This window comes from Sinohyriopsis cumingii, chromosome 8, assembly GCF_028554795.1.
Source record: "Sinohyriopsis cumingii isolate HCF-2022 chromosome 8, ASM2855479v2, whole genome shotgun sequence".
NCBI classification, from domain to species: domain Eukaryota; kingdom Metazoa; phylum Mollusca; class Bivalvia; order Unionida; family Unionidae; genus Sinohyriopsis; species Sinohyriopsis cumingii.
The window spans coordinates 84,486,433-84,558,521 of NC_142968.1; the positions used below are offsets into that span (position 1 = coordinate 84,486,433).

Here is a 72,089-nt window from a genome sequence, read left to right on the forward strand (position 1 = left end):
ATCGCAAAACGGCAATGGTAGATTCACGTAGCAAGGATATGCAGATCGGTAAAGTCGCACCCGATATTCAGTAAAAAGAACAAAACGTTCTATTTTGCATTTTCACACATGTCTATTGGCACAGATCGATTTAGTATGATTAGAAACATATCAATTAAAATCAAATTTGTCATCTGATATCAAATGTGTCAAAACCGTTGTTTTTGCGATTGTTATGACTTATTCGCCCATATGAAAAACTTTCGTATAGGTCGGATCTAGGCGCACGGACAGACAAATAAAGACGTGCTTATTAAGATATATACACACATTTTATAATATTGTATAGTTTTAATTCTATACTTCAGATCTCTAATATTAGCATCGAAGTATGTGCTACAATCACAAAACGGGAAGGGTGTATTAAAGTAGCAAGCATATGAAGATCGGTAAAGTCGCACCCGATATTCCGTAAAAAGTGGAACTTTTTTATTTTGTATTTTCACACACGTCTATTGGCACAAATCGATTTAGGCAGATGAGAACCTATATATTAATATGAAATTTGTCAAAAGCTGTGTTTGTTTACTATTGGTATAAATTATTCACCTATATGGAAACCGTTCGGATAGGAAGGCATCGGGTGCACAAACAGACATATGAAACCGTACTTAATAAGATACATACACATATTATTTAATGTTGTACATCTTAAATTATATGCTTCAAATCTATAGTATTAGCATCCAAGTATGTGCTACTATCGCAAAACGGGAAGGGTAGATGCACATATCAAGGATATGAAGATCGGTAAAGTCGCAAGCAATAATGAGTCATAAATACCAACTTTTTTGTTATTAATTTTCTCGACTTTTTTTGGCACAGATCGATTTAAACTGATGAGAAACCTATACATTGATATTATATATGTCGAAATATATGGTTGTTTAAGATTGGTACAACTAATTTACCTATATGGAAAATCTTTGTGTTGGAAGGTATTTGGCGCACGGAAAGACAAATGAAGACGTACTTAATAATATATGTAAACATGTTATATGCTGTTGTTTAGCTTTAATTTTATGCTTGAAATCAGTAGTATTAGCATCGAAGTATGTTGTAACCCCCCTCCCCTTAGTACGCTACTGCAAGCAGACTTTGTTAAATGCTAAGAGACACTAATTGCTCGAAAATTATAATTTAAAAAATATTTATGTATTTATGGACTCGTATATTATAACCTTATAATGCGCCTTCATTTTCCATCAGGTAGGTCTCCAGGTCGAGTTGTCATGAAAAACAGGAACCAGTATCGTACATTCTTTACTAAGCGACTTCTCCGATGGTGCAATGTGTCTATAGAGCGTCCGCTTCGGATGCGAGGGGTCGCGTATTCAAACCCCGGCCGAATCATACTAAAGACATAAAAATGGTACTAGCAGCTGCCTCTTTTGGTGCCGATCATTAAGAGGTTAGTGTTCGGATTAGTCGGCCTGGTGTCAGGATAGTGTGACTGGGTGGGACAAGTTTGTCTTATGTCCGCTAAAATGCAAAAGCCTACTGAACCAAGTCGAACAGGTTACGTATTATACAACTTATTTTCGAGGTTTCAGCGCCCCCCCCCCCCCTTAAATGCGTACATATATTATCAGTATACCTCCATGCTCAAGCCTATGCATTTGGGTTACCCCCACCCCACCCTTCTATGCGTACATACTAAATGGACGGCCCCTAACCATTCATGAGATGGTATTGATTCAAATTTACGAGTGCGATTGTGATGTACGCATTTCCCTACACAAACACGGGATGGTATTATTCAACCGTACATGTCCACAAAACTATATATATTTATAGATATATGTATACAACCATGGTACATCAATTAGGTATCTAATTACATAATGACAGTGTAGTGGTTAGCAAATTTGAGAAATATACTTTTTTATTCAGACACCATGCCAAAAGGAAAGAACTAACTTACAGTTTACGCTGAACTAAATTAAATTTACTATTTTTGTTTCCAGCATGGTCGGAATATGTTTACATGTTTCATATTAGGAAACAATTTGCATTATGGCTAAGTATATCTAAGAAGGAAATAAGATGTTCTTACAAACTCTTATTTTGTTGGTGTATTGGTTACCTCTCAACATATGAACCATTCTTTGCCATCTCACGATTATAATCCGTATGTACTTAAGCGTTGTCTCATTTGTAGTGTTAATTTTTAAATGTATACTTTGCTTGTAAAATGATCCCACTTTATATAAATGTACAAACACCGCAATCGTGATGTGCTTACAGGAATACATTCTTCTGAGTTCTACTGAAGTCAGTTATTCAGTATAATTTGTAAAACGATATGGACTGATTGATAAAAGTGACTGTTTTCTTTACTTTGGTTTGTCGCAATATTTTTCTAACACAGTACTAATATACACTGGTCACACATGACGCCCCAAAGAAGCAGTTGTAGTTAATTCTTTTTTACCTGTAGTAATGGGATTTTTACAATATATGGCTGTGGCAGATGTACGTCGATTATCAGACAATGGTCGGCTTTTGCACTATTCGCTTATTTCCCTACTTCGAGTGCGGACTGATTGACCGTTAAGCAAAATCTCAATTAATCTCTGCGATTTATGTGCAACGTACGATATTGTCCCCAGTGTTTATTTAATTCCATCATCGTTTAACAAAACTTCTTTTCTTATCCTCTCTAAATCAACTTTTGTTGACCAAAGACAATACATTTTATAAGCAAGGCAGAACGCAAAATCACATTACCCATCCACGAGTACAATGAAAATATGTAAACAAAAATAGTTAATAAAATTCCAAGGTATGTATAATATTGTAATATATTTTGGAGTATGCGCATTTGTTTACCGCTCTCCATTTTAAGGATTCCTTATATACTTGCTTGAATATGGGAAGTCGGTGCTGGGATTATAGTCTTTAGACCAAAATAATTAGCCAATTACTAGGGGCAAACGTTACGGAGTGAAGTGTAAGTGAGTTTCAAGATGACATGGTTTACTTTTGGTGAATTCAGGTAAGAGCCGCATGAGTATCCCTGTCACTCAATAGTCCCTATTCAAATCTAATTGCGTGAATTGATCGTGTGACTCCAGGTGCAGTATTTATGACTGGAGATTGGTAAATTATACAATGGAATCAACAGAAAAGGACTGTTCCGCCGTCGGCGGGCGCCATTTATTGTTGCTGTGGTGGTAAATATGTTACAAAGTTACAGGCGAAATGAAGCTAAAAATCATGATTTAAAAGGCCTAAGGTGGCGTAGTAAAAACGGTTCCCTGTATTAGGTTGTTGAGTTGTGTAGTTTCACGGCGTGAAATACTGGCGGTAAGTTACGGAAAGTTAACGAAGAGAAGCTTTGCAGTTGTGACATTGACATACAATTGGGAAGTTGGGATTTGTGGTCATGTATTAATTAGAGTAACATTACTGATAGATTGGACGCGTTGGACTTTCCAGTTTGCAGAAGTAGTTGTACAGGATTCCTTTGAATCGGGGAAACCTATGACTCGTAGCGGGATTCGCGCAAGGGCTTGACATCGCTCGGTCAAGAAACCCATTTGGTTGATACAATATTTCTTGCGTGAGCATAATGCAAATGTGTATATTGGCTTGCACTGTTTGCAGCTATGATGTACGATGTTAAGATCTCAGTCGGTCAGGATATTCTTTAACAACGGTATCTTTTTCCTAACACGTCTTTCAATACGGTACCATTTACCCCTTGCAATAAAGTATATCAGTTGGAGGTTGAGGATGAACTAATCGATATTGAATTTCTCTAAGTACTGTTTGGTCAATGTTCGGATCTCATTATCTTGTTATTGCAAAAAATATATATTGGTTATAATCAATTACACCTTTAGTTTTATGATTATTTAGACATTCTATATAAATCCAGCATGGTATCAGTTAATATTTCGACGATATTGTTATATGTGACCAGTACATTTGAACATGTATGATTATAAACAGTAAAATTAGGCATTTAAACTGTAGGAAAAAAAATTCTACTGAAAAATGTTTCATCAGCATAAAAAACTAAGGCTTGTCAAATCCGAGACTAGCAATATTTTATAGTACCTATATTTGCTCTTTTCAGGCCAAGTTCTCACGTAATGGCTTGTTTTAGTAGATTGCTTGTTTTTGTGTGGGGTTTTTTTTTGGTGCTCCCACACAAAATGCGCATGCGCGGAATTTATTTTCCGTTGCCATGACGTATAAAAGTTACCGGCCATGCACCAACATTTTTCTTTATACATCAGATTTGCATAACATGATTAAAAGTAGTTATACTTTAACAAAAAGAACCAAAAAAAACCTATAAAGTGTACAGAAAAAATAATTTAATTTCTCGAAATAAAAGTATACATCACTGTTACTTAGATACGATTTTCCACCTATAGAGGACGCCAGCAGGAAATGACGTACATTTATCCCCACAAGACGAAGTACTGGGGGGGGGGGGGGGGGCCGGCACCAGACAGACCCCCCACCCCACTTTTCCAAAACATTATAGTGTTTTATGTGTATTTATCCACCCCACCCCCCCATGTGTTGTATGTTTTATATTATGCAAAAGAATTTAGGTCAAAAAAATTTAATTCTCCTTTTTAACGGGGTATTTCTTTTAAAACCTAGTTTTATCTATAGGGTTGTTTTTCCGAATAGGTTTCTATCTTTCCATCACCTGACTTGAAATCCCTTCGCTATACTCTTGGTTGACCTTGGCTAGAGGTTGCCTATATCCCGTGTGTGCTATATATATATATGCTATAGTTTGTGTATGCTATATTTTGCTTCCATGTTGGGATAGCCTTTATTTTTTCCCAAATCTCCCCAGTAATCTTAGGACCTTATAATCGGATCAAGAAAAGGTTTATTTTTATTTATTTAATATATTTTTGAATTTTGGCTAAGTAACGGTGTATTATAATTTAATTAAGAAAAAAAAAACTTAATGTGTTCTGTGTGCAAATATATTGTGTCATTATTCACATATTGGATTTGTAAATTGAAATCCGCTGTACTCGAGTTGGAGTCCATACACTTTTTTATTTGCTTGTATTTCTCCCACCTAGAGTTAGGCCGTCTCAAATTATTTATTGGATTTCTGCCAAAATCTCTAAAAATGGTTGTTCTTCCCACACACACACACACACACACACATACACACACACAGTGGGAATTTACCGTGCAGTGCGAGAGCTGCACATTTTGAGCAAATAGAATTAGAAGAGAGACTTATTAGATCCTTTGTTTTCGTGTATGTATGTAAAGTTTCCTATATGAGGTGTTTTTCCCGACTCTTTCATAGCCCCATGACGTCATTATCTCGTTCTTTTCCCATATAGTTTCTCTGTCCCGATAATTAGGATTTGTGATAGTTTACGTAATATAATTAAAGTCTATTTAATTGTTTAATTTTAATTGTAATGGATAATAAAAAGAAACTGAAGCTGTTTAGGAAAATTTATAAGAATCTAAAAGGGTGGCGGCTACAGCAGATTCCAATCCGGGGTGGGGGTATGAGGGCAAGGGTTCACTTTGTGATGGTCCCCTTTAAGGGGAGATTATCCATTACCCCATCTCCCTCCCCTTCTTTTCACCCTTTGCAGCCCCGTCCCTCCCATTCACAAATCTTCCTAGAAGTTCTTTTTTCTAATTAATTTGAAAGGATTACAAAAAAATTTGCCTATTCATTTTTTTTATGTTTATGACTTGGTCACACGCCATCATGGTTTTAGTTATGTTATCTGTTATTTTTCCTATTAAAGTTTTGTTAAAGTTGCCGTCTTGATATAAAACTTGGTTTCTTCTGTATTTTTATTTCTTGGATATCTCCATAATTAATTGTATCCTGTCTTGTTTCCTAAACTCGCACTGTGCCATCGCATGATATTTTGTGAAGTTCGCACATTTGCACATGAGATAATTTACATGTATGCATATGTCGTGTAGATATCTGAATATCAAGCTTTGTATTTTTGGAGAGCCGATGTTGGTCCAGTACCTCTAAGGTCTGTCCCAATTAACCGAGATATTTCCTCCTCTACTTTATTTTTAATTTTAGAGGTTAAATTTTCCCTTATCCAATTATATGTTTCCTTAGTTTCAATTCCCCAAAGTTCCTCATTTTCCCTATATTTACATAAAAGTTCCTTTATACTTCTAAAGGTCCTTGTTGTTTCTAGTCTTTTTACCAGTTTATTATTTTTGTAGATGTCACTTATGTTTTTCATGCTAAAACCAAACCAGTAAATGTATAAAGCTTCCTAAGGGGTTTTGGGTTGGATATTTACTTCTTTTACATTATAAATTAAATACTAGAGAGGAGGCCTAACTCGAATCGGGAGAAACACAAATAAATAAAGAAAGAAAGTGCGGACCCTGACTCGAATACAGCCTACCTCATTTTGAAAATAGACTTTAATGTGAGAAACACCACACCATAGTCAATCACATAAAACAAAAGGTTTTATTTTAATTTCAAATGGTAGTATACCGTTCATCTCGCCGGAATTCTAAATTGCAAATTAATTCAAAAGCAACTAAATTTATACCAGGACAAACAAATAAATTTGAAAAGTCCATAGAAAAATATATATTAAGACAACAGAGACAAATTTGACATAGTATTGCTGTCCCTACACACAGACTATATAGCATACACACACCATAGCATTGATACACATAGCATACACGGAACATAGAAAATTCTTGACAAAGATCACTAAAAATCAAGGATATGAAATCTGAAAATGGGAATAAGACCCATGTTTCAGACTACTACCCTTTAGAAAACACTAGGACTAATTATAAACTAAAAGTTTGATCAAAATTCCTTTTTTAAACTTTAAACAAGCACACACATCTTGGGGTATACAAGAATACATGAAAACACTTTATTTTTTGTGTGGTGGGGGTCATCTGTCTGGTGCCCCCCCCCCCCATGATACTTTCGTAACTCATACCTGCGAAAGATTATCATTTGCACTCACATTGTATGTTCTTTAAAATAATGATTTTTTTTTTTATTTGCGAGATATCGTCGTATAGTTAACCTGGATACAATATAATCTTGGTCCGTTTGCACCTTGAAACTTATCATGCGTGAATGGCAGGCGCCTTCAAGCAATCTGGTGATATTTTCGTCTCTTTTGCGATATTTTTTTTATCTGACATTAGCGATACACACACAGTAAGGATGCATACGCATGCCGGCATCCGCTACATTTACGGAGTTCGTTGATATATTTTGTTCTGTAAATTTCGCATGATGAAAAAAGAAGGAATACATTATAACAATGCAAGGTTAGTTTCTTTTATTTTATTTTCAATCAAGTGTTTGTTTATTGTACCGTGCCGGGGCGGGGTGGGATGGGGGGCACAAATTCAACACAAAATTAGTTCCTTTCTTATCTGCATGGAATAATGGAGCAAATATGATTGACGATATTGACTGGTAATAACAAGCTTTCAATTTACGCGCGCACACACGAAGACAACTTGAAAAATAGAAACAAACAATAAAATTAACTGGTAACTTCGCACTTGCTCAAGGCTTTGTAGTTACAGTGGGGGGGTCTGTGCTATTATCTGGTTAGGCATGACTATTTCGCAGAAATACAAACAAATCTTTTGAGATGAGCATAAAATACAATTATTTCTTTTCCTCCATACATTTACGATGCTCTCAAAGGACCCACATATTTAGGTAAAAGTATGACCGTTACCAGGCGTTACCGAGTTGAAAATATGCCGAGTAAACTTACGAATTACGCCACGTACAATGTATAAACAACACTTGGCAACTTTTAATGATAAAAGATGGTGTTTTTATTTATTTACTTATTTATTTAGTTATCAGAACTCTTTCAGAATAACAATGTAACTGCCGATTATACAGCTCGCCTCTAAGAAGATTTTCGTAGTTTCCAACTGCCATGCATAAAATAAGTTTATGCCAAAGTGATCGTGACCTACAAAATGTTGGCCATTGTCACAGGGCATAAAATTCATAAAACAATAAAGAACATTCCTTTTTGTTCTACCAAAGCACCGGAACCATAATGAGTTGATAAAACACAAGGATATTTGTTGTTATTTTGCAAACCATTGCTAATAAAATCAGCTTCAGAAACTATTATTATTGTCCGCCCTAGAGGAAAGATTTTACAAGGTGGAAATCACTGACTGTCAGTATCCCTGGAATGACAACCAGTATGACAACTATAACTAGTTTGTGCATCAGTAAATAATCTTGAGTAGCCACTGCACCTGAAATGCGTGCAGTCCATTCATCGAATACCTCCTATTCATTCATTGTATAATACACATTTTACTTACTAAGAATACCCTATCACAGTATAAATGTTTAGTCATAAATCGGGAAAGTTTACAACTGTATATGCATATTTATTTCTATTTTAACCGTACTGTCATAAAGGTACTTCTGTGGAGGCTAGTGTGTATATGTCATGATGAAAGCTTATGTCATTAATAGTTTTCTTTCTTTGCTCTTTACAAAAAATCAAAATAATAAGACTTTCGTTATCTTTTGTCAGATTTCATATTTTCTTGAGAATTTTTTAAAAATGTATCTGGAAAGTAAACATAAAAAATACGATAATTTAAAAAATGAAATTTGGGTCTCCATCTAAAGAATTTATATATTCTTAGTTACTACTCAGTAATTTTTAATTATTCATAAATGATTGTAAGATAAATTAGTTTTACAGTGTAAAAGTGCGAGTTTGCTCCATTTACAGAAGGGTTTACTTGCTATTCTCTTTGTATAATTCTCCCAGCTTTAAACTACAGATACAGAACATTACATAAGACAGCGAATTTCAGTCTTAACCTAAAGCTCGAGGCTGGAGAAGAGGTCACTAAATTACCGTTTCCATAGTTACACACTGGTCAGATAGAGCAGTCTCCCGCAGGTATCATTCCCTATAGATGAATTAGAGGCCAAGTAAACTGCCTTCATTTCATGAGCTATACTAGTGTAGTATAGATGAAATAAGTTTTAAATTGCAAAAGTTGTCTCTTTTGTAACCAAAGTGCAAATCAATAAAGAAATATAATGACATGTAAAATTATATGAACAGCAATGAAGGATCTTTTCACGAGAGTCGCAAAAGATTGAAACTATTTAACGAATTTCATAAATTTCATTTTAAATAAACTTAAATGTAAGATTATGTTATGTGTATCACATGACAGAAATGATATTCAATAAAAAGCATAAAAATAGGTTACATAATTGACTTTAAATTACATTCGTCATTACACCTTCAATTCATATGTCGTCATGCCGGCATTTGCTGAGTTACTGGGTGTTATTAAACGTATCATATAGTTACGTATGATACTGGAAAATATCATATGGGTATATTAATCTTAAGAGGAGCAACATTGGCTCAGTGGTTAGCGTCTCAGACCTGCGACCGAAAGGATGCAGGTTCAACCCCTGCCATCGGATCAAATCCTCGACCTTATTGGAAAATAATGAGATAACAAGTACATTCTACAAAGACATGGAACCTATTACCTCCACTGAAACGTACGAAACGATCATCTAAATTTGCAACAAGTGATCAGGAGAAGTGCGACCTGTTGAACTCGGAAGTTTGATATGTTACACGTTTAAAAAATTATGATAAACAGTTACCGCATTTTGAAGTTAGAAATGAAACTTTTATTTCTGCCATCATTATATATAAACAAGAAATTATAGATGTAGTAACTAGTCTTGACCTAAACAAAACCGCTGGAACCAATCCAATAAGTAATAAACTTGTACAAGTATAGTTGAAGAAATGTATGTTCCATTGCAAATACATTTAAATAAATCACTCCCAGCCAGCGTGTTCCTAACACAGTGCAAGCTAGCGTATGACATACCGATGTATAAGAAAGGAGATAAAACACTACCGTCTAAATGCAGACTAATTGTTGACTTCAGCTAAATTATATACACTATTCATAAGTCCAACCTTAGAATATACTTCTGGAGTCTGGGATAATTGTTCTATTGAAGATTCGGAAAGATCAGAATAAAGGGGGGAAAATCAGATGGAAGATGCACGGATCGTTCCAGATCTATACCCATTAATTCTTCTAGATAGTCTCTTTATGCGGAAACTGCTTGGTTTGCACAACGAAGGAAAAGGAAGAGATTATGCATTATGTATTCGATTATAAATACTCAAGTACCTAACTATTTAAACGAACTTCTTCCACAAAGGAGATATGAGGCATCTAATTATCGTCTACGTTACTCTCAAAGTATCACACCAATCTCAACCAAACTTTATATTTTCACACGACCTTTTACCATATACGATTCGTCTTTAGAACTCTCTGCCTGATGATATCCGAAATCCTCCAAATCTTTCTATTTTTAAGAAACGTTTCTCTAATTTAACTAACGGGTCATCACACAAGCAGAAAGACATCTTATTGTAGGTGAGTAGTCACGTCACTTTTCAATGATAAATCTAGACTTAACCAAGAAGTGTATTGAAAGGTAGAGCGAAAGAGCTGGGATCTTTGGCATTAGGTAAGGGGCAATAGACAAAGTGTTCAACTTCTTCATTATCATAAGCACATGCACACGTGAAAGAGTTAACTAAATTCACCATGTAAAGGTCGGATTTCAGGAGACTACCTGCTTGTCTAAGTTTAGTATGTAGGATATTAAGGTGACATTTGTCAGTAGCGTAATTTTAGCGTGATGACCCGTTAGTTGAATTAGAAAAACGTTTCTTAAAAACAGAAAGATTTGGAGGATGAGAAACCTATAAACTAATATCAAATGTGTTAACATCGGTGGTTCTTTACAATTGGCATGACTTATTTGGTTATATACAAACCATCAAAAAACGGCAAGGGTAGAAGCGGGTAGCAAAGATATGAAGATCGGTAAGTCGCAAGCAATACCGAGACAAAAAAGGCAACTTTCAAGGTAGCATTTTCACACATTTATATTGACACGGGTCGTTTTAGACTAATGAGAAACCAATGACTGGATATCAAATAGGTCCAAATCTTTGTAGCTTTTTTTACGATTAACATGACATATTTAGCCTTATAGAAAACGATCATGTTGCACGGATATAGGCGCACGGACAGAGAAATGAAGATGTACTTAATAAGATACATACACATAATTTTTACTGTTTTATTGCTTAAGTATATGCTTCATATCACTAGTATCAGCATCGAGGTATGTGATACCATCGCAAAACAGCAATACTAGAGGCACGTAACAAGGATATGAAGATTGGTAATGGTAAAGTCGCAAAGGATACTGGGTAAAATATATAAACTTTTCTAGGTTGCATTTTCACACATTTCTGTAGGCATAGATCAATTTAGACTGATGAGAAACCTACCAAATAATACCAGATTTGTCAAAATCTGTGTGTGCTTACGATTGGTATGACTTATTCGACTCTAAGATAAACGTTCGTGTTGTAAAGATCTAGGAGCACTAACATTCAAATGATTATCATCGAATTATATGGTACCATCTCAAAGCGGCAAGGGTAGAGGCACGTAGGTAGAATATAGAATATGATGATCCGTTGATGATCCGTAATATCGCAAGCGACACCAAGTAAAAAATATCAACTTTTTTACTTGCATTTTCACACATTTATATATTTCACAGATCAATTTAGACTGATGAGAAACCTATCAATTGATATCAAATTCGTCTAAATCGCGTTTTTAAAAAATTACTAATGTTATAACTTATTTGCCTATATGGAAAACGCTCATTGAGGAAGACATTGAGCGGACATACAGACACACAAAGATGTACTTTATAAGATGCATACACATATTATATATTGTTGTATAGCTTTCCTTATATGTTTGAGATCTATAACATTAAAATTGAAATATGTGGTACCGTGGCAAACTGCAATGGTAGAGGCACGTATAAGTCGCAACCGATATCGAGTCAAAAATACAAACTATTTTATTTTCATTTTCACACATTTCTGTTGGCACATATCAATTTAGACTGACGAGAAACCTAACAATTGATATCAAATTTTGCTAAATCGGTGTTTATTACTATTGTAATGACTTATTCACCTGTTTGTTAAACGATCGTATAGAAGACATTAGGAGAAAAGACAGACAAATGAAGACGTACTTAATAAGATACACACACATATTATTTACTGTTGTACAGCTTTAATTATATTCTTCAAATTTATAGTATTAGTATCGAAATATGTGGTACAATCGCAAAACGGCAATGGTAGTTTCACGTACCAAGGATATGAAGATCGGTAATGTCGCACCCGATATTCAGTAAAAAGAACAATCTTTTTTATTTTGCATTTTCACACATGTCTATTGGCAGAGATCGACTTAGAATCATGAGAAACGTATCAATTGATATCAAACTTGTCAACATCGTTGGTTGTTTGCGATTGGTATGACTTATTCGCCTATATGGAAAATATTCGGTTAGGAAGGCACTAAACGCAAGGACGTACAAATGAAGACGTACTTCATAAGACGCATACACATTATTTACCGTTGAACAGCTTTTATTATATGTGTCAGGTTTATAGAATTAGCATCGAAAAAATGTGATACGATCGCAAAACGGGAATGGCAGATGGACGTAGCAAGGATACGATGACCGGTAACGTTGCAAGCGATACTGAGTGAAAAATACCAACTTTTCTATTTTGCATTTTCACCCATTTATATTGGCACAGATCTATTTAGACTGATAAAAATTTATCAACTGATATCAAACGTGTCAAAATCGTTCTTTGCGATTGGTATGACTTATTCGCCCATATGGAAAACTTTCGTATAGGTCAGATGTAGGCACACGGAAAGACAGATAAAGACGTGCTTAATAAGATACATACACATATTTTATAATTATGTACAGCTTTAATTCTATGCTTCAGATCTATAGTATTAGCATGGACGTATGTGCTACCATCGCAGAACGGGAACGGTATATGAACGTAGCAAGGATATGAAGATCAGTAAAGTCGAACCCAATATTCAGTAAAAAGTACACTTTTTTGTATTCTGCATGTTCACACATGTCTGTTGGCAAAGATCGAGTTTGACAGATGAGAAACCTATATATTAATATGAAATTTGTCAAAATCGGTGTTTATTTACTATTGGTATGACTTATTCGTGTATATCGAAACCGTTCGTAGAGGAAGGCATTGGGCGCACGAACATACATTATGAAGACGTACTTAATAAGAAGATACATAAACATATTATTTACTGTTGTACAGCTTTAATTATATGCTTCAAATCTATAGTATTAGCATCCAAGTAGGTGCTACCATCCCTAAACGGGAAGGATGGAAGCATCAAGGATACGAAGATGGGTAAAATCGCAAGCGACAATGAGTCGCAAATAGCAACTTTTTTATTATTCATTTTCACACATTTTTTTTAATTATTTTTTTTTTTTTTTTTTTTTTGCACAGATCGATTTAAACTGATGAGAAACCTATAAATTGATATCATATATGTCGAAATCGGTGGTTGTTTACGATTGGTACAACTTATTTACCTATATGGAACATGTTCGTGTAGGAAGGCATTTTGGCGCACGGAAAGACAAATGAAGACGTATTTAATAAGATATATAAACATGTTATGCTGTTGTTTAGTTTTAATTTTATGCTTCAAATCAGTAGTCAGCATCGAAGTATGTTGTAAACTCCCCCTCCCCTTAGTATGCAACTGCAAGCACACTTTGTCAAATGCTAAAAGGCACTAACTTTCTTGAAAATTATAATAATCAAAAAAAATTCCGGATTCGTATATTATAACGTTATAATGCACTTTCATTTTCCGTCAGGTGGGTCTCCAGGTCGAGTTGTTATGAACAACAGGAAACAGTATCGTACATTCTTTGCTAAGCGATCGCTCAGGTGGTGCAGTGTCTGTACAGAGCGTCCGCCTTGGATGCGAGAGGTCGCGGATTCAAACCCCTGCCGAATAACACTAAAGACATAAAAATGGTACTAGCAGCTGCCTCTTTTGGCGCCCATCATTAAGATATTGGTGTGAGGATAATGTGATTGGGTGGGACAAAATGCTGTATGTTTGTGGCATGATGCCACATTGCTAGACATCATTATAAACTGTCACAATGCAGACATGGTAGCGATATGATTGCATTTTTTTTTAAAGCTATGTTAAAAATTACACACACACACACACACACACACACACACACACACACACACTTTGCTTAGTTATTTGCTATTTGAAGAGATGGAATATTGTTCATATTTCAACCGCTTTTTATTAATGATCATCGATGTGACCAACATATACGATAATAATACTCCCGATGATGATGATGATGGTTGTTGTTCTGATTTCTGTATTACTACTGCTCCATGGGTATATTATATATCGAACTTGAAAACAGAAGCACTACCAGCAATAAAGCAGCTTTGAAAACAAATCGCACTTAATCGATATCAATATATATTGACATCAAAATGAACGTCAAATGCTCTGTGCAACTGTATCGAAATGAACTATTACATGCTGGGTTTTTTTTCTTTTTTTTTTGGGACAGTTTTAGACCGAAAAAAGTTGTACTTCAAGGCTCTGTCTATGGTATAAATATGTTCATGTACACTTTTCCATTGTAACTTTAAGTGTATAGACTGCAAATACGATGAAGCACAAATCGAGGACGTCGAGTGTTAGCATTGGAACAATGTTACTACTTCGGTCGAGAAGGATAACGACCTATATATGTATTCCTGCCCACTACCATGTAGGATGTATCAAACTGTATATTACTCAAGCGCTCTTTGTCGAGCGTGCTGGTGTGTGTGTACAAAAACAAATGGAATATAATAACTTTAACTGAAATATATACAATTAAATTCTATATAAAAGTGATGCGGCACCTGGGAGTAAAGCAAAAATGGAAGAAACAAATTTCCGGATCGCTACTATCAACAGCAATGGGATAGACAAAGCGAAAGCAGACAAAGTAGCCAAAGAAACAAACTTTGGTGTAATAATGATACAAGAAACACACTATAGAATTAAGCCAGAGTTCGAAATTTTAGTAGAAGACAAACTTAACGCAATAAAGATATGCAACAATTTTGCAAATAATGATATTAGAGTTGGTTGCAACAATAATATTTTTAAAAAGCTGGGAAAGGTTTGAGGAGGGGGGAATTTTTTAAGGGACGGTTGCTACGTGTTAAAATGTTTAATTGGCATATTATAAATGTGTACATGCCAGCTAATAGAAATAAGAAACTAATTTTAAAGAAAACTTATACACCTACCTACAACAATATTCGATGGAAAATCTAATCATAGGGGGAGATTTCAACTGGGTAACTATAAATTAAACCAGTCTAGCAGGATTGATAAATTTTACGGAAATTTTTATGATCCATTAATATATATTAATACTGCAATAACCAACCAAAAGCTATCAGACCATTTCATGCTCACTATTGACCTAAAAATGAAAAAAATAGAAAAATGTGGGTCAGGACTATGGAAACTAAATAATAAGATTTTAAATGACAAAGAATATGTCGAAATAATAATTAAAAAAAGAAATTGAAACCGTCAAAAATGAAGAAAATATTAATATAATAATTGATTGGGATGTTTTAAAAAACAAAATAAAAGGAATAAATATTCAGTACTCAAATAGAGGGCGGAAAAACCCCAGAAAAAAAAGACAAACACGAACTCAAATTAGAACTAAGCAAAACAACAAACGACGATGGAGAAAGAAAAAAAAAAAAAACGATTGACAGACAAAATTAAAATCGTTGAAGAAGACGAAAATCAGGGGAGAATAATAAGGGCGGGAAAATTTACAAAGATCTACAACGAGGCAAAAAAAGTATATAAGCGAGAAGAATTTAGAAAAGGGGGTGATACAATTTTAAACAATATCAAAATAAACAATGTAACCCATACTGTAAAAGAAGATATCCTAAATAATATTTCCAAATATTATAAAGAACTATACACCACACACCACACAGAACATATACTTCAGCACAATCGACAGCTACTTAAAAAATGTCGACTGTGAGATGACATCAGCAGTACATAGAGACCAATGTGATGATGTCATCTCAGATGAAGAAATCACAAAAAGTATATCAACACTCACAAAAGTCACCAGGGAAAGATGGACTCATCGTGGAATTCTACCAAAAGTTCCACGGTGAACTGACGCCGATCTTAAACGCTTTGTATAATAATATAGTTTTAAGTAAAAATAAAATGACTAAATCTATGAGGGAGGGAGTTATCACAATTATATACAAAGGGAAAGGGAATAGAGACGAGATTAAAAACTGGAGGCCTATATCACTTTTAAACACGGACTATAAGATTTTAAGTAGGATTTTAACAAATACAGTAAAGGGTAGGATAAACAAGATAATTAATGTAAATCAAACTTGTGGGGGAGGGATATACAAAACAATATTTTAAACATTAAAACTATAATTAACTACATAAATGAAACTGGTATGATGAGTGCTATGGTACTCTTCGACCAGGAGAAAGCTTTCGACTGATTTGAACAAAACTGTATAAAGAATGTTTTTAAAAAATTTGGTTTCGGACCCAATTTCCAAAATGGACCAAAATCCTACACACTGGGATAATTAAACGGGAAATGCACGAAAGAATTTGAAATACAACGATCAGTGATACAAGGATGTCCACTATCAATGCTAGAATACGTAATGGCAATATAAATCCTACGTCACACGATAAGAAACAACCCAGATGTGCAAGCAGGGGCGTATTAACCATTAAGCAGACTAAGCACGTGCATAGGACACCAGGGCCAAAGGGGGCACCACAAAGTTGAGAAAAGGGTGAAAAGAAAGAAAGAAAAAAGAATGAAGATTTGTAAAAAAAACTGATACAACTAGTGCAAATTGATCATGATGTTCTGTTTCTTGATCATGGTACACCCTAGGGTTATCTTCTCAGGTGTACGTGGAAAAGAGGGGCGCGCCAAGATTTGTCAGTGCTTAGGGCACCAGTGAGCCTTAATCCGCCCCTGATTATACAAGGCATACAAATACCAAACCTAAAAAAGAATTAAAAAATGCTCTAACATGCATATGATTGCAACATCTTTAGAAGAGAGGGGAAATGCTATAAGCGTCGGGTTCCAAAATAAACCACAACAAGCACGAAATCTTAAAAATAGTTAACTGGAGGGGCAACCACCCTGGATTATCGCCCCCCCCCCACCCACACACACACACACACTTACTGAGAGACACTGTAAAGGCTCTAGGGGTTTACTTTGGTAATAAAAAAAGAAGCTGTAGAAAATTATGAACATATTATCAATAAAATAAGAGAAAATGTGAAAATCTGGCCATGGCGCCATTACCTATCATGGAGCGGGCCCAAGTGGCCAAGACTTATTTATACTCAAATATTAACTACATAATTAAATCCATAGATATGGATAATACAATTTTAAACAAAACAGACAACGAAATAATAGATTATATATGGAATCATAAAATGCATCATGTAAAAAAAGAGACATTATATAGGGCCAAAAGTAGAGGGGGCTTGGGGTTGCCGAGCCCTCTACTACTATAATTAACTAACATAATCAATAGATTAAAAAAAAAAATGCACTCAGACCCGGCTACAGCGTGAGAAGCACCGTACATCTACTGGTTCGGCTTCACCTTGAGAAACCCACCAGAGATATACAAAAATAACAAATTAATATAAAAAAATCGAAGTGCCATGCAAACATATGAGAACTAATTTTAAAATATAGAGACAAAACAGATTTATGCAAAATTTAATAAGTAAAAGTCACGCTTGGATTAGGGAGGAGGTAACCAAAAATATAAAATGTAGAGTAGAGCAGGACAACTGAGGGTGTAAATTGGACAAAAAAATTGGAAAAATTGGGGAAAATAAGATCTGTCAAAACACAAAGTATAATTTTTAAATACCTGCACAACACCTGGCTAACAGGCGAAGAAACAATCAAACATCGTATGCTGAGGATAATGCCGAAATGCCCTTTATGTAAAACAGCGAACTTCACCAAACTACATACGATTGTCCAATGTGATAAAACTAAACATAATAGGATAAAGTTAATAATGAAAATTTGCAAAAAATATAACAAAAATAACATTTTATTCATAGATTTAGACTACGAAAACAAAATCGTTCTAAAATGTATAGACTATATAGTAACTACGAAGATATCCTGTGGACAGGTGATAAAGATTTTTAAATAAGATACGTGGTAAAAATAAGAATATTAACCACAACAAGAACTCAGTACGTCTTACGACGAATAGATACTTACCGTCAGGTTGATATAACGCAATTGATGTTGGAATTGGGGGAGAGAGGGGGAGGGAGGAATAGGTATTACAGACCGAAGGGTCGCGTAGCGCAATTGCGAGCTGATGCCATACCCATACCCCCTCCTCGCACCCCACAACAGCCATATTTCAAAGAAAATTTCAAATTCTATTTCAAATATTTCAAAGAAACCCATATAACTTATTTTTTTTTAAAAGAGAAAAGGGAAGAAAGGAAGAAAGAAAAAAATAAAAGAATTTTGTAATTTAATTTTTTTTCTTCTTTCTCTGAAAGAAAATTCTAAAGACATATATAGGAAGGGATACAGGGAAAATATAAGGGGGAAGTAAATGGCGATGACATCATGGGGCTAAGTCACAGGGCTCAGTGAAGTGCATAGGCCCATCATGAGTCTTTGAAAACACCCAATGTAGAACATAAACAGACAAAATAAAGACACAAATACATACTGTATAACACTTAGTTTAAAACCCTACTAACTTCTCCCGCACTGCATGGTTGACCACTATAGAATAATGTGGTCTCATAAATACGTTTGGATCTTTCAATAAAGCATAATCAGATAAACTAAATAAAGGAGGCCTAACGCGACCCAGGAAAAACACATAGAGAATAAAGAAGCGTGGACCTTGGATCGAGCGTAACCTACCTATCAACATCTTTAAAGACTATTATGAGGAACGACACATATTATCACTCGAATAATAAAATAGGAAATTATTTTTTTTAAACAAAATCTAAATAGTACACCATTCCATCGTCAAAATTAGAAAACCATAAAACAAATTAAAAGATACAATATAACATCATAAAGGAAGAAATACAACTGGGAAAGATATTTGATCTATACTTGCTGTCTCAAACATAAAGAAAATATAGCATACACACAATATAACACCATTACATATAGCAAACACTGAGACCTAGGCGACATATAGCAAAGGTTACAAAACATTTCAAGGGAATGAACTTCGAGCAAGGTGAGGGAAACCAGACTCGGACGAACAACCCTTTAGATAACACTATGGAAACATAAATACCCCATCAAAAATTCTAAAAACTAAATTTTTTATATAAAATTTTGTTTTAATAAAACGTAGAACACATCTGAGGGGGAAATACACAAATATAAAATACTTTTTATTTTTTTTGGGAAATGGGGGCATCTGTCCGTTGCCCCCCCCCCAAAAAAAAAAGTGTGTGTGTGTGTGTGTGTGTTATTATACCCATTACATTACTTGCAAAATATATATGGTGCTGACATTTTTGGCAAGAGGGAGACCTACCGATATTCTGCATATAATTATTTTAATGTTTTTCAGAGCGAGAGTATTGGGGCCTGATCTGTTCAATATATTTCTCAACTGATACAGCAGGTATAATCAGAGGCGTAGCGGGGGGGGGGGGGGGGGGAAGGGGAGTACATATGTCCCCGGGCGCCAAGGTACAGGGGCGCCAAAATGAGGCTTACAACGTTACATTATAATAAGTAAACAAGGTGTAATATTCAAAAATGTGATTAAACGGGGAGAGGGCTGGGGCGCCAATTTTATAGTTCGTCCCCGGGCGCAAAATATCATAGCTACGCCTCTGGGTATAATAGAGACCCGCCCCCCCTCCCCCCCCCCCCCCCCCGAGTTTGCCACAGAGCGCTCGTGTAATATACGGTTTAATACAAAATACATGATTGTGGGCAGGAATATACAAAATTTGGTCGATATACATGATCGTTGGTATCTATTCAAACGAGGGCCATGAAATACATTAGCAAATTCCTACAGTATTTTAAGGCAGGCGATTACGAATTATTTAAACCACGTTTTTCATCTGTCACAGATTTTATAATCATTTTGAAGTGGCTGCTTTATCTCGAGGAAAACGAGCGGTAAGTGTTATACAAAACAAAATCTTAATAGCAATTTGATCACTTTTGCGTCATTTGACAGTAAGAATAGTAATAAATAGAGGATAATTTCTTTTCCTACGTTAGGCCTAATACCTGGTATGTTTTTTAGTGTGGTACACACACAAAAAACAACCCCAAAACAACACTAACAACATTTTAAAAAACCCACAAAAACGAGTGCCGTGCCGAAGCCACGGGCTAAAATGCTTTATTATCATTTTTTTTTATTTATAGCATCAATCACAAATTGAAATATATACAGTATTAGCGTTGGAAAAGAAAGTTTTCTTTTTGTTATATTTTTTTTTCTCACCCTAGCGAAACACTTTCTGCAAATGACCTTAATAAAGAAAAATAATAAATTAACCTAAACCACTTTGAATGTCGACCGTATCTTTTATTTACACGGCATCATGCGCGGAAGAAAATACCAACTGAACCGGGATTTCAGACAGCAGATGAATTGAAGTTGATTCATTGAACATCATTAGCAATTGTACAATCAAACAGATGCAACAATGAAAAGTGGAACTATGAAAAATCGAGAATGTTAGATTTGCGAAGGATTTATTCCGAATCATTGTCTGCTAATAGAGAATTCATGTCAGTTGCTGTGTCGGCGATGCCCACACAGAGCGCCGTCCAAATGTGAAGTTGCGTTTTGCTGACAGACATAACACTGTGCCATAATTTATCTGATGGCATGTAAAGAAGCTGCTTAAATTATAATATTTAAAAGTTTCTTCATTTTGTAAGAGCTCAAGAAATTAATTCTGGTTTGAAAGACAAGATGACGGTAAAACTCAGAAGACGTAGCTGTACAGTACCGTTGGTGTTGGAGACATCATAATAAAGGTAACTGCGTTAACTTCGCTTTTTGTTTGGTAATTTGTTGGATATTATCTTTTGCTGATCTTCTTTGAGCTTGGAGTAAATTTTACATTCTGAACATTTTTATTTGCACTTATCTGCTTAATATGTATTGCTGGGATATCATATAGAATATGAAGTCAGTATAATGGTACTATATTACATATTTGAATGATAAAAGACTGGTAAATGATATAATGATAAACTACAAAATAAATAATTTGCCCAATATCCCAAATATGTTAATTAAAACAAACATTGAATGTAAATTCAGATATAATGAGCAGTTGTAAGAAGTAAGAAATAACATTTTATCCATTGAACCTGTTATGTGTTATCATCATCAGTTTTAAAATAAACACATGGAGACAAGTTTGCTTAAATTCTAAAATTAACACACACACACACACACACACACACATGGTATTTTAATCTAATACAGAAATGGTGACATTGATATATGCAGACCAATAGTTTTTTTCTTCTACAGATATAAATTAAAAAGCCTAATTCTGAGAGTTTCACCTACAACATTCATGATGGGAAAGGGCCACTAATTAAGAGCTGACATATGTGGAAGAAAAATACCATCCATGTTGAAAAGGGCTAGAGGTAATGTGAGAAAACATAATTTATCAATCTTATTTAACATTATTGTTGATATTTTATCTCAACTGGTCAAAAGGCTAAGTGGGTTTATGTAATGGTCCAGAGTGTGTTATTTATTTCACATCCCCTTCTGTCTTTCAACAGTAAGAAATTAGCTACTTTGGAGTCCATAGTTCTGATCAATTTGTTTATATAAAACTTGGTTTTGGGCTTAAATCAACATCTTGGATAAATCTAATAATGAGGAAAATCCAAGTATATACATGTGATCATGTATAAGATTAGTTGAGTTTTTTAACCAGCCTAAAAGCCATACTTCCACAATATAGGCTAAAATCATTAAGTTGTCCTTGAAGTTTGATGAGTGTTAACCATTAATAATAATAAGGTGATCTTTCATCTGAGTATGTTACCACCGCATGCAATATTTATACATGTAGTGCAGTTTTTACTAAACGTAGAATACATGCTTATATAAATGAGATCTAGATTGAAGAAGTGAAGATGCATACAAATACATGAGGTTATAACCACTACTGCTGATTCAAGTTTGATCATGCTTGGCCATTGGGCTTATAGAGTCAAGTTTCACAATGATGCTTATTATGAGTGTGATAAAGGTATGGTAGTGAAGTGACCTTGCATCTGATTGGCAGAGTTTCTTATGATTTGCACAACAGTGTTTATGATCCAATTTAGATCTGACTTGTTTAATTATTTGCTTGTATGTCTGAGGCTATAAGCAAAATCTATGCATATAATGTGGTGGTTCTACATCTCACTAGCCATTCTTGCTACTGCTCTTAAAACTATTTCTCATTAATTTCATCAGACTTGGTGAATAGATTTATCTCATCAAGATATAGCAAAAGAGCAATTTTGTAAAAAAAATATTCATTCATATTAAACTCAAATTCTGCATCTGATTGGTTGACCTTGCAAATACTATAAGGGCTCTATTTCTGACAAAAAGATTATTTTGATTTAATGTAGCAGAAATGCTTATATGATCAAAACATTGAACATATTTGATGACAAATAAGAAATAGTTTTTCATGCAAATTTGATAAACATTGATAAATCGGTTCATATCATTAAAAGCTTGGAAGAGTTTGATTACATGCGAGACCATCACATATTAATCATTCTTTATTTAGAGAATTATTTTTGTCAGGATTTAGTAAAATATGTAAAATCAATATGGACTGGTTTTGTTATGTACAGCAACACTAGTTGTTTACTGAGTACTGAGGGAATTGGAGTAAGGCAAGGGTACATTGCAGTAGGTAACCTGGTTGACTTGATAACAGGATTTTAACACAAACATTTTTATCAGGAGTCTAGCATACTAACCATTGATTCACTGCAGATCCTGCCCCCATTAGTTACCTTTTAATACATAAAGCATTTGGGTTTTTTATGTCACAAATCCCATAGGGATTAAAATTAACATCATAGGTCTCACTGGATAGTTTCGTATTTTGACATCCCTCTAATTTTTAAGGTAGAAGGCATGAACCTAATTATCACAAGCCTAGCATTTATAAATTTACACATAAGCTAAATCTATAATGTGGTTCAGATTTACTTTGAGTTAGGCATGGAAATAGGTTGGCTTGTTGGTGACTGCCTGTCACAGTTAGATGAGCATTGGAGATCATATGCGTAACTTAGTCTGCAAATGAGCTGCCGACTTTTATTTGTGTCTGCTACAGAGGTAAATATAAAAAAATCTTGATGGTAGAGGGGTGATGAAAAGTATGCTAATTTGTTATAGTACTAGTGAACTTTATTCATGCATAAGGCACATACTGATTCTTTTAGTTGCCTTGTCACAGAAAAATATTGAAAATAGCTATTTCTAGTAAAAAATTAATGTAAAATGTACCTGCATCCTTTGACCCTACCAGAACCAAACTAAAAGCTCAAATTTGTGCAGCTGCTTTTGCTCATCACAAACATAATTGGGAGTATAACTGCTAACCCTACCCTCTAGCACACATTTCATTCATTCATTGGATTAAAGTCACGTGCACCTTTCGGTATGTGCGACTGTTTAGTTTGTACACGTTTGTGTACTTTTTGAATTTAGCGATTAACTTATACAATGCCCCCAAGCAAGCAAGCCGAAGCCCAGGTGCCCCAAAAGGTCCCGCCCAGGCTCTCGTCGCTGCAACCTTCTCCATCGTTGTACTCCGTTGGTGGTCTGTTTCTGCATCCTGCATCTCCTTCCTCTCTCATTTCAGGCAGTAACCGAAGCACACCAGCAGCAGTATTATTAAATTTTCGTTGCAATCAATGCCCAGTTCCCTATATTTATTGGGCTATTCCTGTACTATCTTGCCAAACATGTGATTGTCACATACGCTTCAGATATTCCTGAGTTGTGAATTTTCCTATCTTTTGTAAGGTCTATTAAATTTTGTGTACTTTGCGTACTTGAATTTTCCGGAAATTTTTTCACATCTAGTAGGCTTTTAGTAGCCCTTTATTTTGTTTTGGAGATCTCAATTTGGTTAAGTATTTCGTACGTGTGGCTTTAAACCAATCAGTGTGTTTCAGGGCCAGTAGGTTGTTGGTCAAAAGAGGGCTTTCGTGGGTCAGAATGAAAGCCCTATGTGGTAAAATTTGTTTGTAAAAAAGAAAAAAAAAAGAAAAGAAAAGAAAAAAAAGGTGGGTAGGGAGTGTGTATGCTATATTTGTGTGATGGCTATAGACATTTTTGTTCGTTTTTCTGCTTTTCCCACATATCCCGACAACACACATTCACGCTCACTTTCTCATTCACACTTATAAGTAGATGTGGGGGGGGGTGGCCTTATTTATTTTGTTTGATTTCGGGAAGGCAATTCTTTTCATACTGGGGGGTGGGGGTGGTTTGATTATTTGAGGCATACTCTTTTCATTGTTTCTGCCTTCATTCCCCAAGGTCTGCAAGTGTCCTGTTCTTTCTTCTTTTACTGCCTTAGGACGTTTAACTTCATTCTGTGCCTTTTCCTGCTCTTCTTTATTTCAGCTCTTTCTGCCTTATCCCGTGTCCGTTTCTGTTTTGGTCTTCTCGTCCTTTTGATACTGCCATGTTCGCCGTGAGATGTTTTCTTCGAGGGAGGTGGTTTGATTGCCTTTGTTTCCCTTCGCTTTGACCACTTGGCTATTTACCTGTTATTTTTGTTTAGCTTAGCTATTTGTGATTTATTTTAATGCATATTTTTTTTATTTTTATTTTGTTATATTTTTTTTTTTTTTTTTTTGAACCTACGGGGCCTAGCATGCCATTATAATTCCAAAACAGTGATTTTGTAATATTCGTCCTTATCTGGTTTTTATTGTTCGGGTTATGAGCGGCGGTGTCAGTCTGTGAACCCACTAGCCCGAGCCGGCCGTCACAATTCCCAAACAGTGATTTGTAATATTTTGATTGGTTTTTTTCTTTTTTGGTTCGATCTTTTAGGTTTATTGGTTTTAATTTCTTTACATGGTCTCTCTTTATACCCAACCCTTCATTCGGTTTAGATTTGTCCCCTTTTGCCTATTTTGTTAATGAATGTCATGATGTTATTATAGGTCATTCCTATGTTATTGTTTTTTGCCACAAGTAACTCCGGGTATGTCCACCATTCTCCTATTTGTTCCTGTTGAGATTTTAGTTCGGCCCTTTCCTGGTTGTATTTGGGGCATATATTTATTAAGTGTGCGATTGTTTCTGGAGTTGGGCAGTAGGGGCAGTTTTCGGTTGGTCCCTTTTTTATGTGTTTCCCTGCGCATCCTGCCAATAGTGTTTTACCTGTTCTTATTCTATTTATTATTGTTATATCGTATGGATTTTTGAAGGTCGGACTTTCGACTTTTCTACTTACTTTTTTCATCATCGTGTGTATTAGACTGTTTGCATCCGATTTTTCCCATAGCTCTTGCCACATGTCATTGATCTTGTCCCATGTTATTGATTTCAGTGACGCTGTATGCTATATTTTGGGCTTTTGGTTCGTTTGTGGCGTTTTTTGCTTCTGCATCTGCTTTGTCATTGTCTGGGATTATGGATGTGAGAGGGTATCCATACGAATTCAACGTGTTTGTTGTTTTTTTCAATCTCTTTAAGTAGCGATCTTGCATGATTAATCATATTAGGTCTGCTCTTGGATTGGTCCGTTGCTAACGATTGTAGTACACTGTAAGAGTCGCTTAGAATGACTGCCTTAGTTGTGGGGTATGTTTTGACGTATGTTAATGCCATTAGTATTGCCATGAATTCTACCGTGTATATAGCGCATTGGTCTGGGAGTCTTTTTCCAACGGTGACATCTAATTTTGGGATCACTATCCCTGCTGCAGTTTTATTTGGATTTTTGGTTTTTGATCCATCTGCGAAGATTTGCGTGTATGTCTCGTATTTGTTGTCAATGTACGTTAGTATTGATGCTCTTAGTCCTATCGGGTCATTTTGTTTTTGTCCTAGTTTACGTAAGCTAAGATCTATTTGTGGTGTGGGACAGGTCCACGGGGGGTCTGGGTAGTACCTTATTTTTTCTGGGTTGATATTTGCGATTTGAAATTTCCTTTTTAATTCTATAATTATTTTCCCACTAGGTATTTTTTTATTTTTTCCTTTTGTATCGAATGGTTTGTCGCATGCTAAGAGGGCTTGTAGCGTGAGGTGGTTGGGTTGGTGTATTGATATTCGAGTCGAGTATCGCAGCATCAATTCCTTCCGCCTTAGGTCTAGCGGGGGTTCTCCTACTATTATTAAGATATCTTGTGTGGGGGTACCATTTAGGACGCCGGTGCATACCCTTAGCGCTTTTGATTGGACTGTGTCTAGTTTCTTTAGTAACGTGGCGTTCGCCGCTCCATATACCTGGCAACCGTAGTCCAATTTTGCTCTTATAAGTGCTCTATATAGGGTAACGAGTGTTTTTTGATCAACCCCCCAATTCACCCCTCTGAGGTTTCTGTGGAGGTTGATGTCTCGTTTGCACTTCGTTACGAGTTCTTGGATATGAGCTGCCCACGTGAGTTCGTGGTCGAATACCATACCTAGGAGTGTCGCTTGTTTTTCGAATTTGATGGGTACCCCCTTTAGGGTTAAGTTTGGAGTGGGTGGGGGGTGGCCACCTCCCGGATTGGAAACTATGCCTACTGTTTTTAGAGGTGACAATTTAAATCCCCATTTATCTGTCCAATTTCCTATATCGTTTAGTCCTTTTTGTAAGTGCTTGGTCGTTTCTCTGCTGGCCGGGTTGCCAGTTTTCCATACGGCGCTGTCATCGGCGAATTGGGATAAGTCAAGGTGGTTGGGTTTTACCGCTGTTTCCAGGTCGTTTATCATTATATTAAATAAAGTTGGGCTGATTACGCTTCATTGTGGCGTGCCATTTTCCAGTTTGTATCGTTCGGAGTAGTCTTGTCCTAGTCTGACTTGTATCTTTCTATCGGTTAGGAAGTTAGCAATAAATTTGTATATATTGCCAGTTATTCCGTATGGTTTAAGTTTACTTATCAGTCCCTTAGTCCACATTAGATCATATGCTTTTTCCATGTCTAAGAAGATGGCTGTAACATATCTGGATTTTTAAAATTTTTCTCTAGATGCTAATTTGACAGCGGTTTCTAGTCTCATGAGTTGGTCTATTGTGCTTCGGTAGTTGCGAAACCCGCTCTGTGTATTAGCTAGTAGTCCTTTGCTTTCTAAATGGTATTTCAGCCTGTTGTTTACCATAATTTCCATTATTTTACATATATTGTCTGTTAGTGATATGGGCCTGTATGATTTTATATCGCTTGAGGGTTTTCCAGGCTTAAGAATCGGGACCACTACTGCCTTTTTCCATCTTATAGGTATGGTACCGGTTTCCCATATTTTATTAATGAGGTTAAGTGCAATTGTGACAAGTTTTTTGGGTAGGTTCTTGTACATTTCATACCCCAAAGTGTCCTCCCCGGGGGATGTGGTCTTTTTGCCGGCGAGGGCCTTTCTCCATTCGGCTTCTGTAAACGGAAGGTTTAGTGGGCCGTCATTATTTCCTGCTTCCTTTATGTTGTCAGAGTTGCTTTCCTCAAATTGCCTTTTATGATTTTTAAACTTATCCTCTAAGTTGGTATTGCTACACATGTTGGCGAAATAGTTTGCGAATAATTCTGCCTTATGTTTGTTGTTTTGTCCAGGTATGTTGGGGGTTATTGATTTAGTTTTGCCTCTCATTTTTTTAATTCTTTGCCACACCTCCTTCGATTTTGTGTTAATATCTAGTTTTGAGCAGAATTCTCTCCATGAGTTTTGTTTAGCTATCATAATAGTTTGTTTGGCAGTTTTTTCCTTTTCCTTGTAGTAGTTAAAGTCCCTATTATTTTTAGTTCTTTTGAATTTGTTTAGAGCTCTTTTTTTCTCTTTAATTGCTATTTTACATTCATTATTCCACCAGGGCACCGTGGGTTTGGGTGCTACTCCTTTAGTTTTAGGAATTGTTTCTTGGGCCATTGTGTTAATGGTTTCTATTAATTTGTCATTAAAGGTGTCAATGTCCCGGTGATATATGGTTTCTGGGTTGATTGAGTCACCTATCTGTTTGAACCTAATCCAGTTGGCCTGTTCGTATTTCCATCTTGGTGTGAAGGACGCTTTATTTTGAGGTATTCTAATTTGTATTTCTATATTTATAAGGTAATGGTCACTTCCCATAGGGTCGCTTTCATCAACTTGCCAATCAGAAATGCCTGCTAATCTTGGTGTGCATAGAGATAGGTCTATTGCTGATGTGTGGCCTGTTCTGTCATCTATCCGGGTGTGCATTCCGTTGTTTAGAAAAACTAAGTTGCATTTTTGTGCCCATTTTTCTACAATTTTTCCTTTAATGTCCGTTTTTTGACTCCCCCATAGTTCATTGTGCGCATTGAAGTCCCCGCATATTACCACCCATTCTCCACAGTCTTTAATCATTTTGATTGTTTCGTCTGCACTTAAATTGCGCTGCTCATTTGTTTCATAGAGGTTAACGATTAGTACCTGCTTAGTTTGAGCGGTTATTTTGACTATCTGTATTTCGAAGTCATTGGGCGGTCTACTATCTGTTAATTTATGCATTTCTGATGTAATTCCATCTCTAACAAAGGTTGCTAACCCCCCTCCTCTTGCTGTGGGGGATCGATGCTTTAGGTATTTGGTGTTGTAGCCTATGATGTTTGGGATACGTGAGGTATCATTTAGGTGGGTGTCCTGTATGCATATAACATCTGGTTTTCTTTCCTGTTCAAGTATTTTGTTATTTAGTTGGTCAGCGTGGGCCCTAAGGCCGCGTGCATTCCATTGCCATATTTTGATTTCTGCTCTGGAATCCATCTCTAGTGCAAAAAGTCTTAATAGTTTGTTTAATTTACTGTTGTTTTCATTTTATGCGTGTTTCCTACCAGTGAGGGTGCTACCTATTTATTTTGTTTTTGGTATCCTGATTTTTGTTTTGGCCTGCTTATAGTTTACCCCATGGGAGATCATATATTCGACTATTAGGGCTTCTCTAAGAGCCCTGGGGCATTCTGCGTGGTTTGGTTTGTGGTTACCACTACAGTTAGCGCAGTGCTGATTGGTGGCGCTACATGTTTTCCGGTCTGGGTGGTGAAGACCACATTGATTGCACCGGAATAGGTTTCCGCAACTCTTAGAGTAATGCCCCCAATTTTTGCAGTTGCCACAGAACCGTGGTTTGTTTTTGAAAGCAAAAATTTTTTTAGCCTCGAGTTTTTCGGCTATTTTGATAGTTTCTGGGGTGGCGCCCTTAAAAAAGAGTACCACTGCAGTGCTATCCTTTCCCCTTCTTGTTTTTAGGCGGATTGCTTTCTCTACTTCCTGTCCTTTACTCCTTATGTAGTCTACTATTTCATTGGTTTTATTTTGAGTTGATACGTATATGACTCCTTTGTTGTGTGTTTTTGGGGGGTTTGGGTCTATGTGTTGTTTTGTTCTGTTGTGTCTAGTGACCTGAACATTTATTTGGCCTATTCTTTCAATTTCCATATATTTGGCAATCTGTTGTTCAGTGGTGCATTTGATTATCAGCAAGTCGTCTCTAGTGCTTTTAAGCGTGAATTCTCCTTGGTGATGTTTGTTCAATTGCCATGCTATGGTTTTAAAGGCTAACTTCGTTATTTTGGAATTTACTCCCTTGACGAAGAGAGTCAGTTCAGCGGGGTGTTTCTTGTTTTGGATATTTTGCAGACTGGTCTTTTTTCCCCTGGTGTTTGTCTCTTTAGCTGACTTTGTTTCGTTGTCCATAACCGGCTTGCTGGGTCTTGTATTGACAGTTAGTGTGTTCCTTATTCTTTCTAACTGGTATTTGGGATTTGGTTTTCCTATTATTCTTACCTTTTGTTGAGTCGTGTGTGACTGCTTTATTTGTGGTAGGGTGAGGGCGTTCTGTTTCATCTAGTAGGTTCTCAGTTTGAGTCCCCTGGCTGCTAGTGTTTTTAACCAGCGTGGTCTGGGTTGTTTTTGTGCTTGTTGAGTATTGTTCCTCAGTTTGGGTACTCATGTCGGATGTAGTTTTGCGGTTACTCGGTAGATTGTCCACATTCTCGTTTACGCTTGGTGACAGGTAGAGTCTACTCATCGAGTCAGTTGGGGTCGAGTTGAAAATTGGCGTTAAGAACTGTATCTGTCGTTTTTCTCTTAGGGGGGATGAGACTGCTTCGGAGTAAGTTTGCCTTAGTTTATCTGCCTTTAGGTTGACCAGGCAGCTGAGATAACTATTTGATGATGTGACATTAATTTTGTTGTTATCCATCTTGAGTTTCTTTATTTGATGTAAGGTATATATGACGGGATATTTCTTTATCTGTCTTAACTATACTTTATTCTACTTAGTACTATGAAAAAGCAACAGCTGTAAGGGGATATGCAAATAGCTTTTATTCTGATTTGTGTAATTAATTATTATATTACTATTATCCAATTTAAACTTATTGAAAATTATTTTCTAGCCAAATGGTCAAAGTAAAAGGTTTTACTTACCCCGATCCAATTTTCTTTTTAAGATCTTTAGAGTTTTTAAATACAGCCTTCTAATTATACAAGTTTCATTACATTGGTCAATAATTAGTCACATGTGATGACACTTGTAACTAATCAAACCACAGCAACTGAGAGCAGACTAAGCACTGATATTTATATGGTACAGTGGCAATATACAGTCTGTCTGCTGCAACACATGAAACAAACTGGACAAATCTGAAAGCCTTGAATTTGACTTTATTTATCTGTATGGTAGAACAGAACCTGAGTTGAAAAGCTTTTAAAGAAAGACCTTGATATCAAACCTAATAATAACTGCAGGAGTTATATTATGGATAATTAACCATTCTCTCAGTTTCAAACTGGGCATTCCATCCCATGGGGTTCTAAATGTAAACCAAGTGTAACTGATATCCTAATGAACTGTAAAGACCATAGCAGCACAACAGCAGGGGACCAGGCATGTCCAGATCCAGAAATCACAGACCAGTTTCAAACTGATGATGAACCACATAAAAATTACACATCTGCTAGAAGTTATGAAGATAACTTAAATTGCATTATTATTAATCCTCCTCCTCACATTCATCATAATTGAGATGCATCATATATGTTTTATTGTAAAATAGTTTATGCAACATAATTCAGTGAAGACCTTTGCTGCCAATTTACCAGTGAACCATTTGTTTCAATGAACATATTTTATGTTGTAACAAGGAGCATCATTTAAACATTATGATACACTTATCATACCTGTATATGAAATCTTAATACTAACACTTATACTTGCAATACTACTACTAATAAAAACACCTGCATTGATAATTTGATTATGTTCAATTGGACTTGTATCTAAATGATCACCAGCTGTATGAAAAGACATATTTTAATATATAGATATTGGATGGAATACTAGTTACCACAATTGAATAGTCATATGATAAATGATATATTATTTTAAACAATTTATATTTGCAGTGAAACATACTTTTACATTATTTTCACTTAAATTTCATTTATAGAGCAGTATACTCTGCATTCATTAAATTACTGAAATGGTTATAATACAACAACAAATACTGCAACTTCCAGAATCACAAAAATCAAAAGATATAAACAAAAACTTCCCTACATGTATCAACAGTTGTCACTTAATAGACAGAACTCTGAAGATTTAGAATAGGATGTTAACAAATTAGGTATTCAAGTTAAAAAGAAAAAAATACCAAGTAAGCTTACTACCAAAAAATCAAACAATAACAGTGAATTTTAGTACATTCCCAGGAAACAGAATATATGATTTTTCTTAACTTGATCTGATACATCTTAAATCTATAGAAAATGATTCATATTGTATGACTAAAATATTATGTAAACAAAAATTCCATCACTTTTTTCAGATGCAACATGCATACCCCAACCCATCCTTCTTGATCATAAAGTATACCAGCATTCCACTATAAGATGGGGAGCTGTAGTGGCTCAGTGGTTAGCTTTCTGGACCTGTGAAATAAGGTAGGTTCAAATTCTACCATCAGACCAACCTGGGTTAGCTACCATGGTGTGTCCTTGGGCAAGGCACTATACTTAAAGTGCCTTGGCACTAAATAACTTACTTGTGTTGGTTTACCATAAAAGGCCAAACCAAACACAAAAAAACAACAACTTTAAAATATGAGTTTTGTCAATACTAAGTAATTGAAAATCATACTGAAGAAATGTTTTTGTTAATACAGATTAATGGATCTAAAAAATCTCTTTCTTCTGCAGGAGTTTAAAATGTTAAATTAAAAAGGTCATGGTACACATTGCCTTGTTCGTACACATCAGGCTCCGTAACCCATATCCAACTAAAAATTTTAGTAGAGTCTGAATAAAACATATTTTAATCTGGATGATAATATTCTTTCTCCATTCATATATTACACCACCAAGATTGATCCAAATAAGATTACATTTTACTATAACACTGAGGATGAGTATGCCTCTTAACAACTTACAAATGTGGAGAGAATGGAGTTAAACTGAACTTTGATTTCTTTTCAACCATAGCACAAGATGATCATTTATTATGAAAAAACCTGAATAAAGTTGGAGTTCATAACCATGACAGTCTTGATACAATATAAATTCAATATATTATTGTTGTCTTGAGGTATAGTTCTGTATATTACAATCTCACACAAGATCGGGGTATATTTTAGTACCATACAGTTAATTCGGGATTGTATTAATACCTATTCTGGTGAATGAACATTAAATAAGATTTACTATTTTGGAACCAGTTGCAATAAAGTTTACTAAACAAGAGAAAATATGACTTTACTATAATATCTAAAATGTAAAATCTGCAAACAGAATACTTGCTTGACTTTACACTTCAACTATATCATAATATTTATTTGAAATGAATTTATACAAATGGCATTAAATTGGGTTTCAGGCTGGTAATGACAATGGTAGTAGTGAATAGGGACGGTCTAGGGACTAGGGAACTTCCATGTTAAAAAGGGTATATCCACTCTGGGGACTATGTAATTTAACATGGGAGAAGAAAAAAAAATATCCATTCTAAGGACAAGGGGAATTTAACATGGGAGAAAGAAAAAAAACTATTCACTCTAGGGACAAGGGAAATTGAACATGGGGAATAAATCGTGGGACTGTCTTGGGACTAGGGGAAATGGAACAGGGTCGGGACCCTATTTTAATAAGGTCCCGACCTGATGGGTCTATGAAAATGGAACAGGCGAAAATTGAAACAGGGAGGGGTCTCTATTTTTTTATTATTTTTTTAAACAAAAAAATAAAAAAAGGGGTAGGCAATTGAAAGTCAAGATCTTTTCGAGAGATAGGAATGGCCCTGAAAAGGGCCTTTGGTTTTATGTTAATATACCCTTAACATAAAGGGCATCTGTGACATCTTCTTCTTGACCTTAGGCTGTGCCTGACTGCAGGACCATAGATTAAGACTCTTTTGAGGCATCCTTGATGCTCCACATAAGATTCTTCGCATCCACAGGCTGGTGTCTGTCCTGTGGATAACTGTCCAGTTGGATCGGACATACATTGATATGTCCGTCCGGAACATCATCGAAGACACAAGCGTTGAAGATTGTACATCGGTCCACATGTTGGGGTGCTGAGTAACAGGTGAAGGAATGCAGTGAACTGTACTTATTTATAGGGGGAGGAAGGATTGAAACGGATTGAGTTTGTTGACCAATCCAAACACGCGTTACAAAATTCAGTCAGCCCACGTCCAATCCGAAGAGAGCAGTCTGTGACGTCACATAGTCTATATAGATTCGCTAGCGCCTGTGCGTAGTCAATCTAAGCGACAGTTTTTCAACATGACGGAAACTCAGAAAACGGTCAGTTTGGGTGCACTGATGGTGGAGACTACCCAAGGGAACCCAGACTTACTTTCAGAAGAGGTGAATTGGGATTTTGTGGATTTTTTTACCTTGCAAGAATTTGTTCCTGAACCTTCGTCACCTTCTCCTTCATTACCGCACATGGAAAATTTTAGACAGAGACAGAAAGAAGAATTGGAGAAATTTATACAACAGCAAAAGGAAGCGGAACAAGCTTTTCTCCTACAGCAACAGCAGCAAGAAGAAGAGGTAAGAAAAAAACAACAAGAAGAAGACGCAGCAGCAAAGAAACAAGGGTGTCAAAATCAAACGGTCACGGTACTGTTAGACATTTTAGTTAAGAAGTCTGAAACAGATGTATCAGACTTCTTTATTACGGCCGAAGAGAATACGACCTTCCCAAGCTAAACACTCCAACCCTGTGACTACGCCTACTGCACCATCCTTAGTGATTTCAACGAAATCATCATCAACAGTACGCAGTCCAGAAGTAGGCCTTGGCCATGGCAAAGGCTTAAGACAGTTAAAGTTGATTGTTTAAACTCACCCCTTACACCAAAAAAGGCCCTTTTCAGGGCCATCCACGTCTCTCGAAAAGAGATAGGCTTTCAATTGCCAATAACTAATAAAAACCATTTTACCCAATAGTACCTGTCTGTGTATGAGTGTGCGTGAGTGTAGGTTCTTATTTTAAAATCAAAACCCAAAGACACTTACCTTTTATAATTAATTTATTCTTTTATAAATATTTACAATTCACAATTCACAACAGAGCACTTTAAAAAGTTCATAGACTTATTCTGTCTCATTGTTCACTCTCTGTTTTTTTAATTTCTTCACCGTCATAGTCTTTTCCTCCTCTTCCTCTTCACTTTCTTCCCTTCTTTTCTTCTCCTGTTTCTTTTTCTTCACCTGTCTGTTTTCTTCCTCTTCTTCTTCCTCTTCCTCTGAAGAATCCCTCTCTTCTTCTGACTCCTCTTGTTTCTTTTTTGGGCAGTCTGGTGACCAATGTCCTTTTTCTTGACAATAATAACAGGTATCTTGCCTTTTGTCTCTTCTAACCCCTTTTTTTTCTTTTTTGACGGTCTGGACACTCTGAAGACCAATGCCCTTTCTTCTGACAGATATAGCAAGTATCTTGACTTTTATCTTGAAAGGAAGGAGAGTAGTCCCTCGGCTGGTCTGAAGAGAATTTTCTAATGACCCCTCGCAAAGCTCTGATGAAACGTTCGATCTTGGTAGTCTCTTCCATTGTTGTGCTCAGTTTGAGAGTGAAATGAATAGTGAAAGGACAAGACACATACCCTTTATATACGCTGGTCTGCTATGACTATAAATTAATCCATGGTGTTTAAACTTTAGTCATTTGACTTTTTGCTATCGAGATGAAATGATCCAATTCATTTGAGAAGAAAGAAGAAGAAAGTAAGAGGCAGAAACGTGATCTATCGCCTCGTACTAGGGCTGAAGTCTTGGCACAAATTCATGCCAGTGATTTTGAAGAGGACATGAGTGAACCAGAATCCAAACCCTCTAAACAAAGTTTACCACCCTTAGTCAACCCTGAAAAGTACTATGACATTCGAGAGACGGAAAAGCGTCCCTCTAGAAAATTTAGAACTACGGCTTACAAATACACAGTGAAGTTTAAAGATTTCAAGTCTGAAGTACTGTTAGAGAAAGCAAAAGGGTTCATCACCGACATGTGGGATTCTTTGCTCACCACACTCAAGCGACAATGTCAACCCAAAGAAGATGATCGCTTGAGACTTTCCATACAACATGATGGCTTGAAATCCCCTGTTTGGATCGAGTTTAGCAGCCCTGCAGAATTGACCACTTCCAAAGTCATGGACAAGATTCAACACGTGCAACAATCTAATGACCAGTTTGACATCAACGATGGAAAAGCCACACTGGACATGACCCACGTTTCTCCTCCTCAAGGGACCGGACAATGCAGAAAGACCTTATTGGTCAACAACCTTCGCATTACCAAAACAAGTCTTGTCCAAATTAACAATTTTCAAGACCACATGTGTTTAGCCCGAGCCATTGTGGTGGGATGAACCTATGCCGACAAGAACGACACGGTAGAATGGAAAAGAGCCTGGGAGAACATTCGAAAATTGAACCAAGCCAAACAACGAAATGAAGCAGAACTTCTGTTACAACAAGCATGCCTGTCCAAAGACACATCCTGTGGCATTCCTGAGATGCAAAAATTGCAAGATGCCCTAGCTCCACGATACACCTTGAAAGTGCACCCTCAAGAAGTGCGCGGGTCTCTGTTGTTTCGAGGGAAAGACTTTAAGGATGGAAAATACATTCACCTCTATCATCACGATGACCATTTTGATACCATTACCACTATCACTGGATTCCTGGGATACAAATATTACTGTGAGAAATGTGACTTATGATGGTTATAATAATCGAGAGCAACACAAACATTGTGGATCGAAATGCTCAGGATGTTTGGCCTCTCAACCCTGTCTGAGCGAAGGGCAAGAACCAGTGCATTGTCCTGCTTGTCTGCGCACATTTGTCAGCCCTGCCTGTTACCAACAACATCTGAAGATGCAAGGTTCACAGAAGAAATGTGCTTGTCAACTCCTGAGATTGTGCCCAATGTGTGGACAAGGTCTATGTATCAACAGTACCAAGGCACACGTATGTTCAGGAAAGAAAAAATGTCACATTTGTCACTGCATTGTGGACTTGGAACACCAATGCTACATACAAAAATACCAATCCCAACCAGGGAAAGAGGATGGTCACAAGAAGAAGAAAGGCAATTTCATCTTTTTCGATTTCGAATGCATGCAAGAGACCAGTATTCACATTCCTAATTTCTGCGTGGCTCATCAAGCGTGCGAGAAGTGATTCAAGAACCTGTCTTGAGTTATTGCCCTCACTGCAGTAAGATTCCTGGAGGGCATGAAAAAATCTTTCAAGGACTGAACACACTAGCCGATTTCACACAATGGGTCTTAGACCCCATCGACAAGACGTGGAGCCAAGAGGACATCGAACATTATTATGGAAATTGTCATCACCATGCCACGGTGATGGCTCACAATTTCTCCGGATACGATGGACAGTTTCTTTTGAGATGTTATACGGAACGTGGCATCGAGCGTCCTAAAATCACTTTGAACGGAGCCAAAATCATTTTCATGCAAGTGGGACAAGTGCAGTTTAAAGATTCGATGAGCTACTTAGCCATGCCTTTGAGTCGAATGCCTAAAATGTTTGGAATGACAGAAATGGCTAAAGGGTACTTTCCACACTTTTTCAATACAGAAGCCAATCAACACGCCGTTCTACCCCATTTGCCTCAGGCTCACTATTACGACCCTGACAACATGCGTACTGAACGAGAAACTTTCTACGCTTGGTACCAGGCTCACGCCTCCGACCCTTTCGACTTTCAGGAAGAAATGCTAAAGTATCGTCGTTCCGACATGGACATTTTACGGCGATGCTGTGGAAAATTTCGAGAACTGTTCATGGAACACGGAGGGGTTGATCATTTAAAAGAGGCTTGCACCATTGCAAAAGCGTGTTCCTTAGTCTACCGACAACGATTCATGCTTGAAAACACTGTGGCTGTCATCAGTCCTCAAACGACCAACTATGTCAAACGTCAATACTCGGTCAAAGCCCCATGCTGGTTGCATTACTTGTGCGACAAGGAAGACAAATGGATTCAGCATGCCCGCAACGGACAGGGCGAAAGATCATCGGAATGCATTCGGTCAATGGCTGGGACTTAGAAAACCCCAAGATCATGTACGAGTTTAACGGTTGCTTATTTCACGGATGTCCCGTCTGTTACCCTGACCGCGGCACTAAAAATCAGTTCTTACAACGAACCATGGAAGACTTGTACCAGGCCATTTGTCAGCCATGCCTAAAGTTAGAACAGGAAGGATAGCAAGTGGTGGAAATGTGGGAACACAAATACAATCACCGTTTGAACACCGATCCTGAGTTTAAACGCCTCATGGAAAGTTACCAGTTCATGGACCCCCTGAACCCAAGTAATAGTTTGTACGGAGGAAGGACCAATGCCACCTGTTTGCTGTACCAAGCTGACGAAGAGAAAGGAGAAGAAATCAAATACTTGGACGTGTGTTCACTGTATCCCTATGTGTGCAAATATTGTTGCTTTCCTGCAGGGCACCCACAATTGTTCACCGAACACATCGACCTAAAAAACATTCAACAATACGAAGGCTTGATCAAGTGCAAAGTTTTGCCTCCCACGAACCTATACCATCCCGTCTTACCTCGCCATTGCCAAGGCAAACTTGTGTTTCCTTTGTGCCGTACTTGTGCTGAAACGTGCAACCAAGATCAACCTTGTCATCACACCCAGGAAGAACGGGCCTTGACGGGGACATGGGTCAGCGTAGAATTGTTCAAAGCTCTGAACATGGGATACCAGCTGTTAGAAGTGTACGAAATTTGCCACTTTCCCAAGACACAATAATTCCACAAGGGTGACCCCACGCAGAAAGGCATTTTCGCAGACTACGTGGATGCCTTTTTGAAACTGAGCAAGAAGCCAGTGGCTATCTGTCCTGGTGTCACACTCCCGAAGACCAAAAGACATTCAGAGAGAAATTCTGGGCACAAGAAGGCATTACTTTAAATCACATTGAGAAAAACGAAGGCAGGCGATCGTTTGCCAAAGTGATGTTAAATTGCTTGTGGGGTAAAATGGCACAATGACCGTGTTTACCCAAGACGGAGTATTTGACCGAACCTTCCCGCTACTTTCAGATGATTCACGACAAAGCCAAATTCATGAAACACGTGGACGTCGTTCGTGAGGATTTGATCTTGGTGAATTACGAAGAAGATCTGAACTTTGTAGAAGATGACCCCTTTGGAAATGTCATCATTGCAGCTTACATGACAGCTCATGCTCGCTTAAAATTGTACGAAGCTTTAGAACTGTTAGGGGAACGTGTCTTGTACTTTGACATGGACAGTTGCATTTATATCGATCACCCGAGTCAACAGCACCCTGACATTGAAGGAGACCGTTTAGGAGCCTGGACAGACAAGCACCCCGATGACAAGATTCTAAGTTTCGTTAGTGGTGGTCCCAAAAATTACGGCTACGAATACTGGGACAAACAAGGAGAAGTGCACACGACGTGCAAAGTGAAAGGACTTGCTCTGAATTATCGTACCAGTCGAGTGGTCAACTTTGGCATATTGAAAGAAGCCTTGCAGTCTAGAGAAAGTGACCACCTATCAACCCAACAAGATTGTACGTTTACCCACACACCACATCGTCAGTCGACCCTTGGAAAAAGTCTATCAAATCGTGTAGCAGAAGCGAGTGCGGCTTCCCACCCACTTTACTTTGCCGTATGGACATGTCGGTATAAAACATTGGTTGTAAGAGGATAGCCACCCACCAGAAGGATGACTTCGCCGCAGCAAGAATCGAGTGAGAAATCCAGTGAGAACTCCAAGTTCAAACCCTACCATTTTCCAGTCTTCTTACCTGACTATTGTGATTGTGCCCGTCGATTGGACACGTTTCAAAAATGGCCTACGGATAGGGAAGGATTACCTTCTTCGTATGTTTTAGCTAGAACAGGATTTGTCTACTTCGGACCCGAGTCAGGATTGGGATACGAAGTACAGTGTTTCGCTTGCGGACTGAAGTTACGAATGGATCTATGTATCTACAAAGATTCAGCTATTCTGGAACATACTCGATGGTCTCCGCACTGCCCTTACCTTTCAATGGCCTTTCCACCCATTAAACTACGGTACAATTATGACGGTACCTTCCAAAACTAGACGTAAACACATTGCATCCTATTTCATTGTTGTTTCTTTTCCACATAATAGCTTATTTTTTATAAAATGTTAAACTTTACTAATCTTTTTTCAAGATCACTTTAGTTTGCAAAAATATATCTTGTCATTTATTGGCATTCTACATTGAATTTTGTAAACTAGCTATAAACCTGACCTAATTACTCAACTTAACTGCTGACAGAAACAGTCTACAGTAAATGTATTTCATTTCTATAGCTCGATGGATAAACATTACATCTTTTAAAGCTGTGCACAGAATAGGCCGACATATCACGAGTCAGGAAAACATGGGGGTGGTATCCCCTGTGTCCAAAATTAATATCATTTTGAATAGAATATTCTAGTGACAATTGCCTCTTTTCAAATGGTAAGCATTGCTTTTTTTTATTTTCATCAATCTGTCAAATTCGGTATGCATTTTGCTTTAATATTTGAGATGGAAACCTTAGGTGCATAGAAATGTCAGACAGCATTGTACATCATGGATGGTGTCCAACATACTTTTATGATCATAAAACAAAATCCCATTTTTTAGTTATGGCCACTGATTTAAAAAATATTCATCCAAGCTAAATATAATAATAATAATAATAATGAGGACTTTGTATAGCGCCTAATCTTTAGAAGCTCTAAGCGCTTTGCAACATTAGACAACATAAAAACATACACAATGATATGATTACAAAAACAAACACCATGAAATTAGAAAACATAAAAAACATGCTGAGAATATTTAAGGTAGTTAACATTATTAAGTCATTAAGTTTGTTTTTGTAGTCAGAATAAGTAGTTTTGAGAGCACTCTTGAATGGGATCACTGCGTCTTTGTGTCTAAGTTCAGTGGGCAATTCATTCCATGTTGCTGGGCCCTGGTATGCAAAAGAATGCTGTCCATGTGACTTTGTTTTCATAGTGAGAATAATGAGTATATGATTGTCGGAAGAGGAGTGTAAGTATCTTGCTTGTGTGTACACATAGGTGAGGTCGGATAGGTATGTTGGACTAGAGTCTGTCAGTGAAACGTAGCACAGAGAACTAATGTTGTGTTTGATTCTGGATCGAATGGATAGCCAGTGTTGGGTACAGAGCAGCGGGGAGGTGTGCTCTGATTGTGGTACTCTAAGTATGATCCAAGCAGCTATGTTTTGAACTTTTTGAAGTCTCTGCAGTAGATATTAAGATGAACCAGACAGAATTGAGTTACCATAGTCCAGTCTTGAAAGCAGTAATGAACACACAAGTGTTTTAGTGGCATCAACTGAAAGATATCTGAGAATGGAGCTGATGCGTCTCAGCTCAAGATACGCAGCCTTGCATATGTTCATGACATGTTGGTGCAATGTGAGAGTACTGTCCAGAGTAACACCTAGGTTTTGTACTGATTGTGTGAATTTAATGTTGGTGTTGCTGATATTTATTGTGTGAGGTAAAGGATGTGAATGAGAAAGTCTTTGATAAGTAAGTATGGCTTGATTTAAATTGTGTTTTTCATGTGACTTGCCAGAGATTTTTAAATGAATTGATAAAGTAACTTGAGACACATTTCAAAGTACATGTTTTAAAAATATTCCATTGATTATTGCTGGCATTTAGAAAAATGCAATGCATCCTTTGTTGTGAAACTTATTTTAAAACATTGTATTACTCATGCAGAAGCCTGCTTGAAAACTAATGGCAAAGCAAAGGCAAATGGAATGGAAGAGACCATATCAGAGACCCTCAAATATGCACCCAACCAACGCAGAATGATAAAAAACAAGGTAATCCAAATGACTCTTATTTCATCAATATTGGATTCAGTTTCGTCTTTTAAAGCATAGTATTTGCAAAGCGGATGCATTTCTAAACTGATAACAAAATCAGCTTATCCTATTGCCCAGGACTATCAGAGCTAGAGTCCAGCTAACTACAATATGCATATATCTTGTCTGATCGGACAAGTGCCTCCATTTGGAATTTTTATTCACATGAAATATTTGGATGAAATAAATTCATCTTTGTGCAAATTGATTGCACCATCCACTTGCCAGAAATGACAAGTAAGTGCAAAGTTATCTTGTATCATGGCTTAACGATAGTAAGGGAAGCACAAGTGCAGTGAAGAAAATTTCATACATTTTTATAATGCTGATTAACATGACTTCTGCATATGTAACTAGTGCTGAGATGATATGACTTTATTTAAGCATTACAATTTTGTTTTAATTTGCAGGTGCCTGAGCAGAAGAAGTAATAGATAAACTTTACAGTGGAGTTGGAGACTGATTCTGATTCATAATCTTAATTAAATCTAGAAAATAAACATTGAAGTCATATTAAAATATCTGTTGTATTGTTTCCTTCTTTCATTTTTCTCTTAAAAACAAATGTCTGAACCTTTAGTCTGTAAATTCAGTGCATTCCTTATCAGCCCATCTACTTTTACTTTACACCATGCTACTTTAAAAAAAAAATGAATTATCCCCATTGGGGTAGGTCCCCCCAACCCCCCACCCTACTTTGTCAACTTACCTGCCACATTTAAATCTAATGGAAGGCCCTGCTGTAAAGCCTGTTAGTAAAACTACCCAACAAGAGGATTTCATACATTTGCAACTCCTAGATGGATGGTAATGTTTTCATTTTTGTAATGTAGATTTGGACATTCTTGCCACCAGTATGGAATATGTGTTTCAGAAACACAAGCAGCTTTCATCAGATTTGCATATAGGTTTTATATGTTGTGAGTATGTTGTAGGAAGTTTTTTTAAATAATATCATATGAGATGATGCCAGTGGAAATGGCAGAAAAGTGTCTGTATTGTTCACCAACTACACCTTGTTCTTACAAAATGTGGCTGTTACACATTCCCATGATGATGTCACTGACAGCCATCAGTGAGGAATGCCCCAACAAGCATAATACAAATTGCTTCCATTGTAATTGTTACAATTCCATTCTGACCACTCCGGTGTCCTAGTGGTTAGAGCGTCCGCCTCAGAAGCGGGAGGTCATGGGTTCAAACCCCAGCCAAGTCATACCAAAGACTTACAAAAATGGTATTAACAGCTACCTCGCTAGACGCTCAGCATTAAGAGGTTAGTGTTAGGACTGATCGGCCTGGTGTCAGGATAATGTGACTGGGTGCAACATCATACTACATGTTTGCAGCATGATGCCCCAGTGCTATACATCACTATAAACTGCCACACTGCAGACATCGTAGCAATATGACTGAAAAATTATTCAAGCTACGTTAAAAATCCAATCACACACACACAATTCCATTCTACGATCCAGAACCAACACTAATTCCGTACTACAGTTCTTGCATTTCAATCCAATTTTGCTTTTGAAATGTAGTGCCACTCAATTCATAATGAACCCATTCATTTCAAACACTCGCAAATACTTATTATTCCTGTCTACAACTGAAAAATATCTATATAAAAAAACGTGTAACTGTGTTTTATGCAAGGGCATGGAGATGCACAAAAACTTGCACCTGAAGCTTGAATAAAACCCCGACTGTGGATAAGACTTTACCCATCGATTACCCCAGCTTGGGGATAAATTCCGACCGTGGCGATTTATTATATATCCTATGACTGCTCCAGCTTGAGGGCAAAATCCAAGCACATCCCTAAAAAGATAACAAGTATAGCGGCTCTTTACCTTCTGTAAATGCCACTTGAGCTTCCTGATGCTGTTGTATCTGCCATTTGACAGAATCACGAATGTGGATATATTTCTTAATTGCCTCTAGTTGTTGAGCTAGTTTAGCTGTATGAAATTCCTTTGTGCAGACTCACTCATTATTAATATTACAACAGTGATTTAATTACACATCACCTGTCAGCACACCGATGATAAGTCAGTTATTTTATAACACACCAACAAGCTTGCCCCTTGCACCCCCCCCCCCTTTTTATTTTATTTGGGCACCTGTGGACATGAATCTGCAAGGCTCAAATTGTCATTTTTAATATAAGATCTCAACATTTTTAAGGCCTTAATTTTAAAGACATCCTTAAAACCCCCAAAAGGTTATCAACTGGATCACCAGCCTTCGTTTAGAGTAACAGCAAGTATATATATATATTTAGGTCTAAAGAAACACAATAAAAATGTTTGATTTAACAATGACATATTTGCCTCAGGTCTGTGATCCTGAAGTGAATATTAACTGTCCATTTATTTTCTTGGCTTTTCTTTACTAGGAAATTGATTATAGAGATTTCTGCAATGGTGAAGGCAATGTAAAAATTGGTTACTATAACATACTTTTTACGCCATGTTTGAAAAAATAAATCCAATGGAAAGGTTATAGTCTGAAAATCTTCATTAAATTAAGTTAGTATAGGGGAAAAAACTTTAAGAGTTCATAAATATTTTTCAGTGCTGAATAAAGATATAACATAACACTTTCTGCTGTGATTTTAATAGTTTCTGAGAGCATGAAAAATTTCTAGAACTATAATGTATAAATGTTTTCAAAAGATTATATTAATATGAGGGAAAAGTCTGTTATGAAATAAACTGACAAGATCTTGTATGAATTCATGTTATCTTTAAATATGATATTTGTGTGAAAATATCTGGAAGAAAAAACAAGATGGTGCCACTCACACATACAATGTGGTTGCCACAGTAGCCATATTAAGAAACTTTTTATCGCTACTTCTGAATGGATAATTGTGTCAGCGTGTCAGCATGTGTACAAAATACTTATGTTGATGTCTAGCAGGTCCTGAATGAGAATTATGGTGCTGTACAGACATCCTATAAGGCCACCAATGTGGCCATCCTGAAAATCTTGGTATAACTACTTCTCCTGAATGAATCGTCATATCAGTGAAAGACTTCTTATGTCTAGTTGGACGTAAATGAAAATAGTGCCAATCTAACCTCCAATATGGCTGTTTTAATGGGCATCTGGAAAACCCATTCCTTGCTACTTCTCCTAGATGGCTGGTCATTTTGACATTGTGCTTTCACTAGATGACCTATTTGATGTCTGGTTGGCCGTAAATGGAACTATGCATATGGTTTTGATGTCTAGTTGGTCCTAAATGTGGTTTTTGCTGCTCATAAACTTCTAATGGTATTATAGTTGGTTCCTTAATGAAACTGCTGTACAAAATTAAAAGGCCTTCTCACTTTCTGTCAAGTTGGATACAATTATCTTTACCAGCTAGGATTTCTTGATCCTCTTTTTTATACATCAACCCTTCGCATATGTAGTTAGCTAAAACAGTATTTTGAACAATTAATTGCCCTCTTGCAAATACAATCCCAATTGCATGCTTTTACCAGTGTGAGAGCTCCTTATATAAGTAGCTAAGTATTCAGTAACTGAATTTCCACATCCACATGCATCAACTCAGAATTAAAAGTTGCAAAACATATACAAATTTGAAAATCTTGAGACATGTGTCACTTTGCATGGTGGGTGTTATGATTTAAATGCAACAAGGAAATTGAATTAGGGTTAATTTCTTTAAGCTGTATTCAATCATGGGGCCCTGGATTATAGAATGGTCTAGGCATACACATCACTAATCAACTCTCTCTAGTCCAACCAATGTGTGTATATGAGAAAGCTTGCCAGTAGCATTATGTGTGTTGATTTCTTCCAATAAATATGTTGGCTGCCATGTAAAGTCTATGATGTCCTGAAAAATTGTGTTAAGCTCCATACAAGCAAGCTAAACAATCAATGATATAATGGAACAGTAGACACCATTTTAGCTAAATATGCCAAGAATTGATTTAGAGACTTGGTTAGTGATGATGACTTAAAATTGGCAAGGGATTAAAAAGATAAAAGAAATGACCTTTCATGGCACTGTAATATAACAAATGAGGAAAAACAAAAGTTTATTGCATTTGAACCTTTTGTTTTTTCACAGTTTCAATTTAAGTCATAAGGCCCCTTATTTTGCCTTACCAAACATATAGCAAGTTATTACCTCAAGCCCTAGCACTAATAATGCCTCACAAGTAAGCAGTCTTTTATGAAGTCTCAGGTCTGAGTATATGTCTAGCAATACTTATGTCCAGTTTGTTTATAAAATTCTTTCTCACATGGTACAGTTTTCAGAGAGACACGATAAATTCAACAAGTGTGGTAATGAAGGGACAGGCATTCTTTATTTATGCACACATCCCAAAGGGACATTGCTATGTTTGAATCAACACTGAACTGAAGAATGGAGCATCAGCTGCATCAATTAAAATATTGTGGCCCACACAAAATACTGCAAGGACTATAATCAATTTATGAGTGCAATGGGCATGAATTACTGTAGCAGACTGGAGGAAGTAATCCGAATTTATTAATATCTTGAAGCTAAATATAATAAAGTTTTCATCTATAATCTGTGGAATCATTTTTGCACACAGTTTGCAGGATTTGTCTTTGGGTCATCGTTTTTCTTTTTCTTCATCTTTCTAGCTTATGGTATCTTGATAAGTCTTATGGTGCCGTGCAACTGCACTTGATGATTACCACAGCCAGTGACATTGTATCAAATCTTCTGGGATCAGATGATTCAATGCAAATTCCACATAACCTATCACCATCCTCATGTTTGCCATCTGACTTACTAAGTTATTTTGCCTAAATAATAATAAAAACAATCTGGTCTGATGTATTGATAGCGTTCTGAATGACCATAATATATTCTCTGTATCTATCCTAGAAAATCCTGAGTGGATTGCTGTTTGGTTTTAATAAACCAAAGTAATCCAATGAAAGGCATTTTACAGACACAAGTGTCTGTTTCCTGTATGCAGTGATTAAATGATAGTATTATGTCTTTATTTTTTTAAAACTGATGATACATATGATCACCTTCAATGTGCAATATTAGTTATGTTAATTAACGAGTGGGCAATATTTGAATTTCAAAGATAAAAGTGTATGCCATGATCACTTTAGTAGGATGATTTGTCAAGTGAGGTTATCTTTTCTGTTTGAATAAATATTGTTAACTAAACTATTTTCGCAAGTTATGACATAAGAATGATTCAAAGAAAGAAAATTCATTAAATTGAACATATAAAATGTAATACTGCAATAGAGTCTAGATGAACTATTTCTTCAGAGACACAATCCAGACTCTGTGGCAGCAAAATTATCAAATAGGACACAACTAAGAGACAATCACATTTTCAGTCACAATGGTTTGACAATTATCAATGGCTTGAATTCATTGACTGTGAAGGCAAAGTGATTTGCAGTTACTGCAAAAAAAGTTCCCAAACTGTCACAGATTTTAAATTCTACCAGTGGACTTGTAAGTGTAACTGACAAATTCAGGATTTAATCAAGCAAGTCTCATGATAGTATTATACCTAATAAAGCAAAATGTAGCACAGTATATTCATGACACTTAGGCCAGCATGTACAAAATATTCCTCAAGTTACAGTTGCTAGCACTCCACTAAGAAATGTCATTTTATAATAAATAAAAATGTAATGGAAAAAAAAATCGATAAAGTGATTGCACTCTTTAACATAGCCTACTACCTAACTCAATAATGAAAATGATTTGGTTCATTATATCTTTGTGTTTTATGGAATAAATGCATACATCTGATTGAATTTTAGGCAAGAGACTGAACTTTTGGGTTAAGTTAAAATGTATGTGGAACAAATGCATTTTCTAAAACTACTTGTATCAGTGTGCATTGTGACTTTTCTTTAAGATAACTCTAAATGGTACTGGGTATATATCATTTTCTTCAACTGCACACTGTTGTCTTCCATTTGATTTGATGACTTACAGCTATACTGTCTACACAGTAGGCCTCAACGTCAGGAAAAATTCTGTATACTTCAGTTACAGCTGAAATAAGTTTTGCATTAGTACCTGAATCAGACAAAAAAGGTTGTGTTCTGGTGTGTGAATAGAAATGGCTAAAAGTAATATAGACAAAAGCCATAAGAGCACACAAGTTACATATGAAAACCACCAATTCACTTGCATGTGTGGCATACAAGTTCAAAGATTTGCTTCAAGTTTATTTGTGTACACAGATTGTTCAACTCATAAGATATTTTAAGAGCTATTTCTCTATTGTATGCATAATTCATTTACAAATGTGATTAGTGGGCCACACCGAAGGCCATACTATTAGTTCACTTGGCAATATGGTAACGTCAGCTGAAAAGCATAATCATCCATTAAAAGAGCATTATGATATGAACATTAGGTATTTAGGACATATAGATTTTTCTTTTCCAAATGGAGTCCAAGTAATTATTGCCCAATCCAGGTATAATTTTGTACACAAGTAAAGAACAAAATAAGATAAATCTTCATTTATTTGCAATTGACAATACACTTCTTAATGAATATACACTTTTGCATTTATTTTGTATCACTTGAATAAACAATATTTCTTTCAGTTCATTTTAAACTTTTATTTTATATCACTTGAGTAAACAATATCTCTTTCGTTTCATTTAACACTTAGAAACAGGTTCTTCCAGTTACAATAATCAACTCTGGAAACAATAAACAAACTGGAACTTTTGACCTAATTATATTACATTTACTAGGGTTAAAACAATAAATTCCTTAACATAATAAATTAACAGTTCCAGTTAATCAAACACAAAATCACCTTTTATACAGGGTGTGAACTGTTAATATTTACAGGATAAAGCTTATAGTTTCCAAATTGATTGAAGCTTACATGTTGCAGTTGCTGGCACATATCTATTTCCAGCATGGTTTGCATACATTCCACCTTTAATAATTTTGTTACTTCCCTACCCCACCCCATTCAGTAACAAGTATCAAAAATCAGGCTCATTCTAAGGCAAAGTCTGTAACTTGTGTACCACAGTCATCAGAGAGACAAAGATGCAAAACTTTATGATGCCTGTCAAAGGAAGAAAACAGTTTGTTGTTTACCCAAGTTTTGAACCAGTTAACTTGAATTCTCAGACCATCAATTGCTACAGCCCCACTAATTACAATTGTTAGGGAATAATGAGAACTCACCTTCAGTTATCTGTGTATATATATAATTTTAATAACCAAGAATACCGGATGTCTGGGAACATTATAGCATTCAATGGTAACGTCAGAACTGAGATGAGAGAATTAAACAAGCATAGTACATGACATAATATATCCATAAACTATTGACTGGGAAAAATACTACAGAACACCATTTCTGCTGGCAGTAAGATGTTGAACCTATATGTCATAAATATCAGGTTGGACATCTAGGACCAGTAATATTCATAATGGGCAGTACCCACCCCCCACCCCCACCCCCCCAAGTGAGAAGGGCCTGATTTGTAATCTAAGCCACCCAACCTATCACAGCCTTTATAGTACTTGAAACAAATATTGAGTAATAGTAAAACAAACTCTGAAAGTTATTAAAACCAATTTGTTATATTTCCATAACTCTGCATAGTTAACTGTGCAAGCAGACTTAAACATATCAGTGTATGACAGTTAAATTGAGCTATAGCATCGATTAACAGAAGCTACGAATTCATCAACAAGCAGTGAACAATCATCTTCACAATAAATGTCAAACATTAGCATCCATAAGCTGTCAAGACAAGTTGTTACACTGGATATATAATCATCCATTTATTTCAAACAAGCTGTGAAAAACGAACCTCACGTCCGCTATATGTACGCTGGCCATTGCAAAGGATGCCTTAATAGATTAATGTTTATCGTCGTGTCTTGACAACCATTTTGCGCGCGCACACCGGAAAGTCATGCTATATATTTGTTACTTGTGAACGTATTCGTGGGCAGTACGCTATATATTGTTCCTATGGCCGTATTCACGGGCAGAATGCTATATGTTTGTTCTTCGTGAACGTATTTTTGGGCAGTTACTTTGTCATCTTCAACCTAAAGGTCAAAACTGCCCATGAAATATATATATCTGCCCACGAACCGAAAACATGAATAGGACTATAACATAAGTGTATATACTTATTTTCAACATATACATAATTACTATGTAAGAAATACAACCTATGTATATGTATTTTGATTTGAAATGTAAACTATATCATGTCCTTCCCGTAAACCCACTTTCGGGATGACTGCCCACAACGCACCTAAAACGTGTATATATATATATATATATATATATATATATATATATATATATATATATATATATATAGTTTATATCTATCTATTTGGGTTTTGAGCTTATGTCGTCTATAAGAAAAAAATATAAAGAAAACAAACATATTTTGATATGTTCCTTTTAGTGACATCTATTGAAATATCTTTTGCCATTTTCAAGTTTTGAAGTGTATATATGTATATTACTAAGCCAGCAGAGATGTTTGTCTGTTTGTGTAAAGACGTTGTATACATGTGGGACCTTAACATTCACACCTGTTTTTTGTATAAAGTCATTATACGCATGTTGGACTACGACTTGTCTGGGCTTTTCGTTTAGAAACGTTATACACTTTTGTGACTTTCATAGACACACCTGGATTTCTAATAGACATATTTGGACTTTTCATGTAAATACGTTATACAGACTTGTTATGTTAAAGTATTATTAATGTCAGTTACATAATACAAAGTCATACACAAAATAAATTATACGAGTTAAGATAAATTAAAACTGTCATAATATAACTGTATTAGGTATTTTTGTACTTCGAGTCAACACCGCGTTGCATTGGAGCCTTAGAGGATATTTGTTTAAGCCAGAGGGAGTTTTACTAATGTAAGAGTTTAAAGTGTTTTCTGTTTTCCTCCCGACAAAGGCAAGAGCAACACTAAGCATTCCACATCGCCAATTGCGAAGACATTGCATCTTCTTAAACGTAGTAGAAGGCATTACTCGTGCAAAACAAACCTCGTATTATGCGTGAAAATGATGATATTTAGACAGACTGATATAAACAGCCACGTTGTGGCTTTATTAGATTAATATACAGATGGGTACATATATATCTACCTATATCTGTCAACTGAGGGTAAGCTGATACATGCAGAGTTAAGCAGACTTAGGTATGACTTGGCTGGGGATCGAACCCACGACCTCCTGCATCCGAGTTGGATGCTCTAACCACTAGGCCACCGGAGCGGTCGATAGATAGATAGACAGATAGAACGATTGATATATATATATATATATATATATATATATATATATATATATATATATATATATATATATATATATATATGTATGTATATATATATATATATATATTTATGTATATATATATAGTCAAAAACCATTAATGCACAGCATGTCACTGAACTTCTTTTCCTTGTTGTTATTGTTGTTGTTCCTGCAGTATCTGTTGCAGTTGTTGCCTTCCAGTAAACATAATGAATTTGTTGTTGATATTTATAATTATGAAGCATTTTGATTTTCATGAATTTATAGATATCTGCAATTATGATACAACTTTCAGGACTTCATTGATATCTGAAATTATGATATAAATCTTGACCACTCATGGCTACGTTATTTAAAGTACGTGCAGACACTTTTACAGACATTATCAATCACGCACACATATCTCTAATCATAAACCATCTGGAACCAAATGTATTTCTCGGTAAGATAGATTTCACTGTAAGCACTAATCAAACAGACTGCCAGGCAAGAAACCTAGAATGAAGTTTTTGAAACGGACACTGTGAATATTACAAACACTGGCCATGAAGGGACATTTGACTAAATATAAAAGCAAATATTTAAGTTACACACTGAATTTTTGTGTGTTCCTGCAAATGTTTGTAAATCCAAGTCACAGATAATATACAGATCAATAATACTGGTATGCAGTATGTATTAAAAAAGAATTTCTATTTTAATTGTCGTGTGTGCATGTTATTAAGTAATCAGGATAAGAAAGATACTTTTTCATGGCTAATAACAGTATCTGCTGAACTGTATTATACTCCATTTTATCCTGCAGTCATTTTGTTTTAGGCCGGTGTGAAAAAGCTTGATAACACGATATCGTGGAGTAGTTTATAATTCTGAAAGACATGGACGATCACAAGAGTTTGATTCTGGATGAAAATGCAAGTTTTCAAAAATGAAATCCCAGTTCCAATGACCAAAATTTAAATTTCAGTTGGCATCTTTTTCTTTCAAATCAAGATTTTTACAGCAATATACTTTTGGCCGCTATCGCAAATTAGTATTATGATTAATAATATGGCAGATAAAGCAGTCACAGATGCTGGGCATTCACCTGTTTCTAAATGGAAGACTCCATATACTGAGTTTTAATATTATATTACATTATACACAGGATTGACTCTCTACTGGCCAAAACAAATTTCCGGGAATCTAATATAGGACTATATCTTCGTTTTAATTGCTGTGTTGAAACCAACTGGCAGCTATAATGGATGCAACGTAGGAACCGTTTTCAATCAGGACCGACTAGACATCATAAAAGGTCTCTTAGTCATAATATCGCGTTGATATGACCAGACTTTCAAGAGGAACAGCATTGTTAAGAATGGCCTTCGTGCTAACGATATTATATGTACAATCAACACAAATTCCATAAGACATCTAGATAACATAAACAAATTCTTGGTGCAAACCTGATGTTGACATGACCATCCATTCTTGGGGGGGTGGGGGGGGTTTACAAGTTGACCACCAAGGTATCCGTAATGGAAGTTGGATCAACGTCATTTCGATTTTAAGAGCAACTAGACGTCCTCTTGTGAGCTACGTATCAGTATGACTTTTCGCTGCAGAGTAGGAGTAATAGCAACATCTCACGATGGTTATCATTAGAAGCAGTGCTTTATATCAGATCCGGACTGTTCAGGTTTGGGACCAAGCAGACATCATAATTAATCTGCAATAAAACGTATGATGATCTCACCATCTCTCCAGGATAAGGGGCAATAACAAGATGATGAAGGTGCCGGTCAGTATCATTGTTATTTCAAACCAACTATACGTCATAGAATGCCATCCATTGTCATTTCAGACCAACTGTAACAAGATAACCGGGTGGGATTTCGGATTTATAACAGAACACTTTGGATGGCGATACAATGGTAAATGATAAATGAGTTGAATGAGAAAATACTTATGATTAATGCGTGCGTATATCATATCAAAATATTGGATCAATTAACATCATCCCCACGAAGTAAATAATGAAAATGCAAATGAATGACCTTACACAGTACAAGGTCATAGGGTGATTGGTTCACAGTGATTTAACAACGAAAGAATGATGCGTTTTACTCATATACTAAAACCTGGTATTTTACTCGTATAGTGAAAATGTATGTACTCAAATAATGAAAATGACGAAAACAAAGGAACAGATGTATAAACTATCTTTGCAGTCCCCAAAATACACTGGGTATTACAAACCCCAAAGATTAGCCTACTGCTAAAAGATTACATGTATGGAGTTACACACTTGGCTAACAGTCACACTGGTCAATCAAGCAGACAGTATTCCAGGTTGGTCAATCAAGCAATCAGCGCCCACCATTATCGGTCAATAACGCCCAATCACCTGCTACTCGACTAGCAACACTTTACTCAGCTCTACGGCTGCTATGGTTCAGCTTCACAGCTACTACGGTCAATTCCTATGGTTAGCTCTACAGCTTGTACGACGTCGACTACGATCACTCCGATTACTCTGGTCATTCTGGTCTGCTGAAAATACTTCTAACACCGTGTACTATGCATGACAAGGGCATATGCGATAAAACATAATAACGTTACATACGGCAAGCTACACAGATTAAAGTATTGTCACAATAATTACAAAAACAATGCACAAATTCAGAAGTGAACCCAACCGTGCCCGACAAAAATCCTACAGTACTAAACTTTTCTTTAAAATGCGACTTTATATAATGCTAATATACATCTTTTGCTAAGTCACAAACAAGAATAGAAAATATTTGCATGATACTACGTCAGCCGAAGCTACACAGAAATAATCCAAAAATAAACGCGGTGGTACAATAGTTATAGCTTATACACAAAAAAATAATAACTCACATACTTCTACAGCTAAAGAAGTGCAAGGCCTTAAAGTAGACTGCTCACTGACAAGACGTTCCTTAATGTAAAGATTTTGTTCTACGGTGAGGCAGACGATGCCGCAATACATATATGTTCGCTGGAAATATTCGGATCTTTCAATCGAAAGAACTTCACACGTGCGGCATAAGATGAACCGAACTCACTATTTCGAAATCTTTATAGAAGACACATAAATCACCCTCGGGTAACGTTGTCCACAAAAAATGAAACCCGAGTACATTTAAATATAAGGATTTAAACAATTTCGTGATACCAACTATACGTCATAGAATGCCATTGTCATTTCAGACCAACTAGACGTCATAAAGTATCATTGTGTTATGCATATTAATATAATTGTTGTTTCTGTCAGTTCTAAGAAAATAATTAATTTCATTATATGCTATTGTAATATAACATTGTATACTGGACTTGACCTTACCCAAAGGTGAGTTCATTTCCGCTTGACCTGATTGACTTTTTTATTTCATTTTATGTAAACAAATAATACATAGCTAACTTATTCTCCAAGTGTGTGGGCTTAATATCAGGATCATAATTATTAGAAGAAGTTAAGATGTTTATTTAGGTCAAAGTTTTGGAATTTCTTGAGAGCAATCCAGGTTATGGTTTCGATTTTGTTAACATAAGGATCATTCTAGAAGGTTATTTTCCATTAGGCAATGTTTGTTGTTTAGAAAAAATGCTAATTGTAACCTGAGGTCACATATATAGCTATATAATCTTGTAATTGTCAGGACCTGGTGTTTTAGGCTTTAACATCTAGCACTTTCAAGTTGTATTATGTTGTGCCGAGTTAGGATGAATCTTTTTCTTCCAATTATTGAATTCAAAGGCTTTAATCTCTGTAAATACGAAAGTGCTGTAATGCAATTATTGATAGAGACATTCACTGGAATTTATACTGATTATAAACCTGGTATTATATTACTGTGATTCCTCAAAAGACTGTTGACACATCAACACTCTATAAGCTATAACAGACACGACATTTCCTTCAATTTTTGGATTTCTTCGAGACTTGTACTGAGTTTATACATGACTTTAAATGAACAGGACTTGTGTCTGTAATTCTTGAGTAATTTTGTGATTTAATTTGCAACACCATAAGTTCTTTTTTCTCATTTTTACTTTGAATTCTAGGAAAATAAATTTTCTGTTAAATTTTACAAACTTTTTTGTCTTTCACTCTTTTATGTTACATATTTTAAGAGCATAGACTGGCAACAATTGTCATTTTAGACCAACTAGACGTCATAAAATGTCATTTCCATTTCAGACCAAACAGACATCGTGAAATGTCATTGTTATTTCAGACCAACTAAACGTCATAAAATGTAATTGTTATTGCAGGCCAACTAAAACGTCACAAAATGTCAATGTCATTTCAGACCAACCAGACGTCATGAAATGTCATTGTTATTTCAGACCAACTAAACGTCATGAAATGTCATTGCTATTTCAGAACAACTAGACGTCATAAAATGTCATTGTCATTTCAGACCAACTTAAACGTCATAACATGTCGTCGTCATTTTAGAACAACTAGACGTCATAAAATGTGTTTTTTAGTGAAAATTAATTCTCAGTATGATCCTCCCATTCAGAAGGTATGTTTTCAGCATGGCTGTCATAGAGCGGCATACCTTCATTTAGAACCATCTAGATATCATGAGAAGTTTTAGCGAACAGGTAAACAAGTCGATACAACCACTTAGTCCGAAGTATAAATATCATAATTTTCACGATGGCTACGAAGGTAGATAGAGTACAGAGTACAGATCTGCACCATTTCATTTAGTAAGAACTAGACTTCATAAAAAGGGATTATGGAAGTCCCGTGTCAATAAAAATCATATGTTCCTGAGTAGTATACAATACCATGATTTTTGAATGGCTACCATGGTAATCATACGGGATGTCAAATCATTACTGTTTTCAAACAGAACCAATTAGACATAATATGTAAAAATCCTATGCTGAACTTACCATTTGTTTGCAGTTGTAGCAATAACAATGATTTTCACATGACTGTCATAGTGGTGATATTGGATGTCCAGGGGAAACATGTTTATTCAGTACCAAGTAGACCATGGAAAAATGGTGTCTATATAGTTCGGTGGCCATCCCTTAAGTAGTTTACTAGGTATAGCAATAATAAACTTGCACTGACGGACAATAGAAGAACTGTCACCACATAAGCTCTTCTGGTTTATAACCAACATAAGCAAAAAATAGGAAATGAACACTCCACAACACGCTTGAAAACATCAAACCCATAATTTTAGACTGGCACCTCTCATACAGAACAAATATCAGAGCTGATAACTGATGTGCAGCTCATGTAAAGAACACATCTAACACTTGAATACCTTTTAAAGAGGAAACGTCGACCTTAGTGTATAACTTGACATTATAACACATTCATGTCGAGAGTATCGTCGTCCATACTGTAGAGCAAAGATTTTATGTGACCTAAATTCACATTTGGTATGTAATGTACTACCAGAGAAACTCTTCAAAGGTGTAAACAAATGCAGTTTAAGATTCAAAGTTTGACCATACATCTTCATTTGTTTTAATAACGTTTTTAATGGATAAACATTAACCTTATACAAGACGTTTAACATGGTTATCTTTTCGCTTGTAGGACTACAAGTTAACATTGATCTGGAATGGTCAACAGTATCCATGGCTTGCAAATTAGCAGATGTTAATCATCTTAAAAGTTTTGCCATTTCCATAATTCTATTATATTCATTCATCTATCTACCTACCTACCCATCTATCCATGTACCTTTGTTCTTTTCTTAAATGTAATCTATTATTTGATAATTAACTCAAACTCTTCCCTTTTTCTGATATATATTTGGATAACTTCAATTATTGCATCATGCTCTAATGTGCATAACAAATTAAAATCCCAATCAAATAAGCTCGTTTTGTGTAACATAAATAAAACACGATTTCAAGAAACATCCCATCTGGTATTTTAGCTAAGTTTTCAAATTTCATGTTATGTGCTGTCATATTTTGGGACATGCTCATGAGTTCAAGAAGACATTAGACAGGGTACGAAAATGCAGTCTTGTGGACTACTGTTGGGATATTTAAAATAAACGCAAAACAAATCAGCACCAAAGAAAAACCTTCATGACAAGGCGACTACTGCAGTTCTCGGCAATGGTTCATCTGAAACTCGTTCAGACCAACAGTGGGAGTCGGAATTCGGTGCCTTCTCACACCTACCCTCTTCACATTTGCCTGGAATGGATCATGTCCGATGTCATGGAAGATCAACAGAAGAATGTTAGTGTTGGAGGCAAATCAATCCCAATCTTGCGCTTCACTAATTATATCGATAGCAAAGCAATACGAACAAGAACTGGAAACATTAGTGAACCATCTTAACCAAGTGTTTCTAGGATTTGGAGATCAGCGCTAAAAAGATCAAATTGGTGACATACATGTTCTCTACAGCAGTGCTGTCCAACCATTTTGACACCGTGGGTCACTGAAAAATGTTTTTCTTGAGGCCGAGGGCCGCAGCAGAAAACTGAAAAGCAAGGACTATATAGCTGCTAGAGGTCTGGCGGGCCACTTAAAATCAGCCCGCGGGTCGTGGGTTGGACAGCACTGCTCTACAGTATGGACGACAATACTCTCGACTGCCCGAGTGGCATCGAAAAAGAAAGAAGAGTGAATGGACACAAGTCAACACATTGACACACTTCAAGTATCTAGGTTCGATAACTTCTAACTAACGTTTGAATCCTGATCTTTATTCCTGTATGCATGTGAAGCATGCACCCTGATAGCATATCTAGAAAGATGGATCCATGCTTTAGAGATGAGATGTTATCGAAGCATCCTGAACATTACCTACATAGACAACATGTCTAATAGAGAGCTGCGCATTGTAATCAAAGATGCCAATGAATCTTTGAAACTCTGCTCATCACCAAAACGCAAAGCAAAAGAAGATGGTATGATGAGCAGAGGATAACTGGGCGAAATGGGGAGAGATTAATGCAGTCAACTGAGATGCTTCTACGACCAGTCAGACTAGGGAAAAAAGATGAAATAATTCTGATAATATCAACTTTGATATAAATTACGTATAGGCTTTATTTAAGTTGTAGTTTGATCTATTTTGTGTTAATGATATTTTAAAAATGATTATTCGCCTAGATGGTGGTCAAAAATTCCTGTATTTTTCTTTCGTAATTGTCTACAATGATAACTCGAGCTTAGTGGTATTTTCGATCGCAAAAGGAACGACCACTTGCCTATTCACGACAATCATATAGCCGCTCTCTCATATAGGGGCAGAATTAAGTTCCGGGAACCATATCTCCACCGGTCTAAGCTGATAGAGTACAACCCAATACTTTACATTTATTTTAAAGATGATTTTGATTGGCAAATGTAAATCTATGTTGATTTAAACCGAGCGGTTACATGTTGTTTACACATCGTTGGTTTTAGATCCATCGATTTGCAGAGGAGCTTTATGGTGCCTGCAATTCATCTTTTTAGAGACATCGCTTTGTAAATATTTGCAATATCTATACACTACACGCAATTCGGTCTATTGCTTTGAATATAAGCTTCATGGTCATTTTAAAACACAACGACTTGCAGATAAATTTTAAGATGTATATATGTCCTCGTTATGATAACATTGTACAGTGTAGACCCTGCCATGCCAGCAAAATGTTACACAACGAATGATCATGGTATGCATTAATAGTTGATTACATGCAATTATCTCAACATTTCAAACTAGATATTGTGAGGGCAGTTGCTGGCCTAATACATGTTATGGTATTAATATATTTGCTCATTCGAAAGAGGCATACGTTAAGTTTCTGTTTAGACCACACTCCAGGCATTGCAATTTCATTTGAGCTCATGGTTATATTTAAGGTAGAGTTTAACAGGCTTAGGCTATCTTTCTGATACTCAGTATCGAACTGTGGAATGTGAGAAAAGGATATGCACTGGAATGTAAAAGACAAATTTCGACTCCTCACAGTAAACACATTGTTTCTTTTGTCGTCTTCAGTTCAATTCCTTGATTCATTTGAAATGAATGTGTTGCCTAAGAGCATTCTTACATGGGAGGGGATTTGTATAATGTTCAAATAACCTTAATACTATGAAATATGCATCAGCAATAAAATAATGGTTATTAAGTCAATATTCATTTTGTTCTTGAAACTTATCAAAAAAGCATCTTGATTTACGAGTAATATGTCTCTAATAGTATTGTGTGCCTCCAGGATATTTGGTAAATTTCGCACACAATCTCGCTTGTTTGTTCATCGTTAGTAACTTGTAGTAATTTAGATGCATCTAACAATAAAAATGGCTTCACCTCGTAAACATTTGGAACTTTCTAGAATGAATTTTTCAATTAGTTAATAGGTTTTGTTTAGAAAATGTTAATTCTGAGCTAGGTCAGGTAAAAGACTAAAAGTCTCTACGGGAAAAACATATTCTTGCGATAACATCTGAAGCAGCAATCGTGATTATAATTGTTTTCATTTTTTTATTTGGGCCGTAATTTTATTTTATCAAACCTATTTATTCACTGGAAATACAAAGTGCTGATCTAAAATAATATTCTTGGAAATAGAGACATGGATTTATATCGCAATTCAAACAAGGATCTACTTTGATATTATTAATGTCATTCAACAAACGACTGTTGACACGTGATTACTCTTCTGGTTATCACATGCGCATGAACACTTCGAGCGCTGGATTTATTTTGGAATACCCCCAAAGTTTAGTCAGAACATTAATCATTAGAACTAGTGTTAGAAATTCTTTGATTATTTGGGATTTAATACACAATACTCTAAGTTATTTGTTAGACTAAATGTCACCTTGGAAGCATGTGTTAGTGAAAACCTAAGTTTTATTCCTGCTTTCCCGAACGCTAGATGAGTCCTCTTTCACTTGAGCTATCTTTGGTAACTAGTTTTTTCAAAGCCACACCTTCGTGTCTCATTCCTTCACAACTCACCACGAAGACCTACTTACTGAGACTGAAATTCAAACGTTTGATCCAAAAAGCACCAACAAATGCCATGGGGCTGAATTCTCAGCTGGACGTTGACTTGTATCCATTATTCTAATCAGGCGCAGAGCTAATACATGGCAACTCGTTCGATCAATGAACTTAATCCATTTCGTGAAATGCCTCGAAACGTTTAAGTTTCAAAGAATCGCTGACTTCAAGATTTCCAAACGTTGTTTAAATCACAATACTCAAAGCAGGTGGTCCCTAAATCCCAATTATGTATATAAATGTCAAATTGTCTACAGGCCATCTATTATACATAACCGACTCATAAACACCCTCCGATTTCTCATGTAAGGACCGATGAAAGAACCTTTTCGTGCGCAAGATATCATTGTTTAGAAAATCTTATACAATGCTTCAAATCAACAAGCTTTAGAAAGGGAATACTAGGGTTCCTATTTTCAAATAGAAAGTAATCTCCGTACGGACGCTTTGAATTTCCCATACATTAGCCTCCGATTTATCAAGCAAATTTCATGAAATGGTTTCTAGGTTTGGAGTAGAATCCTAATTTGAAATTGATTGTAAATTATTAACTCAAATCAAAATATCTGAATCAGGAGTCTAAAGCATTAATATAATCGGTTCTCTCTGTACGAACTTTATCTCGTAGGTACCCACAATGAATCTCTTATTTCACCAGTCCCTCGCTACAAATTTCGTTAAAAAATGCTTCTTCTGCGGTTTAAACAAATTCTTCGATAAAATATCTCGAAGAAGGGTTCATATCATAATCATATAAGGAGGGGGTGTTATGACCGTATATTAGCCTCCGAGGGCCTAGAACGATACTACGACTTTCGTTTAAATGTTTCTACTCTAATATACTTGGATTCAAACACAAATACCCTAGGTAGAGGTTCTCTTTGTACACAGTACTGAAATAATCGATACTCTCTTTGCCAACTTTATAATAACCTGTTCAAATAAGTTATTCCTCTCATTCGACTAGACTAATTTCGGCTCAGTTGATTCTAAGGGTCTAAGTAATAATTAGGTCCATGCAATTGTTCAGCTTTTATTTCACATGGTTTTCAACAGAATGATATCATTTATATTCCACACTGACATAAATCTTTATCCCTTGTGTCTGACAGAACACTAGCCGTGACACTATCAGCAAGGGCTTATAATGTCAGGGTAAAAATGTTCACAATACCCTACACACACCTCCCTACATAAATCCAACATAGAAGTGTGGCTATCAGGTCAGGCGTGTTTCATAATTTTGTTATTGTAATTTAGATAAACCTCCAAAGTTCATGCATGTTTGTTTATCTGAAAACGGTTACAGAATCGAAGACGGTTTTCGCTAACATATTCTCTAAAAACATTTCTCCTAATGATGCAAGATGTATTAATTACTCCTACAGCTACTACTAATACTTCTGTTACTCTTATTATTGTGCCTATTGTATATGTTTTACTGTATATTAAACTATTTCCTATATCTTGTCTATTAAAAGTTTCTTATAGACACAATGGCTCGTATTACATAACCAAGTTAGTATTAGAGCAACTCAATTGTTATAACACTTATTAAAGTAATATATACGTAGTATATTAGTCCAAACATTTTCTAATATTTGCAAATAACATTGACTATACATTTTCCAAAATTGGTTTAAATCAATACACTTGTAGCAGTGGTTGCACGACGTCCATTTGTTCATATCGAAGATCCTCTCTCGAGATAGGTTATTATACGTAACCAACTTGATGACTTTCGTCAGTGTTTATATGGATCAAAATGGCTACATACAAAATCTCAAAACGGAAGCCAAAATTAAAAAAAAAAACAAACTTTAAGAAGTGGGTATCAAGGCCTGGTTATAGATGCAGAATGGTGCCTAGCATATATTCAGACTCCGATTTCTAGAAATGATATTTGTACTAAACTATTTCTACTTTGCAACCAGAACCCTAATTGCTAACTATCAATTAATGCTTCAAAACGTAATGATCTAAATATACACTAAAGTGATGAAATATAGTCGGGACACATGTTACAGTTAAGATTTCTAACAATTTTCTTAAAGTAGAAGATACATATTAGATGCCATTTTTCAACTTTACTTGTACAGACATACACACGGGAAGGTCATGAACTCTGAATTAAAGCATTCACCTACCTGCGAACCTCTCACTGGACAAACAACGCGTTGTTTAGTATCTGTGAATGCGGTCAATTCATTGAAATCCGTAGTATTTCTAGCAAGGACAGGAGTTTTGCAGAACTCCGATTGTATATAAACAGTGGTCCAATTGTAGGGAAAGCGAAGATCGCACTCGCAACGAATCAGAGTTCTTGATCTCTTCTCCACAGGTAAGCAAAATCTTTTTCTTTTTAAATTCCACCATTGTTCGACTTAGCGCTATTTAATATATTTGCGTCGGATGCGTTGAACATTCAAACATTTTCTAGTCTTCCAAATCGTTCAGTCTACAATTTGCGAAGAACTGAACCTTTTAGTTAACAGTTTTAACTCGTCGCAACATAGTACGTGAAAGCTAATGACATCTTTAACTCGTCTCGGCATAGTCTAATACAGAGCACGAGAAGTTTACATTTATGATGATCATTGTCCCTAGGAATATTATAAAACTTGAGACAATTGGGTCAATGAGCTTGCAATACAGAGAGCAATCACTCTCACCATGGTTGTCTCTAGAGATCAAATGCATATAATAAGCACTGTACAAAAGGTTACTGGCCATTTCAATAAAATATGTGTCTCTATCAAATCAAACAATTTTTAAAAACCTTTTTGGCAAGAATTTCATTTAGCAAATGTATTATATCTTATATTTAGAACAATGAAATTGGACAAAATCTTTCTTCCAAATTGAGATGATTATCAAGAATGGTTGTTTATCACAAAATAATCTCAAGCTATTAACATTATAATGCTAAGTTGAACAACTAGTTGTTGTTAACAGATTTGACTTCTTTACACTGATCAGCCAAAACTACATCTTAACTAAAATCTATCCAGAAATTTCCGATCTACACGTCAATGAGTAACTGTTCTTTGTATTGTCCCTTCGACGCACCTGAGTCAGTCTCTATTTCTTACTTCCCTTTTCTTCCCTTTTTTCTTTCGTTTCCACCACTTGCTACTTTCAACTCCCTTACTCTTTAGTTTAATTTTTAGCACTCACCTTTTTCCATTATTTCTCCTTCCTTCCACTTTTGACTTCTTCCTACTTTCCTTCTACTAGTGTGCTGCATTGTGCGTGCATGCTGGAAGCTTCTGTAGGAATAAAAGGAACATAATTCCTTGCATTCCTACCCTTTCTTCCAGGACATTCAACAATCTCTCGCAGACCTTCCATTAGATTAAATAGACGACCAAACTTTCAAGGTCCTAATATGCCGTGCGCTGCTATACTCGAAAAATATTACTTCTATGAATATGGTGACACCGATACATCATACAAATATCGATAAATTTCTATATGGAAATCTACAAGATAGTAAATGACGTAATCATTAATACATCATGTGCCATAATAATTAAGAAATATATATCTAACTTTGCATAACCATCAATCTACACTTATTACATTCTAATAAATGCAAATCCACATCCTAGCACTAACATACTAATAAATACAAATACATGTGATAACTCAGCTAACTATAATTACAGTAAACGAAGGTAACACAATCTAATGAATTCAAAATCGCATATAAAATTGGAACAATATATCGTCTTTCCTTTCGAAGCTTTTAAATTTCAATGCCTTTGTTAGGAGACAAGTCACAAGACGAGTTAAAGATGTCATTAGCTTTCACGTACTATGTTGCGACAAGTTAAAACTGTTAACTAAAATGTTCAGTTCTTCGCAAATTGTTGACTGAACGATTTGGAAGACTAGAAAATGTTTGAATGTTCAACGCATCCGACGCAAATATATTAAATAGCGCTAAGTCGAACATTGGTGGAATTTAAAGAAAAGATTTTGCTTACCTGTGGAGAAGAGATCAAGAACTCTGATTCGTTGCGAGTGCGATCTTCGCCTTCCCTACAATTGGACCACTGCTTATATACAATCGGAGTTCTGCAAAACACCTGTCCTTGCTAGAAATACTACGGATTTCAATGAATTGACCGCATTCACAGATACTAAACAAAGCGTTGTTTGTCCAGTGAGAGGTTCACAGGTAGGTGAATGCTTTAATTCAGAGTTCATGACCTTCCCGTGTGTATGTCTGTACAAGTAAAGTTGAAAAATGGCATCTAATATGTATCTTCTACTTTAAGAAAATTGTTAGAAATCTTAACTGTAACATGTGTCCCGACTATATTTCATCACTTTAGTGTATATTTAGATCATTACGTTTTGATTCATTAATTGATAGTTAGCAATTAGGGTTCTGGTTGCAAAGTAGAAATAGTTTAGTACAAATATCATTTCTAGAAATCGGAGTCTGAATATATGCTAGGCACCATTCTGCATCTATAACCAGACCTTGATACCCACTTCTTAAAGTTTTTTTTATTTTGGCTTCTGTTTTGAGATTTTGTATGTAGAGATCCATTTTGATCCATATAAACACTGACGAAAGTCATCAAGTTGGTTACGTATAATAACCTATCTCGAGAGAGGATCTTCGATATGAACAAATGGACGTCGTGCAACCACTGCTACAAGTGTATTGATTTAAACCAATTTTGGAAAATGTATAGTCAATGTTATTTGCAAATATTAGAAAATGTTTGGACTAAGATACTACGTATATATTACTTTAATAAGTGTTATAACAATTGAGTTGCTCTAATACTATCCTGGTTATGTAATACGAGCCATTGTGTCTATAAGAAACCATTAGTAGACAAGATATAGGAAATAGTTTAATATACAGTAAAACATATACAATAGGCACAATAATAATAGTAGCAGAAGTATTAGTAGTAGCTGTAGGAGTAATTAATAAATCTTGCATCATTAGGAGAAATGTTTTTAGAGAATATGTTAGCGAAAACCGTCTTCGATTCTGTAACAGTTTTCAGATAAACAAACATGCATGAACCTTGGAGGCTTATCTAAATTACAATAATAAAATTATGAAATACTCCTGACCTAGCCACACTTCTATGTTGGATTTATGTAGGGAGGTGTTTGTAGGGTATTGTGAGCATTTTCACCCTGACCTTATAAGCCCTTGCTGATAGTGTCACGGCTAGTGTTCTGTCAGACACAAGGGATAAAGATTTATGTCAGTGTGGAATATAAATGATATCATTCTGTTGAAAATTATGTGAAATAAAAGCTGAACAATTGCATGGACCTAATTATTACTTAGACCCTTAGAATCAACTGAGCCGAAATTAGTCTAGTCGAATGAGAGGAATAACTTATTTGAACAGGTTATTATAAAGTTGGCAAAGAGAGTATCGATTATTTCAGTACTGTGTACAAAGAGAACCTCTACCTAGGGTATTTGTGTTTGAATCCAAGTATATTAGAGTAGAAACATTTAAACGAAAGTCGTCGCATCGTTCTAGGCCCTCGGAGGCTAATATACGGTCATAACACCCCCTCCTTATATGATTATGATATGAACCCTTCTTCGAGATATTTTATCGAAGAATTTGTTTAAACCGCAGAAGAAGCATTTTTTAACGAAATTTGTAGCGAGGGACTGGTGAAATAAGAGATTCATTGTGGGTACCTACGAGATAAAGTTCGTACAGAGAGAACCGATTATATTAATGCTTTAGACTCCTGATTCAGATATTTTGATTTGAGTTAATAATTTACAATCAATTTCAAATTAGGATTCTACTCCAAACCTAGAAACCATTTCATGAAATTTGTTTTGATAAATCGGAGGCTAATATATGGGAAATTCAAAGCGTCCGTACGGAGATTACTTTCTATTTGAAAATAGGAACCCTAGTATTCCCTTTCTAAAGCTTGTTGATTTGAAGCATTGTATAAGATTTTCTAAACAATGATATCTTGCGCACGAAAAGGTTCTTTCATCGGTCCTTACATGAGAAATCGGAGGGTGTTTATGAGTCGTTTACGTATAATAGATGGCCTGTAGACAATTTGACATTTATATACATAATTTTGATTTAGGGACCACCTGCTTTGAGTATTGTGATGTAAACAACGTTTGGAAATCTTGAAGTCAGCGATTCTTTGAAACTTAAACGTTTCGAGGCATTTCACGAAATGGATTAAGTTCATTGATCGAACGAGTTGCCATGTATTAGCTCTGCGCCTGATTAGAATAATGGATACAAGTCAAGGTCCAGCTGAGAATTCAGCCCCATGGCATTTGTTGGTGCTTTTTGGATCAAACGTTTGAATTTCAGTCTCAGTAAGTAGGTCTTCGTGGTGAGTTGTGAAGGAATGAGACACGAAGGTGTGGCTTTAAAAAAACTAGTTACCAAAGATAGCTCAAGTGAAAGAGGACTCATCTAGCGTTCGGGAAAGCAGGAATAACACATGTTTCCAAGGTGACATTTAGTCTAACAAATAACTTAGAGTATTGTGTATTAAATCCCAAATAATCGAAGAATTTCTAACACTAGTTCTAATGATTAATGTTCTGACTAAACTTTGGGGGTATTCCAAAATAAATCCAGCGCTCGAAGTGTTCATGCGCCTGTGATAACCAGAAGAGTAATCACGTGTCAACAGTCGTTTGCTGAATGACATTAATAATATCAAAGTAGATCCTTGTTTGAATTGCGATATAAATCCATGTCTCTATTTCCAAGAATATTATTTTAGATCAGCACTTTGTATTTCCAGTGAATAAATAGGTTTGATAAAATAAAATTACGGCCCAAATAAAAAAATGAAAACAATTATAATCACGATTGCTGCTTCAGATGTTATCGCAAGAATATGTTTTTCCCGTAGAGACGTTTTAGTCCTTTACCTGACCTAGCTCAGAATTAACATTTTCTAAACAAAACCTATTAATTAATTGAAAAATTAATTCTAGAAAGTTCCAAATGTTTACGAGGTAAAGCCATTTTTATTATTAGATGCATCTAAATTACTCCAAGTTACTAACGATGAACAAACAAGCGAGATTGTGTGCGAAATTTACCAAATATCCTGGAGGCACACAATACTATTAGAGACGTATCACTCGTAAACCAAGATGCTTTTATGATAAGTTTCAAGAACAAAATGAATATTGACTTAATAACCATTATTTTATTGCTAATGCATATTTCATAGTATTAAGGTTATTTGAACATTATACAAATCCCCTCCCATGTAAGAATGCTCTTAGGCAACACATTCATTTCAAATGAATCAAGGAATTGAACTGAAGACGACAGAAGAAACAATGTGTTTACTGTGAGGAGTCGAAATTTGTCTTTTACATTCCAGTGCATATCCTTTTCTCACATTCCACAGTTCGATACTGAGTATCAGAAAGATAGCCTAAGCCTGTTAAACTCTACCCTAAATATAACCATGAGCTCAAATGAAATTGCAATGCCTGGAGTGTGGTCTAAACAGAAACTTAACGTATGCCTCTTTCGAATGAGCAAATATATTAATACCATAACATGTATTAGGCCAGCAACTGCTCTCACAATATCTAGTTTGAAATGTTGAGATAATTGCATGTAATCAACTATTAATGCATACCATGATCATTCGTTGTGTAACATTTTGCTGGCATGGCAGGGTCTACACTGTACAATGTTATCATAACGAGGACATGTATACATCTTAAAATTTATCTGCAAGTCGTTGTGTTTTAAAATGACCATGAAGCTTATATTCAAAGCAATAGACCGAATAGCGTGTAGTGTATAGATATTGCAAATATTTACAAAGCGATGTCTCTAAAAAGATGAATTGCAGGCACCATAAAGCTCCTCTGCAATTCGATGGATTTAAAAGCAATGATGTGTAAACAACATGTAACCGCTCGGTTTAAATCAACATAGATTTACATTTGCCAATCAAAATCATCTTTAAAATAAATGTAAAGTATTGGGTTGTACTCTATCAGCTTTGACCGGTGGAGATATGGTTCCCGGAACTTAATTCTGCCCCTATATGAGAGAGCGGCTATATGACCGTCGTAAATAGGCAAGTGCTCGTTCCTTTTGCGATCGAAAATACCACTAAGCTCGAGTTATCATTGTAGACAATTATGAAAGAAAAATATAGGAATCTATTGACCACCATCTAGGCGAATAATCATTTTTAAGATATCATTAACACAAAATAGATCAAACTACAACTTAAATAAAGCCTATACGTAATTTATATCAAAGTTGATATTATCAGAATTATTTCATCTTTTTTCCCTAGTCTGACTGGTCGTAGAAGCATCTCAGTTGACTGCATTAATCTCTCCCCATTTCGCCCAGTTATCCTCTGCTCATCATACCATCTTCTTTTGCTTTGCGTTTTGGTGATGAGCAGAGTTTCAAAGATTCATTGGCATCTTTGATTACAATGCGCAGCTCTCTATTAGACATGTTGTCTATGTAGGTAATGTTCAGGATGCTTTGATTAACATCTCATCTCTAAAGCACGGATCCATCTTTCTAGATATGCTATCAGGGTGCATGCTTCACATGCATACAGGAATAAAGATCAGGATTCAAACGTTAGTTAGAAGTTATCGAACCTAGATACTTGACGTGTGTCAATGTGTTGACTTGTGTCCATTCACTCTTCTTTCTTTTTCGATGCCACTCGGGCAGTCGAGAGTATTGTCGTCCATACTGTAGAGCAGTGCTGTCCAACCCACGACCCGCGGGCTGATTTTAAGTGGCCCGCCAGACCTCTAGCAGCTATATAGTCCTTGCTTTTCAGTTTTCTGCTGCGGCCCTCGGCCTCAAGAAAAACATTTTTCAGTGACCCACGGTGTCAAAATGGTTGGACAGCACTGCTGTAGAGAACATGTATGTCACCAATTTGATCTTTTTAGCGCTGATCTCCAAATCCTAGAAACACTTGGTTAAGATGGTTCACTAATGTTTCCAGTTCTTGTTCGTATTGCTTTGCTATCGATATAATTAGTGAAGCGCAAGATTGGGATTGATTTGCCTCCAACACTAACATTCTTCTGTTGATCTTCCATGACATCGGACATGATCCATTCCAGGCAAATGTGAAGAGGGTAGGTGTGAGAAGGCACCGAATTCCGACTCCCACTGTTGGTCTGAACGAGTTTCAGATGAACCATTGCCGAGAACTGCAGTAGTCGCCTTGTCATGAAGGTTTTTCTTTGGTGCTGATTTGTTTTGCGTTTATTTTAAATATCCCAACAATAGTCCACAAGACTGCATTTTCGTACCCTGTCTAATGTCTTCTTGAACTCATGAGCATGTCCCAAAATATGACAGCACATAACATGAAATTTGAAAACTTAGCTAAAATACCAGATGGGATGTTTCTTGAAATCGTGTTTTATTTATGTTACAGAAAACGAGCTTATTTGATTGGGATTTTAATTTGTTATGCACATTAGAGCATGATGCATTAATTGAAGTTATCCAGATATATATATAAGAAAAAGGGAAGAGTTTGAGTTAATTATCAATAATAGATTACATTGAAGAAAAGAACAAAGGTACATGGATAGATGGGTAGGTAGGTAGATAGATGAATGAATATAATAGAATTATGGAAATGGCAAAACTTTTAAGATGATTAACATCTGCTAATTTGCAAGCCATGGATACTGTTGACCATTCCAGATCAATGTTCACTTGTAGTCCTACAAGCGAAAAGATAACCATGTTAAACGTCTTGTATAAGGTTAATGTTTATCCATTAAAAAAGTTATTAAAACAACTGAAGATGTATGGTCAAACTTTGAATCTTAAACTGCATTTGTTTACACCTTTGAAGAGTTTCTCTGGTAGTACATTACATACCAAATGTGAATTTAGGTCACATAAAATCTTTGCTCTACAGTATGGACGACGATACTCTCGACATGAATGTGTTATAATGTCAAGTTATACACTAAGGTCGACGTTTCCTCTTTAAAAGGTATTCAAGTGTTAGATGTGTTCTTTACATGAGCTGCACATCAGCTATCAGCTCTGATATTTGTTCTGTATGAGAGGTGCCAGTCTAAAATTATGGGTTTGATGTTTTCAAGCGTGTTGTGGAGTGTTCATTTCCTATTTTTTGCTTATGTTGGTTATAAACCAGAAGAGCTTATGTGGTGACAGTTCGTCTATTGTCCGTCAGTGCAAGTTTATTATTGCTATATCTAGTAAACTACTTAAGGGATGGCCACCGAACTATATAGACACCATTTTTATTATTGCTATACCTAGTAAACTACTTAAGGGATGGCCACCGAACTATATAGACACCATTTTTATTATTGCTATACCTAGTAAACTACTTAAGGGATGGCCACCGAACTATATAGACACCATTTTTCCATGGTCTACTTGGTACTGAATAAACATGTTTCCCCTGGACATCCAATATCACCACTATTACAGTCATGTGAAAATCATTGTTATTGCTACAACTGCAAACAAATGGTAAGTTCAGCATAGGATTTTTACATATTATGTCTAATTGGTTCTGTTTGAAAACAGTAATGATTTGACATCCCGTATGATTACCATGGTAGCCATTCAAAAATCATGGTATTGTATACTACTCAGGAACATATGATTTTTATTGACACGGGACTTCCATAATCCCTTTTTATGAAGTCTAGTTCTTACTAAATGAAATGGTGCAGATCTGTAATCTATCTACCTTCGTAACCATCGTGAAAATTATGATATTTATACTTCGGACTAAGTGGTTGTATCGACTTGTTTACCTGTTCGCTAAAGGACTTCTCATGATATCTAGATGGTTCTAAATGAAGGTATGCCGCTCTATGACAGCCATGCTGAAAACATACCTTCTGAAGGGGAGGATCATATTGAGAATTAATTTTCACTAAAAAACACATTTTATGACGTCTAGTTGTTCTAAAATGACGATGACATGTTATGACGTTTAAGTTGGTCTGAAATGACAATGACATTTCATGACATCTAGTTGGTCTGAAATGACAATGACATTTTATGACGTCTAGTTGGTCTGCAATAGCAATGACATTTCATGACGTTTAGTTGGTCTGAAATAACAATGACATTTCATGACGTCTGGTTGGTCTGAAATGACATTGACATTTTGTGACGTTTTAGTTGGCCTGCAATAACAATTACATTTTATGACGTTTAGTTGGTCTGAAATAACAATGACATTTCACGATGTCTGTTTGGTCTGAAATGGAAATGACATTTTATGACGTCTAGTTGGTCTAAAATGACAATTGTTGCCAGTCTACGCTCTTAAAATATGTAACACAAAAGAGTGAAAGACAAAAAAGTTTGTAAAATTTAACAGAAAATTTACTTTCCTAGAATTCAAAGTAAAAATGAGAAAAAAAGAACTTATGGTGTTGCAAATTAAATCACAAAATTACTCAAGAATTACAGACACAAGTCCTGATCATTTAAAGTCATGTATAAACTCAGTACAAGTCTCGAAGAAATCCAAAAATTGAAGGAAATGTCGTGTCTGTTATAGCTTATAGAGTGTTGATGGGTCAACAGTCTTTTGAGGAATCACAGTAATATAATACCAGGTTTATATTCAGTATAAATTCCAGTGAATGTCTCTATTCAATAATTGCATTACAGCACTTTCGTATTTACAGAGATTAAAGCCTTTGAATTCAATAATTGGAAGAAAAAGATTCATCCTAACTCGGCACAACATAATACAACTTGAAAGTGCTAGATGTTAAAGCCTAAAACACCAGGTCCTGACAATTACAAGATTATATAGCTATATACGTGACTTCAGGTTACAATTAGCATTTTGTTCTAAACAACAAACATTGCCTAATGGAAAATAACCTTCTAGAA

The 72,089-nt window shown here is 35.9% G+C and overlaps 1 long non-coding RNA gene across 1 annotated transcript; it reads left to right on the top strand.

Annotated features, from left to right (window-relative positions):
• Window positions 1-20,789: 20,789 nt before the first annotated feature.
• Window positions 20,790-42,374, top strand: LOC149794032 (uncharacterized). The gene is made up of 5 exons (XR_016422938.1): window positions 20,790-21,190; window positions 21,696-21,817; window positions 32,213-32,327; window positions 41,693-41,799; window positions 42,252-42,374. It is a non-coding gene; the product is annotated as an uncharacterized LOC149794032 (long non-coding RNA).
• Window positions 42,375-72,089: the final 29,715 nt, after the last annotated feature.